The 60,948-nt window shown below is 41.7% G+C and overlaps 1 protein-coding gene across 1 annotated transcript; it reads right to left on the reverse strand.

Moving 5' to 3' along the window:
- Positions 1–53,894: 53,894 nt before the first annotated feature.
- On the reverse strand, positions 53,895–54,833 carry LOC101122286 (PRELI domain-containing protein 1, mitochondrial-like). Its single transcript, XM_042254780.1, has one exon. It carries the CDS (start codon positions 54,649–54,651, stop codon positions 53,989–53,991), a length of 663 nt encoding a protein of 220 aa, XP_042110714.1. The 5' UTR covers positions 54,652–54,833; the 3' UTR covers positions 53,895–53,988.
- Between the last annotated feature and the right edge of the window lie 6,115 nt (positions 54,834–60,948).

A 60,948-nucleotide genomic window follows, 5' to 3' on the forward strand; every position in this document is an offset into this window, starting at 1 on the left:
TTCCTCCCTCTCTTCGTCCTTCCCTCCGCCCCTCCCTCTCTTCTTTTCCTCCTTCCTGCCAATATATTTATTGACTGTCGGCTCCATGCCCGACACTAAGACTTTCTTAATTATCTGGGTTTAGGCTAAGCTCTTAAATTTGGAGATGACAGTAAACAGTGTTGAAAGCACCTTGAAAGGGAAGAAAATTTATGGGTGTGTTGAATAAATGCACTGGAGCTAATTAGAAAAATTGTGAAATGATTTGGACTCAGATAAGTTTAGACTCAAGGGAGCGTGGGGCAAATAGCAAACCACTGGGAGAGTAGGTGAAGTGAGCCGAAGAGAGGAAAAAGACATCAACAAAGCAAGTCAAATGTATCTGTTGAGCACCCACCTACCCTACATTCATTCTGACCCTCATTTATTCTTTTTTTCCACCAAACTTTTTATTTCATGCTGAAGTATAACCAGTTGACAACGTTGTAATAGTTCCAGGTGAACAGCAAAGGGATTCAGCCACGCATATAAATGTATCTATTCTCTATCAAGCTCTCTTCCCATCCAGGCTGCCACACGATGGTGAGCAGAGTTCCTTGTGCTATACGGTAGGTCCTGATTGGTTATCCATTTTAAATACAGCAGTGTGAGCATGTCCATCCCAAACTCTCTAACTATCCCTGCCCCCCCCCATTCCTTCCCCCTGGCAACCATAAGTTTGTTTTCTAAGCCTGTAAGTCTCATTCTGTTTTGCAAATAAGTTCATTTGTATCATACCTTTTCAGATTCTGCATATAAGGGACGTCATGTGATATTTCTCCTTCTCTACCTGCCTTACTTCGCTCAGTATGACGATCTCTAGGCCCATCCGTATTGCTGCAAATGGCGTTATTTCACTCTTTTTAATGGTGAGTAATATTCCATTGTGTATATATATACCACATCTGCTGTATTCATTCATCTTTTGATTGACCCCCATTCATTCTGACCTGTGCCAAGGATTATGAGAGCTGACAGAAAAGTGAAAAAGATGCTTTAGGGGTCTTGAGGCATATGTCACTTTGGAACTGCTGACCAGTTCGCACGGCACAGATTCTCCTGGATTTCCAGCCACAGCTGAGGTTTAGTGGTTTCCCAGAAGAAGTAAGTTTCCTATGCAGTGAATCACCCCTATGTTATGGAGGATTTTCCTGACCTCAGCTTCTGAGTAGCTCACTGAGACTTCACTACTCAGAAGGGCGGTGGAGACTGACATCACTGTAGCCCACTGTTTATTTACTTTGAGGGGTATCTTTCAAAGGGACGTTTGGACCAAAAGTGGCATCATGACTCCTGGAAACCCTGAGTAGTGACTTGGCATCTTAGGAATCTGTCTGCTATGCTTCGTGGAAGGGTCTGGAGAACAAAAGTGATGGTTATTAATGTGAAAGTGTAACCCTACTTACTCTCCTTCTAATAAATGCCCCACAGTCCAAGTAAAAGCACTTAAACTCCTTGGATATCTAGACATATTGCTTCAAATCAATTTGCTTTTATTGGTCTAATTCTATCAGCTTTGGAAGTTGGAAGCACCGTGTGCAGAGTTGCAATGCTTTGACAAGTATTTTCAAGTCCTTGATGTTTTTTCTATTCCCATTTTTTTTTTTCCTCCCAATGGAGCCTAATATCTTCCAGCCCCAGGCTTGTGGGTCCATGTTCATCTCTGTGACTGACCCCATAATATTTACTTATAACATTCATAAAAATACCTTGCGTGCCAAAAGCGGCTAGCTGCAGGAAAGTGATAAAATATAAAAATATTTAATCAGCCAGTGGGAATTCCCTTACATGTAAAATCAAAGGCTCCCTCAGAGAACCCACCGTGACCTTGGAAGGCAAGCAGATTCAAGCCACACTGAAGGGCGACAGCGGGAGGGGACGCCTGCCGAGAACCCTCTGGGGTCATGGCCCTCCCAGGGCTTCCAGGAAACACAGCCCAAAGGAGGTTTTGGCTGTATTGTCAAGCAGCTCGGGGGCAGGTGTGTTGAAACAACACGAGGCTTTTCCATGGAGATTTTGTAGCTTGTCAGGTTTCCCCTGGGACCATCCTACCTACTCTGTTCCTCTCTATTTCTACCCGCAGGACTTACCCTGTTTTTCTAAAAGCAGCGCCATGAACGTTTTTTCTTTCTTTTTTTCTGTTCTGATTTTCCCCCCAGCTTTATTGAGGTGTAATTGACATGTAACATTATGTAAGTTTAAGGTGTACTGTGTGACGTTTGATAGGCATTGTTGCTGTTCAGTTGTTCAATTGTATCCAACTCTTTGGACCCCGTGGACTGCAGCACGCCAGGCTTCCCTGTCCTTCACCATCTACCATAACTTGCTCAAACTCATGTCCATTGAGTCGGTGATGCCATCCAACCATCCCATCCTCTGCCGCCCCCTTCTCCCTCAGCCCTCAATCTTTCCCAGCATCAGGGTCTTTTCCAATGAGCTGGCTCTTTGCATCAGGTGGCCAAAGTGTTGGAGCTTCAGCTTTAGCATCAGTCCTTCCAGTGAATGTTCAGGGTTGATATGCATAGATACTGCAAAACATTGACCACAATAAGGTTAGGTAACACATCTTTCACCTAGTGTTTGTGGAGGGTTTTGAGGGAAGAGGTGCTGCAGGAGGGTATAGACAGTGATGTGATGGGAAAAATACCCCGGGTAAGCACTGACAGCTCTGGATTCCAGCCTTCACTCTGCTGCTATATAGCTTGGCTAAGCCATGGCACATCTCTCTGTAAGTTGGATATATCTGTGGTTTTCAGCCTTGGTGGTTCCAGGAGGTACCTTTATCTTAGAGAGGGGCTGATATGAAGCAGCTGGGTTTCCAGCCCCTCCTCATTCCCATGTCAATCAGGTCTGCATTATCTATATTACATTTTGGATTGCATACAATATTTAATTCACAAAAATGTGTCTTACTGTTGAAAAGTTTAAAAACCACTGAATTAAAAAGAGATTCCTGTTCCATATTAACATAATTTGGGGCTCAGTAATATTGTTGTTGTTGTTCAGTTGCTCAGTCATTTTCAACTCTTCCCTGTCCTTCACCATCTCCCAGAGTTTGCTCAAATTCATGTCCATTGAGTCGGTGATGCCATCAAACCATCTCATCCTCTGTCATCAGCTTCTCCTCCCGCCTTCAGTCTTTCCCAGCATCAGGGCCTTTTCCATACTTCCATTTCTCTCTCCTTAGCACTGCCCAGTAAAAGTTGGTCACAGCTGGCTTGGAACTGTCAGGACATTAGCACCAGGATAGGGTCCACTTGAGGGGTGAGGTTGGATGCCAGCCTGCTTCTGCAGAGGATGGTGCAGTCCTGCCAGGCGCAAGCTGAGTCAGTTGGCAGAATGCCTTTCTCTCCTCTGGAGTTACTTTCTACAAGAACGGTACCAAGGCAGTATGCTGCGTCCTGGTAGTCTGCCAAAGAGGTTTTCTTTTTTTAACTGAAATAGGTCCCTACTCAGGATTCAGGAAATCCTGGAGGATTGCGGACCCACATGAGTGACAGGCACTATGATAAGAGAATCAGAATCAGAATCAGAATTGCTCTGATGCTTTGCTATGGACTTGTCCTGAGATGCTCTTTCCCAGTTGGCTGCCCAAGACTTTGGGCAAACAGATTCCTGAGAAATCTACTGAAGGAGCTGATCCAAATCCCAGCGTGAATGCCACCAGCCCAGCTACATTTGTTATACTTTCCTCTTTGCTTCAAAGTCCTCATTTTAAGCCACACAGAATGGTTGCAAATCTTTCCATTAACAAATCATTTTGTCATTCACTTTCCATCTATCACACTAAATGTCCCGCCTAAGTTTTGTCCTTGATTCAATATCTGTCAACAAGATAACACTGACTCAAAATGCTATTACCAATTCAAATTAAAGGTGACAGAAGCAGGTTTTGCTGGGCCAGGCGTCAGGAACTTTGCAATCCAACTGCTTAATATTACTTTAATCCTCACATCAGAGCACAGTTTTTATTAACACGTTATTGTTTGTTCTTCCATATCTTCTCTATACGTATATAATATTTTTATAGCAATAAGATCATACAATGCACAGTTTTAAAATCTGATGTTTTGGCTTTAAACACCATAGCCTGAATATTTGCTCGTTAATTAAGTCTTTTACAATATAATTTTAATGGCTACATAAAGTAGATAATTAACTCTACTAAAGTTGGAAAACTATTCAGATTGTAACTACCCAGATGTTATAAATTTTGATCATAAAAATCCCCAGATGAATATACTTATACCTTCATTCTCACTCTTGCAGTCAGAATTCCAGTGGCAGAGGGAGTATTTTAATAAATATTAAATATTTGTAATAAATATTGCCAAATTTCTCTCTAGAAAAATGAATCTTGCCTTAATTTTAAATTCTTTCTGCTGTGGGAAGAGTGAACATCGTGTCAGATGTAAGCTAACCATCTATATTTCTTCTTTGAGCAATGCCCACTCATGTCTTTTGCCATTTTCCTTTTGGTGCATTTATTTATTAACCATTGATTTCTGAGAACTCATCATATATTAGGGATCTTAACCTTCTATTTGATACGTATGCAACAAATATTTTTCCCAGTGCTCAAAGCCTAAAAATGTTGCTTAGGATATTAAGGCTAAAAATGATAAAAAACTATTGATGGTTTTTTAAACTGCATTTGCTTTTGGTATGCTTTAAAAGGTACTTCTGCACTCCTAAGATTATATATTGATTTTTAAATTCAAATATTTGGGTTGTTTCCATTTCACACTGAAATCATTAATCTAGAAAAATCTAATATTTTTCTAAGTAATTCTCTCAATACACACTGGCATTTTATTCAAAGAACAAACAATTTATGAATACCTTTTACACAAATAGATGTATTTATTCATATGTCTGCTATGATGCCTAAATCTGTCCCCAAGTTTGAAAGCAATTCAGGAACAATCACCGTGTTTTGGTAGCCTTAATTACTTATTCCAAGAGACATAGTTTGAAAATTCTGAGATTTATGTGAAGGTTAGTTTTGCATCCAGCACTGATTTTCCTTATTTTGTTAGGTGTTTCTCAGAATTTTAATTTGCTCTTCTAGGTTACATTTTAAACTTAAACTGAATAGAAGCTGTTTTACCCGTTCCCTTAGGTTAGACAGAAAATGAGTATTGTCAAGAGTGGCCAAAAAACAGCCGAGCATGATACAGAAGTAACTCTCTTTTCCTTTAATGAACTTTTTATTGTTATTGTTATTGTAAAAGTGTGATTAAAACAAGCAAGAAAAGGTCTACTAGCACCGTGAATACACATGAAACTGAGGCATCTGAGAAGAGTACTTCCTTCCCAAATAAGATGTGACCCAAAGAATTAAGATGTGACTCCCTGGTGGCTCAGATGGTAAAATGTCTGCCTACAATGTGGGAGACCCAGGTTCAATTCCCAAGTCAGGAAGATCCTCTGGAGAAGGCAATGGCACCCCACTCCAGTACTCTTGCCTGGAAAATCCCATGGATGGAGGAGCCTGCTAGGCTACAGTCCATGGGGTTGCAAAGAGTCTGACACCACTGAGCGACTTCACACAGAACCCATGAAAGTAAGGGAATGCATAACCTAGGTTAGGCAGCATTTGATTCATCACTGAAACCAACAACTCCTCCATCAACCTCATTCTGCAAAGATGTAAGAATTGGAGGCTTCTAACAGGAAATAGTAATTCAGTGCATCCCAAAATTGATCCACCCACTTGGAAATACGAATCTAAAATGAATCTGTTGCTGGGCATTGAATGAACTCATGTAACGTGGCCAGGTTCCAGAGAACATCAGCACCTGTCTCCAGAGACACAAGACTAGACACTGACTTAGTATTTTAAAGAAAGAAATCCAGCTTGAGTTACTCAGTGTGAGTCCCATGAGATTAGAGTCACCTGAACTCAGGTGTCAAGCACACGTCTGCTTGTTCGGTGCCGTCTCCTCATTCACTCATTCAATCAACCAACATTCATTGAGCACCTACTGTAAGGAACTGTTGTAGGTGCAGGGTACAGCAGCAAACAGTGAAAGTTGGCTAGATAATGAACCTCATTCAAGCGGAAAATATTCAATGCAGGGAAATCAAACAAGATGGAATAAAATAATAGGAACTAGCACTTTGAGAGTCACAGACAGCATCAGAACAGGGGGAGGACACATCCACACTGGGCATCCAAAAACAAAATTCTCTGAGCTGGGTGGGAAATACATCCTTACTCTGGGAGGCCGGGAAATTTTTGTCCATTTATCTGAATATATATATTTTGATGGGCTTCCAGGTGGCTCAGTGGTAAAAAAAATCTGCCTGCCAATGCAGGTGACTAAGGAAACATGGGTTCTATCCCTGGGACTGCAAGAGCCCCTGGAGAAGGGAATGGCAACCCTCTCCAGCATATACTTTCCTGGAGAACCCCATGGACAGGGGAGCCTGCCAAGCTACAGTCCATGGGGTCACAAAGGGTCAGACACAAGCGAGCATGCACACACACATATATATTTTGATAGGCTAAATAATGCCTACCACCATTATGGCAACCAAATGGCTGCCATTCCCTTCTCCAGGGGATCTGCAGTCCCAGGGACTGAACCCACGTTTCCTTAGTCTCCTGCACTGGCAAGCAGATTCTTTATCACTGAGCCACTTGGGAAGCCCATCAAAAAATATATATATATATTCAGATAAATAGACAAAAATTTCCTGACCTCCATAAAAGACAGATTACATTCTAATCTTTACAACCTGTGAATGTAACCTAATATGGCAAAAAGAAAAAAGAACTTGGTAAATATGACTTAAGGATTTTGAGATGGGGAGATTAATCTGGGTTTTCTGAGTGGCCCTTGTGCAACCATAAGTCTCCTTGTAGGAGAGAGGCAGAGGCATATCAGACCGTAGAAGAGGAGAAGGCGATTTGACCACGGAGGTAGGGATTCGAGTGATCTGACCACAAGGCAAGGCAAGCCGGCCAGCAGAAGCTGGAAGAGGCAAGGAACAGACTCCCCTAGAGCTCCTGGAAGCAGCCTAGCCCTGATGACAGTTCGATCCCAACCTAGTGAAATTGATTTCGGACGTCTGGCCTCTAGAACTGTGAGACAATAGATATTAAAATATCTATAATAGCCCCCAAGGTTGTAGTAATTAAATACAGCAGACACAAGAAGCTAATACATGCTTGTTAACCCAAATGTGCGTGTCTAATATATCCATTTATCTACTAGATAGATGTCTCTATGTAAAGAGCTACCAGTTTCTTTCTTAATCTTTCTCATCATTTGTTCTTTAAGATTTTTTTGGATGTGGATCATTTTAAAGTCCTTATTGAATCTGTTACAATATTGCTTCTGTCTTATATTTTGGTATTTTGGCCACAAGTCACATGGCATCTTAGTTCCCCAACAAGGGATTGAACTCACACTGTCTGCATTGGAGAGTGAAGTCTTAACCACTGGACCACCAGGGAAGTCCCTTTTGCTCATCTTTGGAAATGGCACAACCATCTTCTACTTACTCAGGTTGAAAACTGAGAAGGAATCATCTCTCAAATTTATTTCCTTCATCCTGACCTCACTCACAATTCCAAACAATCATCAATATCTTCTGGTTCTACCTCCAAAATATATCCTGAATCTGGCCACTTCTCTGTCACCATTACCTTCACCTTAAGCCAGCGTCACCTCTTGCCTGAAGCACTAAAGCAGCTTCCAAACGAATCTCCCATTTCCTGTCTTGTCCCCAGTAATCTGTTTCCCCCAGAGTAGTCAAGAGAAACTTTAAAAAAATATAAGTCAGTTTGAATCATACTCTAAGTAAACCTTCCAGTGGTTCCTATGGCTCTGTTTTGTTAAGTCATATGACGTCCTGTGGTCACAAACTGCACACGATCTGTCCCACATAGTTCCTAGGCTCTTTCCCGTCCCAGCTCCATTGGTTTTCTTTCTACTCCTTCAACAGGCTCTGCTCATTTTGACTTCAGAGCGCTTGCAGCAAACTTTCCTCTGCTTGGATCAACCTTCTTTGGCTTTGCATAGCTGGGTCCTCTCATCCTTTGTATCTAAGTTCCGAAGAATCCTGATCTGACCACCCAACTAGAGTAGTCCCTTACCCTTCCCCCACCCCACTATCCTTTATTATGTCACCTTGTCCAGTTCCTTTAGAAATTATTTGATAGCTCTTTTGCCCACCTATTGGCTGTACTCTCCCCTACTCCACTCCCCACTAGAGTGTAAGCTCCTTGAAAGCAAAGGCTCCGTCTGCCATTTCACCTTCATCTCAAACAATGGCTTGCTTCTAGTAAGTGCCCAATGAATATCTGTTGAACAAACGAATAATATGACTCAAGAACATAAAGTCCTAAAACAAGATGGTTATTCAGATCAAGTCTGAAATACAAATGGTTGATTCACTCTGTTGTGACTGTCACCAGTCTAAAGCTCTTTTTTTTAAGATTCTTTTTTTTTTGATGTGCACCATTTTTAAAGTCTTCACTGAACTTGTTACAATACTGCTTCTGTCACATTTTGGTGTTTTAGCCAAGAGGCATGTTGGATCTTAGTTCTACCACCAGGAATCATACCCACACCCACTGCCTAGTAAAGCGAAGTCTTAACCACTGAATCGCTACAGATGTCCCCAGTCTAAAGCTATTCTTGTTTAGAAGTTGCTTAGCATATCTTTTCCATTCAGTGGAGAGCTTAAGTAGGAAAGGGGGCTAAATATGAGTGTCTAGAGCTGTATTAGTCTCATTTGTGCTCTGAAATTTAAAAAGAAAAAAAAAAAACAAACAGAGGAAGAAGTGGCCGGAAGAGAAGGATAAGGAGGAGGAAGAAGGAAGCGAGAGAAGGGGAAATACATACTCGTTTTCTGCATTCTTAATTTTCTATAAAGTTTACTTTGAAAAATTCCAGTCTCGCCTCTCAGCTGAATGATGAGGATGTTCAACACAACTGATAATCAAGTAAGGAAATTGGCAAGTAATCTAGTGATCAATTGTTTGGTGGCTTCTGAGAGAGGAAGAAAAGTATTCACGATGATGTCAACACATAATAAGTGTTCATAAATATTACCTGCTTTTATGATCATTGGTCGTTGTTCAAGATCCAAGGGTAGCAGTGCAAACCTGATGTCAAGCCACTCAAAGACAAATTCAGTCATTCGTCTCTGACCAGGAGTCTCCTGTCTTCTGCCCACATCCTGCAACTGTGGCGGGCTAACTTGCTAGTTTGCAAGAAGGGTAAAAATCTCAGACCCTTCAGAGTTGATGATAACCCCTAGAGCCCCTGTTCCATGCAAGTGTAGTCACACCCCCTTTATTCCTTGTGAATTCACGATGCTCTGATGATGGCAACTTGCTTCAGTTACCGCTTCTCTGTAGCCATACTGCATCCACACCAGTGCCCAGGGCTTTCTCCCATAATCTATAGTCACAAACTCCCAACACCTGCTCAGGATTTTCAGGCAGGTCAAGTTCCAGACCAGTCCTACCCTCCTCCACAGTATCATCATATTAACCAAATACATTATAACCTAATCAATAACCACATTAATAACGAGGATTACCTGGCATCAGATATCAGTGGCTTCCTAGGTGGCGCTAGTGATCAAGAATCCACCTGCCAGTGCAGGAGACTCAAGAGACAAAGGTTCAATCCCTGGCTCAGGAAGATCCCCTAGAGAAGGGAATATCATCCCACTCTAGTATTCTTGCCTGGAAAACTCCATGGAGGGAGGACTCTCACACACTATAGTCCATAGGGTCACAAAAAAAATCAGACACGATTTGAGCAGGGCCATACACACACAGAGAGATATCAGTATTTGGTTGACAAATGTCCACATTTGACACTTCAGTGCCACAGGTGGTTTTGTTAAGGAAGGGCAGGAAACCAAGCTCCCTCTCTGACCATAGCATTCTGATGTGTCAACCACTCATGAAATGTGACAGAACTAAAAAATAGACATCAAATCAGGGCTGGGCTCTGGGGCCACCCAGATAGCTCGGAAAATGCAATCCAGTGATGGTAATCAAATCAACAAGGAACACTGCCATCATGATTTTTCCAGACATGTTCCAGACTCTGCACAGAGAGTCTCCCAGACTGCAGGATAGGATGCCAGACAAGCAGCCCTGTCATTACCACGTGAGTGTGTGCCTGCTGCGAGCTCAGCCGTGCTCAGCTCCGACCCTGTGACCCCGAGGACTGGAGCCCACCAGGCTCCTCTGTCCATGGGATTCTCCAGGCAAGAATGCTGGAGTGGGTTGCCGTGCCCTCCTCCAGGGGAATCTTCCTGACCCAGGGATTGAGCCTGGGTCTCCTGCATTGCAGGCAGATTCTTTATCACTTGAGCCACCTGAGAAGTACTTGTGTGCAAATTGCTTAACCATTAATGTTGGGACAATGATAGCTTTTATATTAATACTCATGAAGCTTACATGTCCAAGTGAAATTGCCACTCTCTCAGAGTTGGCTTCACATCTAATTGCCATGCTTATCAAAAAGATAAGGATTAAATTAATTAGAATTATAAAAAATAGTGCCACATTCCGATGCCTCACCTTGTAAGTTACAAAGGACTTTTCACATTAGCTCATGTCATCCTCATAACTCTTTGAGACAAGTACTCTCTGCTTCATTTTACAACTTTCTTAAAAAAGGTTTACAGATTAAGATTTATGCGTTTTAATATATGTGTGTGTGTGTTTAGTCACTCAGTCTTGTCCGACTCTTTGTGAGCCCATGGACTGTAGCCCACCAGGCTCCTCTGTCCATGCGATTCTCCAGGCAAGGATACTGGAGTGGGTTGCCATTCGCTTCTCCAGAGGATTTTCCTGGCCCAGGGATTGAACCTGGGTCTCCTGTACTGTAAGCAGATTCTTTATCATATGAGCTACAGGGAAGTTCCTTAATGTATGTGCATTTTATATCAAAAATAAAAATTGTCAGCCAATATCCAATCTAGTTAACAATACGTATGCTGAACTATTTAGGGAAAAGGATACCAATCTTTGCAAATGAACCCTGAAATCCATCAAAAAATGGAACAGATTAATGGATGGATGGAGGGTTATATACATGAATAGGTATGTGATGAGAAAGTATGGTAAAGGTTCATGGTAAAGTCTAGATAATGGGAATATGGGTATTCACAGCAAATGTTTTTCAGCTTTGCCTTTGGGTTGAAATTTTTTTTTATAATGAGTGTTTTAAGATTGCTGGATTCAGAGTCCAGAGTGCTGCAGACACAGTGGGGGAAGGAGAGGGTGGGATGACTTGAAAGCAGGGCACTGACGTATGTATTAATACACTACCATGTGTGAAACAGATAGCTACTGGGGAGCATCTGTACAGCAAGGGGAGCTCAGCTCCGTGCTCTGTGACAACCTAGAGGAGTGGGATCGGGGAAGGCAGGGAGGGAGGCTCAAGAGGAAGGGATATACATATACATATAGCTGCCTCACTTTGTTGTATGGCATAAACCAACAAACATGGTAAAGTAATTGTCTTCCAATTGAAAAACCCAAAAGAAAATGTTTGGGGGGAAAATGGAGGCTTAGAGAGATGAAACCTGCCCTTAGGTTACAGTCTGAGGCTGGGCTCAGAGCCAAATCCAGTTGATCTGATCCTAGTTCCCATGGGTAACAGGAATACTCAAGAAAATCATTATTATTCAGTGTTTAAAGGAAGACTACAATACAGGTAAGTACTGAATTTGCGTTCAGTAAGAGCTATGCAAAAACCAGGACAGGCTCCACCATAGAAGGGACGCTATTTCAGTATGGAGATTGCCTTTTTAAACCTGTGTTGATCCAGCTCAGGGAGGCTTGCCCGCCTCCTGGCAGTCCCTTTGGGGTGTTTGACATTTCTGGTAAAGATGCTGCCTCACGCTGCACTGCCTCCCCTCTGAAGGGAGTGCGTTCAGAGTTGAAGACACTTCTTCACCTGCTCTCAATGAGGAGAAAACTTTGCCCTTTTAAAGGATCCAAATGTTGTCTGAAGCCCAGTTAGGCAGATGACATTCAGTGTTGACAGTATTATCTCTTTGTAAAGCTACCCAGTGAATACAAAGCATAAAAGAAGAGTTTTTGTTTGGCTGGTTTTGTTTTTGTTTGATTAAACAGAGCTAGACCTCTAAACTAACAATACGGTTTTTCTTCCTGTATGCCACAAAAGGTATCTCTGAGAACCAACTCATGGTTGCCCGTGGGGAAGGGATAGTTAGGGAGCTTGGGATGGACATGTCCACACCGGCTGTATTTAAAATGAATAACCAACAAGGACCTACTGTGTAGCACAGGGAATTCTGCTCAGTGCTATGTGATAGCCTGGAAGGAAGCGGAGGTGAGGGGAGAATGGACACATGTATATGTACGGCTGAGTCCCTTTGCTGTCCACCTGAAACTATAACAACATTGTTAATCGGCTATACTCCAACATAAAAAGTTGTTTTAAAAAATTGAAAATAAAAATTACCAAAAAAAAAAAAAAATCTCTGAAACCTACATTGTGCTGGTATTTGGGGCTATGGCAGCATCTCATCCGTGACAGAACTTCCCAACTTTATAATAACAACATGTTTAACATCTATCTCCTCCAATAGCCTGGAACTTCCAGGGGACCCCAGAAGCTGTCTCACTCCCCTAACACGGGGTCTGTGGTTACGTTTACAAGAAGAACTAATAGAAGACTGAGTTAAAGAATGACTAAGTGAATGAATGGATTGATTAGGTTAACTAAGTTGAAAAACTGTGACCTTTTGATTGTCTCTGGCCCAGTAATTCTATTGGAATTTAATTTTTTCAGTATCATATCCCATGTGTTATGCTGTGCAACCATTAAAAAGTAGAAAAACCACATAAAGAGGGAAAAGGTTTTCTATGAATTTCTTTGTTTTTAAATAACCATGACTAATATTGGGTTACCATCCCTGAATTTTCAAAGTATGCAATTATACCTTTTATGAACAGAATTCTTGTTTGGTTGTTTTTTTTTTTTCTTATTCTTCACTACTAGTTACTAACAGGGTGTCTCACATACAGAGACAAGCACCACTGGCAAGCAGAGCCCTTTAGATCTTTCAGCTTTTTCACTCAACACAATGGTAACTCTCAGGTTAAGTACACAAGATTTACTGCATCCACAAATAAACATTTTATTAATATAAATTTTATTTTATTAGTAAATGGATGTGAATATGAATGGATTTCTTCTCACTGTCTTCTAAGCTAGTAAAGTACTGGATTATGCTCTTGACTACTGGGATGAAGCAAAACAGTAGGGATAATAATACCTACTGTCCAGGTTGCGTGGGGATTACAGAAAATGCAGAGCGTCTGGCAGTACAGGTTATACGTGGCCTACGAGCCCCAGCACCTTCCCTGGACTCTGTCCTGCTCTAGACTACTGAACATGGCTCCTTCCGCTCACAGTCCCTGCCCCTGTTCCCGTGTTACATGTGGATTTCATTTCCTAGTTCAGCATGTCAGGTTCCTCATCGTCCTTCATCCCTGACTCCCAGTGGGCCTTTCCCTGGCTCTGACTACTGCTCCTGCCATTCTGAGATGCAGCTTCTCTCCATCCTTGCATACCCACCCTTCCCTCCAGTGGGTCTCCCAGACCTCTCCCCACCAAGACCCCTCTGTGCTGCTATCACTTGACACCAGGGGCCAGGAACCCTTAAGATCAACAGTAAAAAACAGAAAGGAATAGTTACATCAACAAATCAAAGAGCTTTTAAAAAATACGAATAACTCCTTGACAGCAATTATCAGGCAGTCCCCAAAGCACACAGGGCTTCCCTGATGGCTCAGATGATAAAGAATCTCCTGCAATGTGGGAGACCCAGGTTCGATCCCTGGGTCAGGAAGATCCCTGGAGAAGGGAATAGCTACCCACTCCAGTATTCTCACCTGGAGAATTCCATGGACAGGGGCGCCTGGTGGGATATAGTCCATGGCAGTCACAAAGAGCTGGACAGGATTGAATGACTAACACATACTCATGCAAGTACGCAGCCTAACTGGACACCATTTTCCAAGAACCAACCCAGACCTGAGGTGCCTGAAAGCTTAATTCTACTTGTAATTCTAGGTGGCATTTTAGCAAATTTCTCCAGAGTCCTGTGTTTCACTAAAGCATATAATGAAGACACTTCACTAGCAAATGTAGTTTATCAATACAGTGCTGATAAATGTTTACCCACTATTTCTAGGCAAGAGCTTGGTAATCTACTGTATCCTTTATCATCATAGCTGCCGAAATGTTCAGGTAAAAGTTTGTGCAATGTGGGAGAAAATCCAGTCTTCACTCACTAAGATTTCTAATGTAACAATTTTACATCCGTCACAGTTTATTTTTGTGCTATCACATACAAGCAGTCACTTGGGGGGTCTTGATTATATTTAGACTGTAGATACAGTTTTAGAAAAAAAAGAAAAAGTAATTTCCTTTTTTTTCTTTGTCTGTAGAAAGCACAGCAGGGCCTTTGGGGTCTGAGTTCTGAAATTTTGCCTTTGGCGCATTTGGCAGTTATTTCGTGTTTCAAGGACTAGAGCGCCAAATAATTCCTTCCCCTAGTCTCCATTTGGAAATGTTTAGCACTTTGGGAAAGGGAAACAAGGAGATGAGCATGAAACAGGAGGGTGACTGGAGATTTGAGTTTTAATAAGAGGATGAGGATAAAGACAGGGGATGCCATGTTTCCAGGACCTCGGGAGTGGGAGACAAGACAGGGGATGATGAGAGGTGGACACATGTAAATGCTTGAAGACACCAGTGACCCCTCCTGCAGCCCAAAGATCGCAGGACCTTGGAAAAGGGGTAATTGTGTGTACACCAAGGGTCTTAGCGCTAAAAACAACAGGAAGCGTTTCCATGGTTGTTATTGCTGTTCAGTCGCTAAGTTGTGTCCAACTTTGAGACCTCCTGGACTGCAGCATGCCAGGCTTCCCTGGGCTTCACTGTCTCTTGGAGTTTGCTCCAATTCATGTCCATCGAGTCTGTGATGCTATCTAACCATCTCATCCTCTGTCACTCCCGCTCCTCCTGCCTTCAATCTTTCCCAGCATCAGGGCCTTTTCAATGAGTGCTCTTGGCATCAAGTGGCCAAAGTGCTGGAGCTTCAGCTTCAGCATCAGTCCTTCCAATGAATATTCAGGGTTGACTTCCTTTAGGATTGACTGGTTGGATCTCCTTGCAGTCCAAGGGACTCTCAAGAGACTTCCCCAGCACCACAACTCGAAAGTCTTGTTCAAGACTGAAATAAAAGAACAAGCCGCTGTAAGGGGTGGATCTCTGAGATCCTCCTTAAACATCTGGGCTGTGCAGACAGCCACACAGGCAGACCACTTCTGAAGCTGATTGTAACAGTCACCAATTCCATCAACTAAGAACAAGTATCTTCCCTGTATTGCTGGGGCAATGAGCTGGTTTAACGATGGTGGGGAAGATACCCACATTAATATTTCATTTTGTATGTCTTACAAAATCTTGCTCAAAGATTTTGTTTGATATTGGGGGCGGGAGGGTATTAAGATCCCTTTTTTCAAGTGGCTAAGTGGTTCACACTTAAATAACTGGATTTGATCTTTAATTATATCCATACTATATGCCATAAACTACCATGCAATCCTTATAGGAAATACACAAGTTAAAAATAATTAAAGGAGAAGTGTGTTCAAATGCTTTGCCTTTATTTCAGCTTATGAGGCTTAGTTTATATATATATATATATATATATATATATATACACATATATATATACATATATATATAATCTATAGTCCAATCTATTGATTTAGGACAGAATTTCACAAAATTCCACTCAGCCTCAAAGTTTACTTTGTCAGCTGAGGGATAATAAAATTTTGTATTTCCATTCCTATCTCAGCCAGTTTACTTCTAACTTTTTTTCCAATTATCCCAGTGACTTTTTTTAGCTCACTGTTAACAGTCTTAACTCTCCAGCTTCAGAGTTTATATCTGAGTTAAGACAAATGGCATTTCTTTCACTCTGTAGTAGCTCTCCCCCAAGAAAAAACAGAGGAAGACTTTATTCGTCCGTATCTGTTCTCTATTGCTTCTTCTAGGCTTGTTCCTTGTTCTTTCAGTTAATTGATTTGTATGAGGATTTTGTATTAAGTAATATCCAAACCAGGCAAATTTCTAGAATTCATGCTGGATCAAGGATCAGGTAAGCAAAATTAAGTTTATCAAGTGCTGCAATTCAAATTCTTGGGATCATTATGGGGTTTACAAAAGTCAGTCTTATCAGACCTCCTGGTGTGCTTTGAATGGAAAAGCCAACTTAGCAAAGATTTCCCAGTGAGGTCCCCAAGGAGGCCATAACCTTAGCAAATTAAGTGAATTCATTGGTATTCAGGTCTGAGTCCTGTAGGTTTAGAAACCCAATGAATCGGAATATCGAGAGTAGATTCTGCTCTCTGGAAAGACTCACGTTAACTGGATCCCCAGTTACTGATGTATAATAATTAGAATGGCTGTTTAGTAGCTTACGGTGAAACATAAATTAAAGAACTAGACAAGTACTTCTTGCTTGTTCATTTGCTCCCCTGTAGACAAATCTACAAGGAAAGCCAGATTATTATCAGGAAAAGATGAAAGTCAAACACAGGGAGCAAGTTGAAGGATACCCACTGATGCTGCCAACAAGCCATTCACCTCGGCTGGACCCTGTCCCTGACACTGGACTGGGCACTTCTCTCTAGTCCCCAGGCTTATGTTGGAAACCTTAGCCAGAATGCAAGTGACATTCTTTTCTCTGAACTGATAGCTAAAATCAGCATCTTTCTTTGTTTTTTTAATTTTGATTTTTATATACTGTTTACTTTAAGCATGGCATTCAGAGGGAAAATAAATTTTAGCAGACATACACTTAAAGTCATTGCAAATACCTAACAAGCTAAAATTTGGTTTCTAAAAAGCACTGAGCCATGATATATGCTTGGGCATCCCAGTACAATAGGATCCAAGTACCATCGTGGGACCAGAAGTCAAGGACCCACCAGAGCCTCGAGGAGACACAAAATTAACACTGCAGTTTAATAGCTGGCTGTCCCTCATGTCTGAGGCATACCCTGTTCTTCTGACTTTTGATATACTTGTCATCTTGGGCTAAATTTCTTCTCACCCTTGCTTCCACAGGTCTTTGTTGTACAGCTTCCCAATGAGCCTGTTGACTGAGCAATATCCATTCAACTGTCCCTTTTGTATTTCTTTTGACCAATTTTGTCCCTGGTTTACTGTTTGTACCTCCTGAGCTTTATTTCCACAGCACCTGACCTCTGGATGCCAACACCTTTATCCTGCATTGTCCACTTGCCATTTTAGAATTTTACAAAACCTATTGATGGCAATAGTTTTTATTGAACTCCTTCATGCTCTACTGTTTTTAAGCAGTAACATTTGAACTCAACCACATAATTACAATTTTCAACAGCTAAAGGAATAGTTTTTGCTCAATTTAAAGCCTTAGGAATTTCCACTACAATTTTTCACAAGTTTAACATAATAAATGATAAACCTAATAACAGGCTATGTATGAAATCTGACCTTTCCTGAAAGTGACAACTTTTAACTTTCTAATAAATAGGTAAATTAATTAATCTAATAAATCTAAAGTATTAGCGTTGAGACCTGTTGAAGACAATTGTTGGTAGAACATAAAAGAGGCTGAGAATTACTGCACAAAGCATACAATTGTAGAGTAATATTTCTTCATTTCATTACTTTGTCAATTTTACTACAGAGACAAAAATAAAAGCAGAATCTATATAATCCCATGAGAAAACCACTAGATGCATCTGTGTGACATATTTTAAAGTGTTCATTATCAAATAACCAACATATCCACTAGCTTCCCAGGTGGCGCAGTCGTAAAGAATTCACTTGCCAATGCAAGAGACGCAAGAGACTTGGGTTCAATCCCTGGAGGAGGAAATGACAACCCAGTCCAGCATTCTGGCCAGGGAAATCCCATGGACGGACGAGCCTGGTGGTCTATGGTCCAGGGGGTCACAAAGAGTCTTGGGCATGACTGACGGACTGAACACACATGGGGATCCACTAGCTTATATTTTCGAATAAACTGCAGTTTTCAAAAGTATGAGAGGCCCTAGTGATTTGAATTGATGCTTTTGAACTGTGGTGTTGGAGAAGACTCTTGAGGGTCCCTTGGACTACAAGGAGATCCAACCAGTCCATTCTGAAGGAGATCAGTCCTGGGTGTTCATTGGAAGCACTGATGCTAAAGCTGAAACTCCAATACTTTGGCCACGTGATACAAAGAGCCAACTCATTAGAGAAGACCTAGATGCTGGGAAAGATTGAAGGCAGAAAGAGAATGGACGACAGAGGATGAGATGGTTGGATGGCACCACTGACTCGATGGACGTGAGTCTGAGTGAACTCCAGGAGTTGGTGATAGAGAAGCCTGGCGTGCTGCGATTCATGGGGTCGCAAAGAGTCGGACACGACTGAGCGACTGAACTGAATGATTTTGTCATAAAATTATTAAGTCTTGAAACTCTTAAGTGAAAGTAAGCATACCCCAATTAACCAATGTCAGATGGAACAGGTCATTTGTCTGATCTTTTTTGTGATGTTAATTGAAGAAGAGTTGAGATTCTGGTAGAATTTGGAAAGAAAATTGCTCACCCAGTTAGAAGGCAGCAGCTCTGGCAGGCTCCCATCTGGGGTACACATACTTCTTTGGATGTGCAAATATCTTAAATAGTTTCCTTCAGATTTTAACCCGAGAGCCATACACATCTCTGAAGCTGACACGTTAGATGGATTTGTTGCTTGGATCTTTTATAAACTTTGGAGGAGCCATCTTAGTTATGTTCAGCTTCATGGGGTAAGAAGACAGGAGAAGGGGAACTTTTATCATTGATCCTGTGTTTATCGCCAGCACACCTGTACTGGATTCTTCCCTTTGGTCCCGCGGACCCACTGTCCACCCTTTCTCATTGGTTCTGTATCAAGAAATTGAAAGGACTGAACCGACATCAGTAGGCCCGCACTCTTTCTGGCTTCCAATTGGGTCTGGCCCTTGGGAAGCAAGCTAGGAGGTCAGAAAAGAGGGTGGAGTTTCTGCTGGTGCCCGGCTCCCTCCCTCCAGTCCTATCGGACCGCCTGCTCTACAGACCCGCTGGGTCTCCAGGGTCTGTAACTGCTCCCTCCTGGCGCCCCCTACAGGCCTGGGCGGTAAAAGCTCGGGAAGTCACTAACCCCTTGGTTAAATTGCTGCTCCCTGACAACTGTATTCAGCCCTCTCTCTCCTCTGAATGTGTCGTCCATTTCTTCCTGTAACCCTGACTGATGAAACTTTTATCTACATTGTGCCACACAAACCATCTTCATGGAGTCTCTTCTAAATTGTTTAAACCAGGATTGCATTATTAAGATTAGACTGAAACTGTGGATGCCACCATAAAGAGTTAACACTCCTTTTTCTAAAGTGCAGGAATTTAGAGAGAAATGCCAATTGCCTAAAAGACATCAGTTCTTCTTCATCCAAACTGTAATTAGACTTTGAATAATCTTCTTTGACATATAAAATCACGTCTTTTTAACGAAAAGAAGTCTTAGATTGAGTGCTTTAGACATCAACAGGAGTAAAGAAGGGTTCTAAATTAAGACTTGAAACCTTTAAAACAGACAGAGGGAAGAGTTCTGTTAACTGATTTTTTTTTTGCATTACTTCTCCTAATGCTGTGATTAATAATAATAGACAACAATTATTGAATGCTTAGCTTATATCAGTGACCTGTTTTGGGTGCTTAACATATATTAGCTCATTAAACACCATCAACAAATCTGTGAGGTAAGAATGGGTGTTATCATCCTCACTTTACAAAAGAGGAAATGAGATGTGGAGAATTACATAAGTTGCTCAACATAGCGCTATATGTTGCTGCCTTCAGTGGGTTTTAGACCATGCTAAACCCTGATTCTTGCCCAGAAGAATCACATGTACTGATATGTTTAAAAATTAAAACCCATTTTTATTACTACTCCTATATTGCTAACTGACTTTCAAATGTCTGTAGACCCAGACGAAATAATCATTGAGTCTTGCAATTCTTTTTTTAACATGGAAGTTTGTTCCAAATCATGAATTTATTACCCTGAGAATTTCAGCAAAAGATGCTTACATTTCTGAACATTTCTTTCAAGAAATGCATCTACATGTATTTGTTGTGTTGGGGCTGTTGCCAACACAATGGGAAAAAGTGGACTCTTAAACATCATTTCAAAGTTAAATTAATGGGAATAACTTAATGTGAAAAAATCATCTTGCTTAAAATTAATTTGGGCAATCTGTATGCGTGTGCTTAACAGTGGCAGCTTGTGAACCTTTTAATCATGAAGCATGTTATATTATAAAAGCACTAAAAAAGAATATATTGAGAGTATAAATCCTTAGAAAAACTAAACTGTGAATACATATCTTTTTAACATGCTTCTATGTTTCAACCTAGTTACTCGAGTTATAGTCAGTGGTCCAGAATCACTGATATTTGTGTATAACTGTGGAAACATAATTAACTTTCCCTTTCAACCTATTTCAGGACAATCATAAGCCAAAGGTTTAACTTGAAAGCCAGATGATTACCAGCAGCTCAACTGCCTGGTGGTGAGATTAAAACTACACAATCAGAACTTATGTTTCCAGGTACTGGTGGTGACTAAGACAAATTTTTCTGCCAAAAGAGTTCTTGCTACTAAAAACAAGTAAAAGGTACTAAACACACACGCATACACACGTTAGCATAAACGTTCACTTTTAAGTCCTTGTTATATCATCGAACTACTAACTATTATTGACAAATTTTGTTTTTATCCCAACATTTTGGTCACAGTGTAACTCTGAAGACACTCACATACAACTTATCATAACTTATCATAACTATAGACGGAATAATGTGCTTAAAGAGACTAAGGCCAGAGTATTCTAGAGGATCTTGAGCATTATGTACTTTAGAAAGTGAAGTCAATAAAGATGAAATGATTAGCAAATTTATTAATGGAGTGCTGTTTTCTGCCAATTATTTCCTGGTTTTGATAACTACAATTATTTCCTGGTTTTGCTCAACCTTTTTAAATTTTCTGGTCTTTGGGGCTTTTCACTAAATGGAGATATTACTTGTGTCTGAAAATCCAAATCTGAATCAATACGTCCTGGCTGCAACTAATCACGTGCTCATGCTCAGTTGTGTCCGACTCTTTGCAACTCCATGGACTATAGCCCACCAGGCTCCTCTGTCCATGGGATTCTCCAGGCAAGAACACTGGAGTGGGCTATCATTTCCTTCTCCAGGGGATCTTCCCAACCCAGGGATTGAACTCTTGTCTCCTGCATTGGCAGGTGGATTCTTTAGCACAGCGCCACCTGGGAAGACAAGCTAACCATGTAAACTAATAAATGATCGTTCTCACCAGCTTTCATCAGGCAAATTCCCCGATTAATGATGTGTTCATTGTTCTTCTCTATTTAACAAGATTAGTTTCTTTTCCAGCTTTACACTAGAATATAATTAACGTTTATTCAGAGGTTCCGAATGCATGAACTCATTTATCCTAATAACACCTTGGTGGGAAGAAAATGTTTCATTTCAACCAGATTTCAATAATGACAGCCCAAGAGACAAAGCTAATGACTACCCAAGGTCAAGTCAAGGTCCACTGGCCAAATCTAGAGTCAGAATTTGTGATCTCAGTTCCCAATTAATCTATGGGAACAGTACTGATTTTGACAATAGTACCAAGAATGTGTCAGGATTAGATGATCAGAGTTGCCAATCTTTAACCCATATCCTTTAACATTCATTATTGAGAAAAAAATGTTAACTGGAACTCTGCATGGACTTGGGAAATCTTTATTGGATGCATGATTTAACTATTGAATCTTTAACTTAATTCATCAATCACTAATCCCTGAATATCCATTGGAATCCCTGAATATTCATTGGAAGGACTGATGCTGAAGCTGAAGCTCCAATACTTCGGTCACCTGATGTGAAGAGCCAACTCATTGGAAAAAACCCTGATGCTGGAAAGACTGAAGGCTAAAGGAAAAGGGGGCAGCAGAAGATGAGATGGTTAAATAACAACACCAACTCAATGGATGTGAGTTTGAGCAAACTCCAGGAGACAGTGAAGGGCAGGAAAGCCTGGTGTGCTGCAGTCCATGGGGTTGAGAAGAGTTGGACATGACTTAGTGAATGAATAGCAACAACAAAAACAAATCTCTTTTTGGTGCTTTTGTTCTGTATCTTCACATTTTTTTCCAAAATAGATGGATAAACACTAAGTGCTAAATCAATTTTTTTTTGGTGGGGAGGAAAAAAAATTAATGCTTGGTACAATTTAATGAAAAGCAAGTGTAGAAAACATCCATAAAAAAATCACAAAGTAAGTTAAACAGTGTTCCCACTAACATCAAGTTATGGTTAACTGAAAGAAAAGAAGCTTGCAGAGCGGGGTTAAATGTATATGCCCAATGTCTTATTCCTTTAAAAAAATTAGAGATCAGAAACAAAAGAGCAAATCTACTCAGTCTGATTGATGGGCTCTCTTGGTGTTTGTTGTATTATTTTGACATGTGAAATATTTCATGTTTTAAAATTTGAGTGAAACAAAGTTTCTAAATTTCAGTAATGGGAAGATCACTTCTAAAGGACAAAAACTGACAAAGTTCTAAAACATGTCTGCAGACCCAGTTAGAGAAAACAATGAAATAGAATACTTTCAGAAAGAATAAAATTAAAAACACAATTTGTTTTACCTGTCTGTTTCAGTGATTTATCTCTGCCTCCAGTGTTCAGGATGCCAGAAGTGTGTCCTCATCTAATCGTTGTAACTTGGAGGTTTGATGGCTACCTTATTCATACTTATTCCATTCTTGGGTAATTCTTAGGCCTTGAAGTCTTTTGTGGGCTCCCAGTTAATTTGAATTTGTTCAATATCCCTTAAAAATTTTGGTACAAATAAGAAAAGGATATTTAGGAATCATGAGCCTAGCTTTCTACTATTTTCAGCGTTTTGATTCTGATATTTGGGAATTTGTAATACACAGCTTAAAGAAGAAGGAAGAGAAAAAGGTACAAAAAGGAGAAGTGGGAAGGACAGAACAGGAGGTAGAGAAGAATGAAAAGAATGAAAAAGAAAATTAAAGAAGCAGATGGAAAAGGAGAAGGAAGGAAAAAGGAAGAGGCGAGGAGAGAAAGTCAGGGAATGGAGAGGGTGGCAAAAAGGAAAATCATTTTTTAAAAATGTTATTTTTGGAGACCAGATTATTTTATGGTAGAAAAAAAAGAGGAGTTAGAAAAACTTTCCACTCTTCTTTGTATATGTGCCAGTGTATAAAGCACTATTCTATACACAATTGCCTACAGTCTTATAAACAAATTTTTAAAATGTATACCTACGTCCATCCAGTAGTTAAGACTCCACACTTCCACTTCAGGAGGTGCGAGTTTGATCCCTGGTCAGTGAAGTGAGGCCAAAAAAAATTTTTTTAACGTACGTGCCCTGACATTTTCACTACTTGGACTCTACTTCCTAGTGTTAGTCACTCTTTGTGACCCCATGTACTGTAGCCCAGCAGACACCTATGTCCATGGAATTCTCCAGGCAAGAATACTGGAGTGGGTTGCCATTCCCTTCTCCAGGGGATCTTCCCAAGCCAGGGATCGAACATAGCTCTCCCACACTCTTTACCCACTGGGCCACTCTACTTCCTAGAAGAATGTAATACGTGAACTCTGAATCCATCTCATTCTTTCTTCCCTTAGATAAGTGTGTAAAGAACTATTTCCTCAATTCCAGCAGGATTAGGAAATTAGCCAAAATTACTGACTGCTAAGAACACCATGCTGATAAATTTAACATTTCAGAGCTGATAAAGGTAGGCTACGAGTCCCTTCTAAAACCCTGGCAGAGGACTCAGTAATGTGTTTACATGTCTTCTGTTTACATAAAATTTATAAAAGAGATTTTTGTATCCATTTTCTCTAAAAGGAACCCCGAAATTTGTCTGAGCTCCAGGCCCCACAAAATTTGGATCTGTCATGGAGTAGGTTATTCAAGGAGACTGTCAAATCTGCTTTAGGAACTGTAAAGAAGAAAATTGTGCAAAATAGTTCTGGAAGCTCTTTATATGAGGTCCTGTCTAAATACAAGGGGTGCTTAGAAATTAGGGGACTTCTCAAAGTCTCTTCCAGACCCTTGAGACTAGGGATATTTTTTCAAGTCGTGCAATCAAAAAGCTTGTTATGAAGCAGTTCAAAATATAGGCTTATATTATTACTTACCTCTGTTGCTCTATTTCCCACATTTTGAAGATGGATAGCTAGGGAAAGATGGACAGACAGACATAGATCCCCGGGACACTTTCAAGTGGACTTCTCCTTTTCTATAATAAATTGTGCAATGTTTTGGTCTTTGACATTTCACTGTAAAGCCCCAACCAGAGAAAGCTTGTAATCCATAAGGCTGTATCGGGTACCACAGCCTTCTGGTGGTACGCAATATCTGGTAACACAATACCGGGACTACTATAATCCCAGATACCTGTGCTCAGTGAGGGGTGGTGATGAATAAAGTGAAAGGTTAAATACTTTCATTTTACTTGAATGCTAAAAATCGTGTTCTAAGCAAGTGAACTTACTATAACCACAACAACCCTCAAACAATACTCTCCTTAGCTACACCTTCAGGCTTAAAATAATTCACACAGCTCTGGTGGGCATGGTTTTCTAGGGGAAGAAAGCAAAACCTAAAGGAGGCTGAGTTCTAGACCAGGGATGGCCAGAAACAGGCATTAATCCAACTATTCTTCTTTCCTATCCTGGGGCAGACATCAATAATCAATCAGCAGATTCTTCTCCTGTGTTCCAGGGAGCCATTACCAATTGATCCACGTGGACACGTGAAATAAAACTTGAGTGAATAAACCAGGTTTAGACCAAGCGCACAGAGTGGTCAGGAGACAATGAGGAAATAGAATTACGGTCCCTTCCCTACTCCCACCCACTCAAATCTGTCACTATTGCTTCTTATTACGATACCTCTTTTCATATGACTTCATTCTCACAAAGACTCTTCTTCCAGAAAAATAAGGCATTTATCCAGTTTATGAGTAAAACCCCTCTCTTTCCTGGTAACACGTTGAGAGTGATGATGACTGAGAATCCTGTCTTCAGGCTTGACTCTTCACTCATGACCTCAGCAAACGTCTCCGCTCACTCCCCCGGGGCCCGTGCTCCAGGCGTGGACTCCTGCTTTCTCTGGCTCAACACACGGCTGGACACCATCTGTCTAAACACGGAATCCCTCAGCCCACATCCCTGCATTGCTCATGCTCTGCCTCTTCAGCTGTCTGCGGCTTGGGCCTTGGCAAACACCAGAGGAAAACTATCCAGGACTCTACCTGTGTTCTGAAGAGAGTTTAACCATGGAAAAGGCAATGTTTCATAACAAGTGGGCTTTTCATCTTCTTGGAGGAGGCGTCCCTTTCATCACATTCTATTCTCAGAACAACAGGTGAAGACAGAGAAGGAAACGGATGACTTTGAAGGGGGAACTAATCAAATAATAGTGATGGATGCGTAAGTCTGTCTTTTAGCTTAGAAAGTGCTTATGGGAAGTACTTGGCACCGCAAAATGGTGAGCAAGGAGTGGAGTTCCACGTTTCTCTCATGCTTTTAAAGATTGCCACAGCAGAGAACCCAGGGGTCACCACCCATGGGCTATCTGGGGACACATTTTGTGACACTGTAAGTTTTTTTTTTTCACACCTGGCAGCAAGAATTTGGAGAAATACCTATTTGTTTCCATTTTAGTGACTTTAGGCTTACAAATAGAACAGTGGTCTCTAACCAACTCAACTAACTCAATCACTCAAAAGTAGGCAGTGAATGATCAGAGCCCTTGCCCTCCCCTTCTAGCCACACCTCCATGCTAACAGCACACAAACCCTGGACACAAATAGGAAGCTGAGTGAGGCTGAGGCTGAGGCGTGCTGACTGGGGGAAATGACTCCCTTCTCAACGATCTTGCTGACTCTCATTTCTTCATCAATTTATTTAGTGAACCTGTATTTATTGCATCCCTGACTCAGGGCTTGCCAGGTGGCTCAGTGGTAAGAATCTGCTTGCCAGTGCAGGAGCCCCAGGAGATGCAGTTTCGATCCCTGGGTTGGGAGGAACTCCTGGAGAAAAGCATGGCAACCTACTCCAATGTTCTTCCCTGGAGAATCCCATGGACAGAGGAACCTGGTGGGCTACAGTCCCTGGGGTCGCAAAGAGTTGCACATGACTGAAGTGACTGATCACTCAACTCGACTCACTAGTCTTGACTGGGGCAAGGGCTATGTTCCAATTACTAAAATAAAAATAAGTCTGAAAGTTAGGTGTAGACATTCTTGCTTCTTGATCATGTAATGTAAACAGCAGGTAAGTACATACATATTCCTCATTCAACCCTGTGATACAAGTATCATTCTCATCTTTTGCCAAGTGACAAAACAGAGACTCCAAGAGGTTGTACAGCTCAACCTATGTCTCAGATTAAAATGTGGCCCAATGGATTTGAACCCAAGCCTGTCCTACCATACTGCCTCAACCATCACAACTGTGAAAGAAACGAACATAAATACATATGTCTGCCTGCTTAGTCGCTCACTTATGTCTGACTCTTAGCGACCCCATGGATGCAAAGGCTCCTCTGTCCAGGGGATTCTCCAGGCAAGAATACTAAAGTGGGTTACCATTTCTTTCTCCAGGGGATCTTCCTGATCCAGGGATCGAACCTACATCTCCTGCACTGCAGGCAGATTCCTTACCATCTGAGCCACCAGGGAAGCCTGAATATGTATGTATGCATACGCACACACACACACACACACACACACACACACACACATATATGTCAAGGCTATGGTTTTTCCAGTGGTCATGTATGGATGTGATAGTTAGACTGTAAAGAAAGCTGAGCACCAAAGAATTGACGCTTTTAAACTGGGTATTGGAGAAGACTCTTGAGAGTTCCTTGGACTGCAAGGAGATCCAACCAGTCCATCCTAAAGGAAATCAGTCCTGAGTGTTCATTGAAAGGACTGATACTGAAGCTGAAGCTCCAATACTTTGGTCACCTGATGTGAAGAACTGACTCATTTGAAAAGACCCTGATGCTGGGAAAAATTGAAGGCAGGAGGAGAAGAGGATGACAGAGGATGAGATGGTTGGATGGCATCACCATCACCAACTCAATGGACATGACTTTGGGTAAACTCTGGGAGTTGGTGCTGGACAGGGAGGCCTGGCGTGCTGCAGCCCATGGGGTCGCAAAGAATCGGACATGACTGAGTGACTGAACTGAACTGAGTATATATTGCCTTCAAAGGGATTAATGCTATCACGCAGGTGTGGGTTATCATGCTGCAGGAGAGTGTGGTTGAGAGTCACATTCTGTTCAGGGACTTCTGACCTTCACTTGGTCCTTGTGAGGAGTGAAATATGGACGATCCCTAACATAGGAATCAGAAGCTCTGTTTTCTTATTCTATAACAGCACACAGTTGTGAAAGCAGCCACACCTGCCTGGGTTAGTGATCTGCACTATGGTTTCAGTTTAGACCACTTCAGCTCAAATGTCACCTCCATTAGATGGCTGCTGTAAGAAACTTAAAAGGACTGTCAATCCAGGAAGCTCAACTGCATCAAAAAGCAAGTCACTCAAACAGAAATCTGGACTGAGTAACCATCACGATATCACTTTCACAAAGGCCATGGGAGAAGCAAAAGTATCCCCTATTGAAACGTACAAGAATATAGCTGATCAATATTTTATTAAGTCTGCCAGGACAAACATATAAATAATGTTTTAAAGAACTGAATTATCGTAGTGAATTTTCTTGGCCATGTTCATTTTTAAAAATGCATCAACATAAGATGACAAGGGACTCGGGGACTACCCTGGGGTACTTGAGGACTACCCCCCGCCCCGGGGGGGATTCCAGGGGCTAAGTCTCTAGGCTGTCAATGCACTGGATCCAGGCTTCAATCCCTGGTCAGGGAAACAGATCCCACGTGCTGCAACTCAAGATTCCATATGCTGCAAGGAAGATCAAAGATTCCAAGTGCCACAACCAAGGCTCAGCACTGCCAAAATAAATAAATAAATATTTTTTAAAAAAGAAAAGGGACTCATACATATAAATGGGAAACTAAATCCTTTTGCTACTGTGTTATCGTTATAAAACTCCTAACTCTTGAAGGTCTCCTCATCACTTTGTTTTTTTTTTTTTTCCCATACTTGGAGGAAAATGATAGCCAAGTAGGTGTTTCTCTGGGGACTAAGGTGGGACCTGTATACTGAGCGCAGACCTCAGAAAGAAAAAAAGTACTGTATTTCTGTGCAACCCCACGGACTGCAGCACACCAGGCCTCCCTGTTCATCACCAACTCCCAGAGTTTACTCAAACTCATGTCCACTGAGTTGGTGATGTCATCCGACCATCTCGTCCTCTGTTGTTCCCTTCTCCTCCCGTCTTCAATCTTTCCCAGCAACAGGGTTTTTTCAAATGAGTCAGCTCTTCACATCAGGTGGCCAAAGTATTAGAGTTTAAGCTTCAGCATCAGTCCTTCCAATGAATATTCAGGACTGATCTCCTTTAGGATGGACTGGTTGAATCTCCCTGTAGTCCAAGTGACTCTGAAGAGTCATCTCCAACACCACAGTTCAAAAGCATCAATTCGGCTCTCAGCTTTCTTTATAGTCCAACTCTCACATCCATACATGACCACTGGAAAAACCATAGCCTTCATTAGACGGACCTTTGTTGGCAAAGTAATGTCTCTGTTTTTTTAAATGCTGTCTAGGTTGGTCATAACTTTTCTTCCAAGGATTAAGAGTCTTTTCATTTCAATATAGCCATACCACTGCAAAATGAAAGTACCTGATTCCGAAAGGTTTGCTTTTCTATGCTGTCATCATGAGGCAAGGGATTCCTTGCTTGTTCTCCATTCCACATTCTCATTTGGTACTTTTTGACTGGTAATATTTATTTTCCTTTTAGTCCTGGGAAGAAAACAATAAACTAAACGATCAGATGTTAGTCCCATGGGTGAATTGAATAAGGGCGTCAAAAAGCACTCGCTGTAATTGGTTGCGCATCCGTCCCCGCTAGACAAGGGCGAGGCCAGGACGGAAGTTCCAGCCTGTGGCTCACTCACCATCCGAACTGTGTAGCTAAATTGGCTTCACCCACATTCTCAGTCCGTTGACTCAGCTGCAGCTGTTTAGACATGGTCTGTCCCCACAGCAGGCGCCAGCCCGGGGCTCCTGCTAAATGGTTGGAGTGGCCGGCAGCAAAGCCACTCTCAGACCCCTCCTCAAGTAAGGAAAGAGCCCGTGATCACAGGCTGACACAGAGGGTTGAACTGAAGCAGTGTTTCTTTTTTCCAAGTGGAAAAACTGAATAACCCGTGTTTGTTTCTTGGCTATTTTAGGTAGGACAGAATGCTTACTACGAAGTTGATTTCACAACTTTTTGGACACGTTTATACAATAGAAGCATTTCTATGGAGACTGTTTTTTTCCTTAACAAAAGATTTTTCCCCCTCCCTCTAAATATTGATGGCTGACATCTGGGGTTTTCCCGTATTTCCTCAGCCAAATGTCTCATCCCAGCCCCACCAGTGGGTTACACGCGGTTGTTCCAAACCTTCCTGCTCAAAACTTTCCAGGCCCAGGACTTGTCCTTGAGGGACCTCACTCAGAACATTCTCTAGCTGAGCCATCCACAGGTCCACCGGACATATTTTGGCTCTCAGACCACCCTTGCTATTGCAGGAAACCACAGCTAAGCACCTCAACTCACAGGTTATGGGGACCAGTTTGCACTCACCTTCCTTCTTCAATAGCTGTCTATCTTTCCCTCATCGCCCACCTCCAACAGGCAAGGCTCTGCTCCTGCTGTGCAAAGGAGCCTGGCATGACAGTATTTGACCCCTGGCATGACCCCGTTGCAAAGTGGCCATCCATCCTAGACTCGCCTTGACCTCAGAATTTCCTGCCAATGTGATTCTGTCATTTACCTTCTGGTTTACAATCAACAGTAAGGGTCATGCCTGAAATACACCTTGGTCCTCTGCAAAAGAACCTGAAAGAACAGTATCCTAGAACCTAAGTACATAATTAATCAAGAATAGAATATTGGGTAAAATTTAAATGGTAAAAAGAAGCTATAGTCGATGCTTCTTTTTCATTATCAGGGCCTTGCTATCACAGAAAGAGATTATTTCATCAAAGAGTCTTGTGGGCTGTGTCCTAGGATGGTAAATTGCACACTTTTTAGTGTTTATCTGATGGTATGTTCTAGAATCTTTGATTAAAAGATGGTAGAAGATTTGTTACAGGTTATTAGCTACGTTACTGCAAAACAAGGCATGCAAGGAATTGCTAAGTGAGTCTTTAGAGAAAGTTGACAGGGAACATGTTTTGATTTTTCTTTGGGTGCCTGGCTGTAGTCTGAAAGAGTAAGTAGGGGCTTAAATTAGTTGGGAATGATCCATTCCTGACTCCTGTCCATCCATCATACCTTATATCTAATCCAATATGGTCCATGGAATTTTCTAGGCAAGAATGTTGGAGTGGGTTTCCATCTCCTACTCCAGGGGCTCTTTCTGACCCAGGGACTGAACCTGCATATCATGTGTCTCCTGCGTTGGTAGGCAGATACTTTACCACTGTGCCACCAGAGAAGCTCTGTGCCTGACTCCTCTGTGTCCACCTTACCATATAACTAATCCAATATGGTCCATCTCCACTGCTGCCATCTCATCCATCATTTTTCCTGTAGACTAAGTCTACAGCTACCTACAGTTCTCCCTGCTTTAACTCCTGTCTTCATTCCATCTGTTGTTCCCCTGCAGCTTTTTATCTGATGCAGGAAACATCAGATCACATGACATGCTCTTCAAGTGCCCGTTTCCACTGTCACTCCCACAGGACACCTAACTTCTTCTGATTTTTCAGTTCTTAGCTTAGACATCATCACCTTCTCTAAGTAGAGGCTCCTTATTATTCTGTCTCATTGATCATTCTTTATTGCTTATTTGGTGGCTTTCCAATTCCCTCTATAGCATGTAGCATCCACAGGGCAGAGAACATACTTGATTGTTCACCAGCGGGTACCCCAAACCTAAGAGGTCAATTAGTCTGCATTAAGTACCAAATAAATATGTTGGATGAATGACAAAGAAGAACTTGAATGTTGATGGTAAAAAGGATCTGGCATTCAGCAATAGAGGTAATTCATGGTGGCAAACAGAAAGGTGAAGATGAAGAAATGGAAGAGAAAAAGAAAAGTGAGAACGTGAGATGTATGAGGGCTTTGGAAGCAGCCCAGAACCCAGAAGAAATGGCTAAGGAGCAGCGTGCTGTAGGCTAAGTAAAGTACACAGATGCGGTGGGTCTTTATGTTGCCTGGAGTTCATCCTCTGGTCTGGTACTGTGTATCCTACACGGGTGCCATCGACCTGGACCTCATAAGCTAGAGTGACATTCCTGGAGAGAATGCCATGATCAGTGTTCAAAACCACGTGCGTACTCTTCTACATTTTGAGACATTTCACATCCAAAGGATGATATTCTACATTTAAGAGAAATGTTCCTTACACACAGCACAGGGTTTTTCTATAAGGGATTTACAAAGAAGGTCTGAAATAAACATTTCAAAAGCCCTTCAGAATGCAAATCCCTACACTCAGGAAATGACATGAAAAGAGTGGTTTCTGGCTACGGTGGTGATATATAACCCAGCCGTTTACTAGAAGTATGGGGTTGGAGGTGAGAACTAGCTGGGGACTTGACGTGTCACTGAGAATCCATTTAATTCTCTACCTCTGTTGCTGACATGGAATTAAAACACCAGAGCAACAGAATACCCCATTTCTTAAAAGTCTCTGGGGAGGAATAAATTACGGTGTTTATGGTAAATCTGATCTTTGTCACAGGATCTCCAGCCTTATTTCAACACATTAATTCTATAGCAAAAAAAAGGCCAGGTGGATGTGAAACAATCCTCGTATTCACGAGTGTTTCAGATCTCAGCCAAGTCTGTACTGATTTGATTAAACGTTATCTCACACCCAGGGGACTAGGTACAGATGTTGATCAGGAAAGTGAGACAGGCCTGATGGTATTGGGTTGGGTTTCTTAGGCCAAAGGAAAGTCCTTGACCCAGGAAAAGAAAAGCTGATGACAAAACCGTAGAGGAACAATCTTGGCCTTTATCCCTCTGGTTTGAAAGGGCAGGAATGGGAGAGTAATGTTGGCCTAGTTCCTAAAATGTTCATTAAGCTCCAGAGAATGGCACTGGAATTTTAAGTACAGTATTGTGTGAGTTGTTCACCTGTAGGAAATTGTAGACATGTCTAACAATACCTAAATTACTTATTCCTTTCAGCTCGTTGACTAATGGTTCACCATTCCACTCCAGTATGTTCTGATGTGGGTGTGCCAGCAATCAAAGAACAGCAAAGAACACATCCCAAGATCAGGAGGGTCTAATCCAGAGAGCTATGTGAAGGAATACTAAAAAACTAGGAGGCTTTAGGGATCAGGCTTTAAGGCTTGAGATGCTGGATTCTTGCAGTGTTTCAGGGCTAGACAAGTGATCTGGTGTCAATAAGCATGTTAAGAATGTATAGGGAAGGGCTTGGAATAATATAGGGGCAGAGAGTGAGAGGATCCTGGCCAAATAAGTCACATCTCTGTTTTGGAAGTGTGGATTCAATATCAAGGACTAGCACCCAGAGCATCATATTTTGACTCCAGAGACAATCGGTCTCAAAAATGCCGTTTTCAAGTCCAGCATCTGTTGGGAGATTGCTTTCTCTTTTACCTCTGAGGGAGAGGAAGTAGAATGGAGGCACTGACTTGGTCATCCATTAACTGCAATAGGGTCTGCTCATGGGCTACAGATTATCACCTCCATTCATGCATCTCCTGTTTCATTAATAGACTTAACTATCTTTCCAGAAGCACACAGGTCCCCTGGCTCCCACTTGAACACCTCCACAATTTTTCCCCCGAACCCAATAAACTAGCACCTCAAGAACTCCAGCTCCAGTGTGTGTGTGTGTGTGTGTGTGTGTTAGTTGTTCAGTTGTGTCTGACTCTTTGTGACCCCATGGACTGTAGCCAGCCAGGCTCCTCTGTCCATGGAATTTTTCAGGCAAGAACACTGGAGTTGGTTGCCATTCGCTTCTCCAGGATCTTTCCGACCCAGGGATCGAACTTGGGTCTCCTGCATTGCAGGCAGATTCTTTACCATCTGAGCCACCTGGGAAGCATGTCAAAAGAAAATTTTATTAATAAAAAAATCATTAACAAATATTTCATACCCTGGAGGCTGGCACATTACAGTAGATTAAGGTCTTAGCCCATTAAGTTCTCACAGCAAGTATTATCTAATGCCACCTCATCTCTTAGCAAATATTCCTGGCAAAGTCTTCCTTTCTGTCTGTATATGGCCAGTGATTACACGTCTACTTGCAGGGACTACAGCTCTAGGAAAATGGTATCAAAGCAGGGAGTCCTTTCACTAAATGATGAGCCTCTGGTGGGCAGAGGAGAGCATGTCCTCTATATACAGAGGCTGCCTTTGCCTATTGAGGGTCTTAGGCAGAAGAGGGTCACTATCTTTTATGACCTATTCCCTCCACCTTTGGGAACATGGGGCAAATGTTGCCCAAGGTGGGTTACAGGATAGGTGACCTTATCACATAGGCTTTTCTGATGAAGTTCTAAACATTGGCTGTCTTGGTCTTGGATCCATGCCCTCCTCCAGGGGATCTTCCCAACCCAGGGATCGAACCTGCATCTCTAATGTCTCCCGCATTGGCAGGCAGGTTCTTTACCACTAGTACCACTTGGGAAGCCCTAGACCTCTCTAGTGCTGAGAAAAATGAGGCATGAGCAGCAATCAGGAAAGTAACAATTAGCTTAGGACTGGTTATCAATACCCAGGCTGTGTAGGAACCTGGTATACACCGTTTCCTTCCTTGACATCTAGTTTAATTGCCTTATATGTCTTAATTTACCCCATCAATACATTAAAATTTTTTTTAATTGTTATAAATTGTATTGGTTTTTTTTTCCTTTTTTGCTAATGTGTTTTATTTCCCATTTTTATTTATTTGACCGTGCCAGGTCTTAGCTTTGGCATATGGGAGCTCGTTCCCTGCCCAGGGATTAAACCCAGGCCCCCTGCATTGGGAGCATGGAGTCTTAACCGCTGGACTACCAGGGAAGTCCTCCCATCAGGTTTTTTATTCACTTTGTGAAATGGAACTCAGGTCCTATTTTTTAGGGAAAGTTTCCAAATTAAGTTTCTCAGTTAGTTGAATTGAGTTTGTGTCAGCTCCAATTGTAGGCTTCTTACCTTCATTCGTACAACATGTATTTAGGTAAAACAAGCACAACAGATACACGTTACCTTTTAAGAGACATTCCTATTGGCTCCCACCCACGCGCACTCAGTTTTTCTCCACTCACAAAACTTTCGGTTACCTTTACCCTTTGAATTGCCATCTAATCTCTTCTCTTCTCCACTCTCTGTGTCTGGCCATTTTGGTTTTCCACCAATTTGGCAACTTAAACTGAAGGTTCTCTTCATATCCTGACTCTCAGAGCCACCATTAGGACCTTCAAATGACCATGCACAGTAACATCAGGGTTGTTTCCATTTTAAAGGTTAATCGCACAATCAAAGCAGCACCCAGTGTATCTCCAGTCAATGTGTCTTCTTTTTATGTCACACCTGTCACCTCTGTCTTACTAGGGGTCTTCTCCAAACAATAGTCTCCTCCCTTGTCGGAGAGAACCTGGAAACCATTATCTTTCTAGTAGGTTAATTCAGATACGAACTGTCTACTTGATTATTGTTAAAACTCAACGCTCCAAGACTCTCCCATTCTTGCTCAGTTTTCCCCTAATCTCACTCAGAACTCTTCCTCTACTATCATCTCTGTAAGATGAACCTATGCGCTTCTTGAAATTTTGTGGAAACAAGAAGTACTACATGCAAAACCATTTGAAGAAAAGCAGGAGATCATATAATACAATGGCTTCTAAAGCTTGTTGACAAGAAATCACTCACAAGTTTTTAAAGATGGAGATTCTTGGCTTTTTATCCCACAAAATACTAATCAAGTAGGTCTCAGATGAGGTCAGGGAATCTGTATTCTTACAACAATCCCTCTACCTCAGGCCAAATAATTCTGACTACCAGCTGGGTTTGGGATCCAGCTTAAGCTATTATTACATTTCCAGAATAATAACTATGCCTTTCTGGGGATTGTTGCTTTGCTTTTTTAAACTTTCTATTTTGAGGTAATCATAGATTGACTTGCAATTGTAAGAAATACAAAGGTATTCCACATACCCTTTACCTGGGTTCCTTCAGTAATAACGTCTTGCACAACTATAGGACAGTATCACAAGCAGGATAGTCACATTGATACAGTCTACCTATCTTGTTCAAATTTGGCCAGTTTTATTTATACTCATTTGTGTTTTTGTGTATTTAGTTCCATGCAGTTTTATCAATATATAGATTGTCTGTACCACCACAGTCAAGGCACAGATCAGTCAAGATTTGTGCTTTACTCGTAATAGCCCCAAGGTGAAAACAACCCAAGTGTTGTGCTTTTGTGGCCGCACCTACCATCTCCCCCGGAGAAGGCAACGGCACCCCCCTCCAGCACTCTTGCCTAGAAAATCCCATGGACGGAGGAGCCTGGTGGGCTGCAGTCCATGGGGTCGCTAAGAGTCGGCACGACTGAGCGACTTCACTTTCACTTTTCACTTTCATGCTTTGGAGAAGGAAATGGCAACCCACTCCAGTGTTCTTGTCTGGAGAAGCCCAGAGACAGAGGAGCCTAGTGGGATGCTGTCTGTGGGGTCGCACAGAGTCGGACACGATTGAAGCGACTTAGCAGCAGCAGCAACCATCTCCCCTGCCCCCAGTAACCACTAATCTATTCTCCCGTTCTATGAGTTTTTAAATTTAAATAATGTTACATAAGTCAAATGAAACAGTATATGTGATATGCTGAACAATGGTCTCCCAAAGATGTTCACATCCTAATTTCATGAACCTGTTAATATGTTAGCCTATATAATAAATATATACTTTGCTGATGGGATCATGTTAGGGATCTTGATTTTTCCTGAATTATCTGGATGACTTCATAACCACAAAAGTTCTGTTAAGAGGGAAGCAAGAGATCAGAGATAGATAAATAAGAGATGTAATGATGGAGGTAAATAGGTAAAGAGAGGTAAATAGATAAGAGATGGAATGATGGAGATAAATTGGTAAAGATGATAGAGATAGATGATAGATAAATAGAAGCTGTAATGATGGAAATAAATAGGTAGAGATAGATGATAGGGATAGATATATAGATAGAAGATATAATGATGGAGGTAAATGGGTAGAGATAGAAGATGGATACAGATAGGCAAAGCTGTAATGACGGAGGTAAATAGGTAGAGATAGATGGATAATAGAGATAGATGATGGAGAGATACATAGGAGGTGTAATGATGGAGGTAGAGGGGCCACAAGTCAAAGGATGTAGACATCCTCCAGCAGTTGAAAAAGTCAAGGAAATGGATTTTCCCTTAGAGTTTCCAGAAGGAATGAATCCTGTCAACACCTTGACTTTTTAAAGCGTTAGGGATTGATTTCTGTAAGCTGTAAAATTAAAATTTTGTGTTGTTTAAGTCACTAAGCTTGTGATAATTTGTTGCAGCAGCAACGTAAAACGAATACAGTCTGTAACATCTGGAGAGAGTGACTTCTCCTCAGTGTAATTCCCTTGAGATTTGTCCAAGCTGCTGTGTGAGTAGCTAGTCTATTCCTTTGTATTGCTGGGTAAGTGGTCCGTGGTGCTCATGTCCCACCGTTTGTTTATCCATTCACCTACTGAAGAACACCTGGGTTGTTTCCACTTTGGGTGGGGCTATTACAAATAATGCTGCCATTGACATTCAAGTGGGCTTCCCAGGTGGCTCAGTGGCAAAGATCCTGCCTGCCAAACAGGAGACACCGGTTGGGGAGATCCTCTGGAGAAAGAAATGGCAGCCTACTCCAGTAATCTTGCCTAAGAAATCCCCTGGACAAAGGAGCCTGGAGGGCTGCAGTCCATGGGGTCACAAAAGAGCTGGGCACAGCTTAGTGACTAAACAACAACAACAAAACACTCAAGTATCGGTTTTAGTAGGAAAAGAAATTTCATTTCTCTGGGATAAATGCCAAAGAGTGCAATTACTGGGTCACATGGTAATTAAACATTTCATTTTATAAGAAACTGCCAAACCATTTCCAGAGTGGCTGTACCATTTTAAATTCCCACCAGTAATGTGTAAATGATCCATCCTTTGGTGGTGTCACTGTGCTTTTTCCTTTTTAAATTTTAGTCATTCTGAAAGGTTTGTAGTAACATCTTATTTGGGTTTTAATTTTCATTCCCTAATAGGGACTGATACGGAGCATCTTTGCATGCATGTACCTGCCTGTAAATCCCCCCTGGTGAAATGTCTGTTCTTGTCTTTTGCACATCCTCTAATTAAATTATTTGGTTTTTTTTCACCATCAATTGTTAAGAGTACTTTATATGGTTTAGATGTTAGCCCTTCATCAACATGTGGTTTGCCAATATACTTTCTTAGTCTGTACCTTGTATTTTCACCCTAATAGGATATTTAGCAGAGTAAAACTTTTAAATTTTAATGAAGTCCATTTTATCAGTTTATCCTCTTAGCACCAAGTCTAAGAACTTTTTGCCTAGCTTTATATTCTGAAGATTTTTCTCCTAAGTTTTTTTTGTAAAAGTTTTGTAATTTTACAGTGTATTTTTAAATTAGTGATCCATTTGGAATTGATTTTTGTATAATGAACTTCACCTTTATGTTGAAGTTCAAATTTTTTAACCTATCCAATCACTCCAGCAACATTTGTTGAAAAGGCTTTTTTGCACTTTCCTCAAAAAAAAAAATTAAAAAAATAGAAAACAAAGGAGCACGTTTGTGTGGGTCTATATCGCATTCTCTCTGTTCCATTGATGAATATGTCTATCCATCTGTCAATACCACATTGTCTTGATCCCTATGGCTTCATGGTGACCTTTTTTTTTTTTTTGGCCACCACAGGCAGCATGTGGGATCTTAGTTCCCCGACCAGGACTCAAATCCACACCCCTTGCAGTGGAGGCACGGAATCTTATCCATTGGACCGCCAGGTAAACCCCTTTGGAGTGGGGTGATTCTCTACATAGACGATCATGTCATATGTAAGAAAGAATGTGCATTGATTATTTTGAGCCAAACCGAAAATACTTATAGGAAACATGTAGGATTTGGGGCTAAAGAGTGCTGCCACGTCGTGGTTTTGAAAGACAAGTGATTGTTCTATGGAAGCAGAAGAGCCGAATTTTCTTTTTAAATAAAAGCGCTTATCTCTATTCAAACACACAGAAAAAAAAAAAAAAACCTGTCAGTCCCATCTCACAGATTTCCTCTGTGTTGAGCTGGTAACTATGTCATAAGATAAAAAGTAGGTTGACTTTGACTCCTGAAACTGGCCCCATCAAGTATGACTTATTCTGTCCTCTGCTTTGTAGACAAGGAAGTATGGGCCACCTGTGAAACTGACCTTTCACTCTGCCTGGGCTTGTGATTTCTCCACTTTCAGTGGCATCTTTTACCATCAGAGAGGTCCCCAAGTATCAGAAGCTGTGCTCATCTAACTAGTCGCTTAGACTCTGGGGGGTGGGGATGACAGCAGAGAGCCTGATACTGAGTGTGTCCCCAGAGTCATGTCAAAAACAGAAACAAAACTCCTGACATTTAGGTTGCCCATCTAACCACCAGCCTGCGTTTCCTTCTTTCAATTTCCACTCTGTCCTTCACATAATTACATCAATGCTTCACTGGGTTTATGACGCATGGTGTGGATTAGAGAGCTGAGTGTGAAATGTTCTGCCTGAGAAAGCAATTACTTTGAACAATTGTTTCAGCTGGATTGAAAGGTGATCTTCAACACATTAAATCCAGGTTCATATATTAGCTTCAGGGCTGTCTCCGAGAACTCAAGGGCAGGGAAACCACAAGTCCCTAGGAAGGCACTGGAACTAGGTCTTGGAAATCTGTCAGGACTCCTTCTGAGTCTCATTGCTTCTCACAAAGCCTTGCTCAAATATCGCCCCTCTTTCTCTTAACCTCTGTGTTTTTCCACTCTGGAATCCATGTGGTGAGAACCGTGGCCCCAGAAACATCCCCATTACAGGCCTATCCATGGAGATGACTGATTCTCCCTCTGCCCTGATTCCCAGGGAAGAGATACTGACTGGCTGGGTGGTTATCGGGTCTATGCTGAGACCAAAAGTTGAGGCCAGGAGAGTGGGAACTTCCTGTACAAAAAAAAAAAACCTCTAAGGAATTATTAAAGGGTAAGTTGGAGGAGGGCGGGGGTGGGGAGGGAATTCAATAAAGCCTGCACAGAAAAAAAGAGATACTAATACTTCTTTCCATCATAAACTTGGAAATCAAACTTCCCTAACTCTCTATGAAGTCAGTTTATTTATGAGGCATCACACTTGAGCTGTATCGTGCTGTCAAATCTTTTACACCTTGACTCATAACCCAACAGACTGGTCACAGTTTTATTTCTACACTAAAATTGCAGTATGCGAAAAATCAGAATATTAAGATTTGAAGTGGCTTAAAAAGTAAAGACAGATTTAGTGATCTGATAAAACCCTCACACCAAAGAGGAGTGCCTGGAGAATTCCATGGACAGAGGAACCTGGTGGGCTACAGTTTGTGGGATCATAAGAGTCAGACACTACTCAGCCCTATCTTTCTTTCTTTGTTTCTAAAACCCTCACACAAAAGAGGAGTGAAAGTCATTGAAAATTAGCATCAACCGGGGTTTTACATCTTCTTTTCCAGACTGTGTGACCTAATATAAGTCCTTTAAACTTTCTGCTTCTTGATTTCTTAACTTATGAAATGAAAAAATAACACCTATCTGATTTGTCTTCTGGTATATTTGTAAATATCAAATCAGGTAGCATATGTTAAAAAATGCTTTATAAACCGTGCGTGCGTGCGTGCGCACGTGTATGTGTGTGTGTGTGTGTGTGTTAGTCTCTCAGTCATGTCCAACTCTTTGAGACCCCATGGACTGTAGCCCACCAGTCTCCTCTGTCCATACAATTCTCCAGGCAAGAATACTGGAGTGGGTTGCCATGCCCTCCTCCAGGGGATCTTCCCAGCTCAGAGACCAAACCCAGTTTTTCTGCATTGCAGACAGATTCTCATGAGCCATTATAAAACCATAATACTGTAATCACGTTTGTCTTGAAATTTATGTTACTGAAAATAAAAACCGTAATCCTCTAAAGCATCTTGTGTTTATTTTAACACAAGGAGAGTTAATTTATATAAATGGTCATATTTATTTTTACAAGACCCTTTCAGGTTATTTGGGACAGAAAATATTGTCATCACTTTGTTGGAGGCAAAAATGAGGGCCAAATAAAATTACTTGCCAAGCGCCACAAAAATAGTCATGGAACAAGACTTTTTGGCTAGAATATGATATTTTTTAAAAAACAGTGTCAAAACCAGGGTCCAAGTCATCATCTTATTTACATTACAGGAGAAAGGTGTTGTATCAAAAATTCCCAGGAAATGACCTCCGAGCCAGTGTAACTAGAAGATGGAAATGTCGAACTGAAGAGTTTCTCCCTGAATTTCGTGGCTGACCTTGCTCTGTTTTCTCGTAACTAATGGAAAGCACCACTGTCCTTGGTAGCTTGAGCCCTCCAAACACTGATACCAGGATCCCTCCTGCTCTCCAAGTTCTGGGAGCTATGCTAAAGACCACCTCTCCTAGGATGTAATTTCACGCTCTGAAGTCAAAACACTCCCTTGGGTCCATTCAAGCTTCTCCCAACTGATGCACAGATTCCCGAGATGCAAGAAGCAACAAGGTACCTCCCTGATGCCTACATGTTATAGAGCGAGAAATTTGATTTCTGCAGGAAAGGCACCCATTAGAGAGTATGTTTCTGCCCACATTCTCTTAAAAGATGAGCAGAATCATATGGCACTTTTACAAATACCCCTGCAAAGAGCCCCCCAAAATATGCTATTCTAGCACATCCTGAGAAGTGAGTTTACCTTCAGCTTCCTGTCTCGGGTAGTACGGCTTGAAACCGACAAAGGATTCTCCTTCCTCTGCACAGACTTCACTATGGTTGCCCTCAATCGTGGCAAGCGACCTTTGTTTATTTTTCTTTTCTTTAATAACTGAAATAGCTCTGAGAAGTTCTGAAGCTGGAAAAACCAAAAGCCGCTTCATGGCAATGGTATCATTAAAAGCATCTGTTCTTTATTAGGATGCATCCTACAATGAAAATGCCCGAAGAATCGGCCTATGTTCATCTATTATCAACACAGGTATACCAGATTTGTTCTGCTGGGTTACGCTAATTGGAACATTATTGAGAAATACAAGTTTCCAATGAGAAGGGACTGACAGTCTAGATAAATCACTCCACATAACATATGGTTTTTTCCTAGGAAGATCATGAACAATTTATGTGCCATTTGATTTCCAAGGACAGAGGGTTTTTTGTATTACACTGAAATCTACAAAGTAAGGTACATTGATTTACAGGAAATTGTCCCTTTATACACAAACTCATCATTTACAAATACAACTTCAGGGACCAGGTTGAAGGCAAGCTTACTTTTTTTTTTTTTAAGTCAACTATGTCATCAACTGTGTCAGTATCTGTTTATTAATAGTTCTTCCCAATTTGGGGATCCAAGGTTCACAAAAATATTTGTCTTAAATCATTTCAAATAAGCTACATAAAATTCAGTCTTAGGGCTCACTTCCAGTGAAAGCTGTATTCATTTGCATTTCAGAGAAAAAGAGAAGGGTGGATGGGGGTGGTCAGGACATAAAAGAAGTAGCCAGTTGGGAGGTTAGTGTCATTTTCCCAGGAAACGGTACTGGCTCAAACTAAAAACGAATGATGTGTGTCCCCATCTCCTTTAATATGAGAACTTTGAAAATCCCCCAGAATTTTCCATTTGCCACTCTGAGCTCACAGACAGACATTTGATTGCCTAGGATATTTATTTGCAGATCTTAAAATATCCATATGTCATGGAAGATATGAGCCCTTGATGACAGGTACTAAGACGCGTCCAAAACCTATTTTTCCAGGGCCCAGTCCCTGCGGTCCTGATTTGAGGCGAATAAACAGTGAGCACAGCCAGTGGCTTGGACAGGGCTCGCTTCTTTCAGTTTCATCTGAGATAAGATTGCAGTCGAGCCAGGTCATTCTCCATTCCCAATATTCCTACTTCAAAACCTTCTACCTCTTGGTTCAGAAAGTTTTCCTTTTTAGGAGAGGACTCAAAGAAAGTAAATGTGTTGAGAACAGCAAGAAGTGGGAGCTATGTCCACCTGCTGTGATTAGGAATGTGAAGTTATCAGAGTACAAGAGACACAGTAGCAGGAAGTGGGCATGCGGGGCTGTTTTACTTCTCTTCTGTGTCTTTCCTCTTGAGTTGCAAAGAAAAATATTCACTCTCCAAAGCATGTGTAGTTCTAACAAGCCTGATGCCTTCCTGGAAGCCACAAATGATTCGAGTGTGACGGAGGAACACCGCAGTTCTGGAATTCCATGGAAGACGGCTGTGGTAGGAAAGGCATTTCCTGATACTTAACCAGGACGCTGGTGACTTAGATTTCATTTGCCTTTGCCTTGGCTAGCTGACTGTGTGCTGAGATGCAAACAGTGAGGGTGTCAGTCATCGGCTTTGCTACTGAAAGCTTATTTTTCATTCACAGTGCCTTGAAAATAAGGTTTGGTCTGGGTTGGTTTCCAAATCAGAACTCTATTATGCTTTGCTTCCCTGTGCCCTCTCTCAGCATTTTGGAATTCAGGGTCCATCAGAGGCAGAGGAAGGTGGTACTGGTCCCTTGGTTTAGAATATCCAGAAGGCTCCCTCTAAGCCCACCCTGTACAGCGCATAGAGGATTCTACCAGAGAGAAGGAAAGAGCCAGGGAGGCGTGTGCCCTTCCCCCACCCTGCCTGCTCTCCCCAGATACAACCATCCAGCCTTAACGCCAATGGCTTCAGCAGCAGAGAGGAGGCAGCTGCCTTGTTCTGCTTTCCGCTGCAGACAAATTGGATGGTTTGGATTCGTGACTCACTGTGTTTTACTTGGTCCTCCCCACAATCTCCTCCTGTGTATTCTAGGACCGAGTTTAAAACTGCTCATTAGGACTGTGTGTGCAAGAAGCCACCAGATAACCATTTTGGCTTAACTGTCTGTGTAATTCCAACAATCTATTTGGTCAGGGAGGAAAGAGAGGAGGCTTTTTTGTTTTAGTTTAGTTTTCTTTTTTTCTTTTTTACTCTAACTAGGGTTTGTTTTGGAGAGGGGGGACGGGGGGAGGATGTGGGGCTTTTTTAACTGAATTCCATGTATTTCACTTCCTTTACCCTTTTTGCTTTTCTTCCTTCTTTCTGATCCTGTCTCACTCCTTCTGTTTACGAACTAACATAAATTTCTCTGTTTTGTTTCTTCCATTTCCACCACCATCCACAATTATAGATGTTTCCTGATCTTGCTGCTGCTGCTGCTGCTAAGTCGCTTCAGTCGTGTCCGACCCTGTGCGACCCCATAGACGGCAGCCCACCAGGCTCCCCCACCCCTGGGATTCTCCAGGCAAGAACTTGCAAATACTGCCATTCCCAAAGATTCTCAGTGCACACCGGACATTGACCTACAGAGACGTATCTCAGCTCTGAGGCTTAGCATGCCCCTTGGGCTCTTCTTTCACAGTTTTCCGTTTTCTTTCCTATATATATCTTTTTCACCCTTTCTTTTGGGGTGGGACATTGTAGGTTTAGGTTTTGCATTCTTTCATTTTAAGCCTCATGTACTTTAATTCTCCACCTAACTGATGTTAACCCTTGCCCAGAATATCCTCAGATTGTTCCATTTGTTCCATGCAAACCATTTTTTTTTTAATGCATTGCACTGTGTAGACACCCTAGGAGGTAAATTAGTTTCTATTTCCTTCATTTCACAGATGGGGAGCCTAGAAGCAGAGAGAGATTGAGTCTAGAGCACAAACTGGAGGTAAAGAGTGATTCCAACTGCCAGCCCTTGCTTCTGGTTGCTTTCACCCAAAGGAGTCCCCTCTCTTTGGCCAATGACCCCCCAAGTTCTCCACTGAGTCCCAGCCCTAACCTTCCCTTTGTAGACCAGATTCTTCCATTTTTCACATCAGAAGATGCTTTACTCTTCCAGCCCTGAGTCCCCACACCTTCAGTGTACTGTAATACTGGGACCCCTTTTGGGTCCAGATAAAACTGTCCTTTCATTGGCTTGGGTTGGTTACTATTTCCTGATCCCTGACCTCCTTCTTCCCATTCCAGATCCCCAAGAGCCAAAGAAGAACATGATCACTTCTGCCTGCTGATGGTTTATTTAATTTTCCTGCCAATCAAATGCTTACCATCCCTTGGAGGTCAGGACAGAAAATCTTAACTGTGGCGATTAGCCACAGCTCATCACCAGCTACAAGAACCCGCTGGAATTTTTCTCAGAAATCAAGGCACTCAATTGTGATGTGCTGATTGAGATAATGAGCTGCAAGATGAAAATTAAGGAATAACAGAATGGATATCATTTTTCCCCTCCCACTAAGAAGCCAAAGAAAAGCAAAGGGTAAAGGAGACCAGGGAGGAAGCTAGGAGCTAGAGTTTATTTTCTAAGACATTCCTCATTTAGTTTTTCCTCCCTAAATCTGATTAAGTCCACCTCTGTCCGAAGCTTTTGCATATCTCCACCAGTTGCGGCTTTTAGGCTGAAGAAGAATACCTTTGGAAGAATGTAACTTGAGTTTGTCTTTGGCTGCGTGAGTCTTAAGAGCTATGGTGCCAACAGTTTTTCTCCAAATCCCTTTTCCTTTCACTCCTCCTCTTCCAAGGGATCAGCTTCAATGTTGGCTTTTGTTTGACTCGGGTCCCTTGTATCAGATGTCTGAGCTTTAGCTGTTGGCAGGCGGACACAGCCCACAGTGCCCATTTGTCATTGTCCCTTGGAATTCCAGAGGCATCAGGCCCACCTGGCCCACTGTGCCCCTCGGGGGCCCTGGGCTTTCCACCAGGGGACTCAGTGTATTGAAGCAAATTCCCACTGAGCCACATCCTGGCCCAGCACCATCCCCCCCCCAACTACACCCAAAGCAGGATGGAGTGGGGGTGAGAAACAAAGGCTGTCTTGGAGATTTTGGTCTCTGAAGGCACAGCCTGTCTCTTAGGGAGAGCAACAGAAGTGAAACTCTTCATCTTTTTTTTCTTTTTTGCTTTTTCTGTCACACAAGGAACTACAATTATGAGACTGCAAGGTTGCAGGGGAGGCTTAGGGAGAAAGTGTGTGAGCATGTTGTGGACGAGTGTGTGTGCATGCGTGTGTGTGGGTTGTGCGTGCTTGCTCAGTTGCTCAGTCATGCCCAGCTCTTTGAGACCCTACGGATCATAGCCTGCCAGTCTCCTCTGTCCGCGGGGTTTCCAGGCACGTATACTAGAGTGGGCTGCCATTTCTTCCTCCAAGAGATCTTCCCAACCCAGGGATCATACCCATGTCTCCTTCATTGGCAGATGGATTCTTTGCCACTGAGCCACCTGGGCTTCCCTCTGTGTATATGGTTAAGTGGATGCTGGTGAGGAAGAAAGGATTTCTGCTGAATATCTCAAAAAGGTTCTTTGGCAATTTCAGATTGTTCAGATTGAAGACACTTTACATGTAGAAGATGACCACACTTTTCCTAATCTTCATGGACCCTTCTGCTTATTTTCTGAATTGTCTTTCATCTTAATGGGTAACTTTATGCACAGGTTTACACTAAACTTTTATGGTGTTTATTGCACACATAACTATAGCACTCACCCCCCAAAATAAAATGCATGTGCGTATGCATGCATTCAACAGCTTGAAATGATATATATATATGTATATGTAATCATCAACAGCTTGAAACTAAATGAAAAATGAGACATAAATTGATTAAATTTCACATAAAAATATTGCTTCCCAAATGCCATTTAAAAAATATGTATATATAGTAAAATACATACATGTGTGTGTGAAGAGAGAGAGAAAAAAAATTAATATTTTCCTGCATGTTTCTCCTTTACTCATCTAATCCTCTGCCATTTTATTCCTTCTTTACCACTGATCTGCTGCGATTCGTGGGGTCGCAAAGAGTCGGACACAACTAAGCGACTGAACTGAACTGAACTGAACTGAACCACTGATCTTCTCTGACCCAGGGAAAGACCCTGCCAAGGAGTCAAGGCAGCTGAGCTAAAACAGGGAGGGAGGGAGAACCATCTTGGTCCCAGGGGGCTACTGCTCCACCCTCAACAAGTCATGTGACCTGGCACATCTCCTTGAGCCCCTGTGCCTCGCTTCTATTAACCAAAGAGCCTTATGCAACTAGCTGGTAGGGAGGAGATGGCAGATCACCCAAGATGCTGCAAACTCTCTGTACTGAGACCCACAATTTCATCATCCCTAGAGTTTTTAACATTTTAATGTCTCTGAATTTACAGTTCATTTTACAATGATGGGGCATCATCTTGAAGGCTTCCCAGGTGGCACAGTGGTAAAGAATCCACCTGCCAGAGCAGCAGACATAAGAGATGCAGCTTCAATCCCTAGGTCAGGAAGATCCCCTGGAGGAGGGCATGACAACCCAACTTCAGTATTCCTGCCTGGAAAGTCCTATGGACGGAGAAGCCTGGCAGCCTACGGTACATAGTGTCACAAAAAGTCGGACATGACTGAAAGTGACTTAGCACGTACGCAGTCATCATATTGAACAGCATCTTTTCTTTCTTAATGTACATCAAACAGTGGTGTTTCTTACAATGGAGGATTGGTTAAATTTAATGCAATGCAGTTTGGGTTAAAAGTGTTCTGCAGGTATATGTTATTATTCAAAATTCTCACATTTTCTTGTAAATACAGAGGAACCATGGAATTAATCTCCCTGGCCCATTCTGAACAACTAAAGGCTGAGTGACCAAGTGCTCTGCTGAAGGAAAGGGAGGGACTAGTTAAGTAGAAGGAAAAAAGTGTCTCTCAAACAATGTCATGCTTAGGAGAGGACCTCACTAGGTTTCCTGATCTGCCATCACTGTCCTGAAATTCTTAATAAGTTTTGAGCCTGGGGGCCTGCATGCTCCTTTGACACTTGTCTAGAAAAATTACTTGGCCTGTCCTGATGGGAAATGTATTTGGTTAAAGCAATGGAAGGCTGTTTAATTCTTCTCACATTCACCTTCTGGATGGTGGCACGAGAGATTCTCAAAAAAGAGTCAAGAACTCTGTGAGTACTTGAATTAGGGCATCTTCAAGCACACAGGTTCTGTCTTCAGTCTGTATCATTTCAAGCTCACTTGGAGAGCAGTGACATACTGACGTCAGGGTTTTGAAAGTTAAAAAAGGACAAAAAGATTTCAAAACCTTTATCTTTTAAAACAAAAATCCTTAAGAAAAGCACTCCATTGTTTCAATTTAAGGGTGAAATCTCCCTTAAACGTCAGGATATCTTTTCATATATCCATCTTATATAAGGCATCTCATAAAGTTTCTTTTTATAAAAGACTAGTATTAGGTAGCATGGGATTTCCCTGGTGGTCCTGTGGCTAAGACTCTGAGCTCCCAGTGCTGGGGTCCCGGGTTCAGTTCTTGGTCAGGGAACTAGATCCTGCATGCCACAATTAAAATTTCACATGTGACAACTAGAAAGATTTTATGTGTCACAACTAAGACCCGGACTGGCCAAATAAAAAAAGAAGCTATTTTTAAAAACAAAAAAATATAGTAATAAAATCAAGGTTTGGGAATTCTAGTTCTTTAGTTGCTGCTGCTGCTAAGTCGCTTCAGTCGTGTCTGACTCTGTATGACCCCATAGATGGCAGCCCACCAGGCTCCCTCGTCCCTGGGATTCTCCAGGCAAGAACACTGGAGTGGGTTGCCATTTCCTTCTCCAATGCATGAAGGTGAAAAGTGAAAGTGAAGTCGCTCAGTTGTGTTTGACTCTTAGCCACCCTGTGGACTGCAGTCCACCAGGCTCTTCCGTCCATGGGATTTTCCAGGCAGGAGTACTGGAGTGGGGTGCCACTGCCTTCTCCTAGTTCTTTGGTAATGTCACACTTGTTCCTGGGTGGTTCATCTTTTATCCTCACTAGGAGTCATTGCGTGATACCCAAGACTCTTCCTTCATCTAGAGCCACATTTCTTACTGGAGCCCCTGTCTGAAACTACATCTATCTCTAAGATTATTAGAGGTCTGCTTCAGGAGGCCAAAGTCTAGCCTAGTCCTTTAGTGTTTTCTTCTCCAGGACAAATATAAAGAGGACCTAGTCACCTTCTTCTAAAATGTCTACTATTACGTGTTGCCAATCTTCCTTTTTCTGAGTTAGAATTTAGTCTAGCACCATCATTCTTCATATTGCTGTCTCCGTTTTCTCTTGGACTTATCAATCTCCCCCAAATCTAGCATCATATCTTCAGCCTTACAGAAGCAACAGCCACCTCCATTCCTTTCACTTGCTAAAAAGGTTCTGGAAGAATTAGGGTACAAGGAAGGACAGGAGAAAAGTAGAGGAAATCAGAATCCTGCAATAATCTGCAAAAAAATCTTTTAAAAAATGAGGGTTTTTTTAAGATTTTTTTTTTTTTTTTTTTTTGTGGACCAGTTTTTAAGTCTTTATTGAATTTGTTACAGTGCTGATTCTGTTTTTTTGTTTTTGTATTTGGGCCTTGAGGCATGTGGGATCTTTGACCAGGGATCGAACCTATACCCCCTGCACTGGAAGGCAAAGTCTTAACCCCTGGACCACCAAGGAAATCCTTGAGTCATCTTTATAAAGTGGTCACTACTGCTATATACAAAAGTCAGCATTAAAAAAGTGTAATGCATACTAAGGGCCATATAATTATCAAGTTTTAACACCTTCCTTTTTAAGACAAGAGGAAAAGAATGTTTGGGAGTCAATAATTTAGAAAAAATGGTCTTAATGAGAAAGTGCTCTTGCCTGGAAAATCCCATGAACGGAGGAGCATGGTAGGCTGCAGTCCATGGGGTCGCTAAGAGTCAGATAGGATTGAGCGACTTCACTTTCACTTTTCACTTTCACGCACTGGAGAAGGAAATGGCAACTCACTCCAGTGTTCTTGCCTGGAGGAGCCCAGGGACAGCAGAGCCTGGTGGGCTGCTGTCTATGGGGTTACACAGAGTCAGACATGACTGAAGCGACTTAGCAGCAGCAGCAGCAATGAGAAAGTGCATCAAACAACATTCTGTTTCAGGGGTTCTCTCTGTCTCTCTGTCTCTCTGTCTCTAAGTCACTTCAGTCATGTCCGAGTCTTTTCAACCCTATGGTCTGTGGCCCACCAGGCTCCTCTGTCCATGGGATTTTCCAGGCAAGAATACTGCAGTGGGTTGCCATTTTCTTCTCCAGGGGATCTTCTGGACCCAGGGATTCTCTACGAGGAGCAATTGTGCCTTGCACACTTACCCCAGTGGATGTTTGGCAATACCTGGAGATGTTTTCAATTGTCACAACATCTTTGACGGGCACCACTGACATCTAGTGGGTACTAGCCAGGGACACTGCTAAAAACTGTTTCAGGCATGGGACCACTCCCTGCCCCTCCCCCTGACAAAGCATGATCTGGTCTGAAATGTCAACAGTGCCAATGCTGAGAAACCCTACTCTATTTTCTTTACAAACAACAAAAAGAGGAAGAACTGACTCATTAGGAATTGCCTTCATAGTCTTTAAAATGGGTCATTTCGAATGCAGAGGAGTCACGTGCTCAGCGTGGGTCTTAGCGAGACAGAGTCCTGTTTCTCTCTTCTTTACTCTGTCTTCTCAGCCACACTAGTTTCTAGACCCTCCCTCTTCCCTAGTAATGGGACCAGTTCTGCCCCCTGTCTACAATTTAAACAGCTGGAAGCTTGACTTTGACACACGGAAATCAGGAGCCCTGAAGCTCAAGGAAGAAAAATATCTGTGCAGATGCTTAAAAATAGCTTGGCTCAAAGAGTGTCAAGAAGGAGACACTCTAATCACAAGCATCAGGGAGCAGATTCTACAAACGTTCCAAGTAGAACCTGAAAATCTAACATAGAGTCCTTTGACGGTTTGATTTTACACGAAAATCAGAGTTTGAGGCATAAACTCAACAGTATATACCACTGATTCGTAAAATCTTTCAACAAGAATGCTGTCTTCCTCATTGTAACTTTTAACCACCATCCCCACAATGTTTGGGTTCTTTTTTTCTTTTTACCAATTTATTATTATCACACTGCTAAGTCTATTTTTTTTTTTAAATCTAGGATAACGTGGGGGAAGGACTTTTGTGAACATTCCTACTGGAAATATCTGCATTTTTGAACATTATCTGAACAGCACCGTGCTCTTCACACTATTGAAATCACAGAGTCTTGCAGGGAGCAATCAGGATAATTTCATACAGATAGAAATTACTATGCTGAGCAGGAAACCATAGCAATAGCACTCTAAACTAGAAAAGAGATCAGTCACAAAAGAGCAATAAGAAGAAAACATTTGTCTAAAACAATAAAAAATTAGTTTAGAGTACTATTATTCTATTGGAGTCATTTGTATTTTTCTTGCATACAAATATATGTTTGCTTATACATGTATGGATATATATGCATGGGCTTCCCAAGTGGCTCAGCAGTAAAGAATCCACCTGCCAAGCAGGAGACACAGGTTTGATCCCTGGGTTGGGAGGATCCCCTGGAGAAGGAAATGATAACGCACTCCGGTATTCTTGCCTGGGAAATTCCAAGGACAGAGAAGTCTGGCGGTCTACAGTCGATGGGGTTGCAAAAGAGCTGGACATGACTGAGTGACTAACACACACCACATATCTCTAAACTGTGGTGGAGGACAGCACACACCCTGTCCCTTGAGAGAGCCCTGTTCATAGCACTGTACCCTCCTGGGGAAAATTCAGGTTGTCTGACCCCACACCCATGTCTATTTACATGCTCTCTGAGACTTTCTTCCACTTCCTCCTTCCTCCTTTGCTTGCCCATGTAGCCTCTCTGTGCTGGTAAAGGATAGGTTAGAAAAAATTAACATATGGTGAAGCTCCATCCAATCAGCTAGTCCAATGACTAGCTGCTCAGTTAAAAAGATTTATTGAGTCACAAATATCAAACAGTGGCTACCTTTTAAAAAGTTATTTATAGATATTCTTCATCAATGTTTTCTCTCTCTTTACATCAAAAAACAAAGGCTGGTTTATTCCTTTCAACACAAAACATCTGTTAAAAATAAAAAGCAAAAGTAGGATTTCAAATGACAGGGTCACTCTGATGAGGGGAAGGGGGTCTTTCCAGAACATTTAGTTTTGGTTTTGTTTTGTTTTTTAATTGGGGAATAACTGCTTTACAATGTTGTGTTCGTTTCTGCTGTACAGCGAATTGAATCAGCCTTATGGATACATACACCCCCTCCATGGTGAGCCTCCTCCGCGTCTCCTTGGCGTCTTTCTAGGTCATCACAGAGCACCGAGCTGAGCTCTCTGTGCGATACAGCATCTTCTCATGAGCTATCTATTTTATACATCGTAGTATGTATATGTCAAGGCTACTCTCTCATTTCATCCCCCCCTTCCTCCCCCTGTGTCCACAAGTCCCAGAACATTTAGTTTTTATGGACAAAACCCACTGAAGGTAAAACACATGAGGGCTTAGATACATAAAAATTTCCAGCATCGAGAAAAAGGCACAGGCTCATATTATCTGTGCTTATTTGTGGTCTTACATAATTTATTGTACTTTTCATAAATATGCCGGCCTTGTGAATTGTCTTCATTTCACTATAGAAGCTGTACTGAGTCATTTGCTGTCTTAGTGCAGGATTTTCTTTTCTGTGTTCATATTTATAAATTTGTCCTCCTGGAAAATATCAAGGTCAATTCCTGCCATTTGTTGCAAAATGTAGAAGATTTAACTGAAGGTAATGTTGATTATGCATGCATCCAAATATAGACCTGGGTCTTAAATATTTATTTAAACATTGAAAACACTTAGATGGGAACACATACAAAGGCACACAGTAAACAAAACAAAAAAGCAGAAAATGAGATCTGAAATATGTTTTCTTAGCTCTCAGTGTCATGCTGTCTCAAGCGGAAGGATCCAGTCCCTGAAAACACTGATTTTTGGTTAATAGCAATTTGAAATGAAAATTATGAAGGTAGCACAATAGCTAACAAGTTTTCAAACAAATAGAGGTTTTTATTTAGTTGCTGCTTTGTTCTTCTGGGGATATACTTTAAACAGAGAAGGCAATGGCACCCCACTCCAGTACTCTTGCCTGGAAAATCCCATGGACGGAGGAGTCTGGTAGGCTGCAGTCCACGGGGTCGCTAAGAGTCGGCACGACTGAACGACTTCACTTTCACTTTTCACCTTCATGCATTGGAGAAGGAAATGGCAACCCACTCCAGTGTTCTTGCCTGGAGAATCCCAGGGACGGTGGAGCCTGGTGGGCTGCCATCTATGGGGTCGCACAGAGTTGGATATGACTGAAGCAACTTAGCAGCATACTTTAAAAAAAAAAAAAAAAATCAAAGACCAGAAATAGCAAATTCAACTCCAAAACTATTTTGAAATGAAAAAGTCAGGGAACATTTAAGACTATGGACAGTTTACAAAGCTGCTCCTTATACAGTTGGGTTGTAGCTCTGAAGCTTCAACAATTTCCTGGGCATAGCAGGGAGCAAAGGATTGAACCCAGTAGGTAAACATAGGAAGAAAACATCAGTGGATGGTATTCATCCATTGTCTTGTTCATTTTACAAAAATTTGTGTCAGGAGACAGACTTCAAATTAAAGATCAGATTCAATAAAAACTGGAAGACAGAGATCATGTACAGAGGTTGAGGCACAATAAGAAAGGGGTCATGAAACAACTGAGAAAGCATTGACTTGGAGGTTAGAAGTAATTGGAGAAGTTGTGAGGAAATCTGAACTGTGATTTGGCTAAGGGCAAAAATTAAGACATTCTGGAACATACAAGGACTCAGAAGATATAGTATCCTTTCATGTAGAATAGTATCCACCTGACAAAGGGAATAAATCAGGAAATAGATGAAGGAAGCAGTGGGTCCAACACTAGAGCTGGACAGGGAACTCCCTGGATTACCACTGAGTGCCTGGAGATCATCAATGTGTCCACAAGAGGGAAGAGAAAGGAGGCCCCTGGGAGCAAGATTTCTAGGGAAAAAACAAAAACAAAAGGAAATTTGACGGGTTCTCTGACTTAATAAAGCTTCTTTTGTCTAGATTTGGCTTTTTTGGCATTCTTTTTTTTTTTTTTTTTTGAATTCATCAAGTATTTATTGAGTGCCTGTTACACGCAAGATTTTGTTTCAGATACTTAGGACACATCAGAGGATAAAACAACGGTCCCTGCCCTCATGGAGCTTACAGTCTAGCATTTACGACCACTTCACCTGGATGCAGTGACCCTGGGCGAGTCACTGTGCCTCTGTCCTCCGCCACCCGATGCAGGAGAAGGAGGCCCGGCTCAGACATGGGTAACTGGCTGGCTGTGCTGGAGATGCCAAACAGGGCACCTACCCTCAGCCCACCATCCAGATAGTCGAGAGGGCTAGAAGCTGGCTTTTAATTATAAAGTACAGGAGTAGGGGGCACAGGGACTGGAGCTGGTAGTCTGCTAGACTGCTGCCTCGGGGCCTGGGCTGGCTACACGAACTGCTGCTGCTGCTGCTGCTGCTTCTTGGTGGCTGCCTTGCTGGCCAGGTCCTTGGCCTTCTCTGTAGCTGCCAGTGCCGTCTCCTTGGCCTTCTCCTTGGCTTCCTTGGCTGTTTCAACAAGGGTTTTGGGAGGGGCCTCACCTTGCAGCTTGGCCAAGATGTATTCAAAACCCTTCATAGTCTTGGTCACGTTGCTTTTGAACCGCGCGAGACCAAATTCCTGGACAGCTCTGGAGACGCCAAATAAGCTAGAGGAGACCCAGGCTTCCCGGCGGATTTCGGTCCAGCCGCTGTTATCAGAGTTCACACGGTAAACACATCGTTCCTCCACCACCATCAGCCGGGCGTGGTTGATGTTCCAGGTGAAGGTGGTCATGGTCTGGTTTTGTGGGTCCACAATAGAATCCTCCAGGATGTACACTGAGTGAGCAACATTGGCAGGAAACAGTCGCTCAGCCCAGCGGGGCATCCTGTTCGTCTTGGTCAGGAGTCGGCGGGACAGGAGCTTCTGGTCAGAGGTCACCTCTCGGTGCACTATGTCTTCCGTCAAGACATGCTTGCTATAGGGATTCGGGTACCGCTGCCAGAAGGCAGCGAACACTTGGTCCCAGGAACTCCGGAGCACGCTCTGGCCCAGGAAATACTTCACCATCGTCCCGGCCGGGGCGGGCTCAGCGCCCGAGCAGCATCAGGGGTGCGGAGCCCGAGGGGCACGCGGAGGCCGGGCTGGAGCTCGACGCTCAGCCGCCAGGCTAGCAGCAGGTCAGTCGCTACAGCGCCGCACCCGACCAGCCACCGCCGCCGCCGCCGCCGCCATGAGGAATTATCGGGCCCTGGCATTCTTAATTTTTGTGACAAAATATATTTAAGACAGGGCTTCCCAGGTGGTGCTACTGGTAAAGAACATGCCTGCCAATGCAGGAGACATAAGACACACTGGGTTCAATCCCTGGGTCGGGAAGATCCCCTAGAGGAGGGCATGGCAACCCACTCCAGTACTCTTGCCTGGAGAATCCCATGGACAGAGGAGCCTGGCGGGCTACAGTCCATAGGGTCGCTAGGTTGAACTTAGCACACATGCAAATACATAAGATAAAAGCACCGTTTTAGCAATTTTTAAGTTTTGTTGCAATAAATGCATTCTATTGTAATAAGTTCCTGAAGGTAGTAAAGTTATTTTATTGATTTGAGGCTTTTTTTTTTTTTCATGGATTTATAGAGATTTCCCTCTTAGCACTGGTTTTGCTGCATCCATTAAGTTGGTATGTTGTTTTTTTCATTTTCGTTTGTCTCAAGTTATTTTCTTATTTCCTTTGTAATTTCTTCTTTGATCCATGGTTGCTTAAGAGAGTGGTATTTTATTTCCACATGTTTGTCAACTTTCCAGTTTTCCTTCTGCTACTGATTTCTTGTTTCATCCTACTGTTATCAGAAAAGACGCTTTGTATGATTTCAATCTTTCAAAATTTATTAAGACTTGTGACCTAAAATATTGTCTATCTTGATTAATGATCCATGTGCAACTGAGAAAAATATCTATCCTTTTGTCACTGGATAAAGTATTCTGTACATTTTCATTAAGTCCAGTTGATATCTCTCTTGTTTAAGTCCCATATTTCCTTTATAGATCTTCTGTCTGGCTGTTGTATATGTTACTGAAAGTCTGGTATTTTAAGATTCTTACTATTATTGTAGAGTTGTTTATTTCTCTCTTCAATCCTATCACTTTTGCTTCATAAATTTCAGAACTCTAATGTTTGGTATGTAAATATTTATAACTGTTAATATCTTGGTGAATTGACCCTTTTTTCATTATAGAATGTCCATCTTTGTCATAGGTTTTTTACTTAGTGTGTTTTATCTAATATTTGTATTGCCACCCTGATTTCTTTTCATTACTATTTGAATGAAATATCTTTCACATGCTTTTGCTTTAAACTTATGCATGTCCTCACCTCTAAAGTGTAGATAGCATACAGTTGAATCTCATTTTTTGAATTTATTCTACTAATCTATGTCTTTGATTTGGGAAGTGTAAATCCTTTACATTTAAAGTAATTGCTGATAACGAAGGACTTACTTCTGTATTTTGTTATTTGTTTTCTGTACGTACTGTAGCATTTTTCCCATATTTCCTTCATCTTCAATTTCCTTCAGCTGGACATTTAATATCCATGAGTTAGGTTGGTAATGATTCCATCTTTAAGAGGTGTTCAGAGGATCAAACGAGGTAAGGCATGAAAAGCACAGATCCTAACACATGATAAATGCTCACTAAATGTTAGCATTAGTAATTGCACTGCAGAATTTTACCAGACAAGATGTGAATTAAGCCAGTCTTGCAAGTTGGAAACATTTTGTATGGGCATTGAAGGGAGATATAATTAATTTGAAGACAATCACAACTCTCATTATCACCCCAACCAAAATGGGCTTTAATATAGCTCAGGGATGTGATTCAATAGGTGTGATTCAATTTTTTCTGCGTTTGTTTCTTTAATCCTTGATGGAGGAAAGGAGCCAAACTAGTAGATGTGGCTGGATGGGAAGGGTGTTTGGCTCCTGTTGATGGGTTCTGAAAGGGTTTATTGATCTTTAACACTAGAGCTTTCATGTCCTGAGAAAAGGGCTCCCCTGAAACCATGACAAGCCAGGGTGGCTATACTGCATAAATAGTCCAGTTTACTGTTAGTATATAAACAGTGTTTTGGCATTAACATAGAAAATCTGAATCAGAGAGGCCTATTCATAAATAAATTATTTGGATAAGAAGCAAAGCCACCACAGAGTTAATTTGTCTGTAAAGTCAAAAAGAAACCAGAGGAATAAATAGAAAAGCTGGTGTCAGCACCAGGTAATACTCTGGATATATGGCAGTTACCCGGTTAATGTAGTCAGTGTGGGAAAACTCAAGAATTTCTCCAAATTGGCTACCCATATTGACTGAAGTATTTAAACAATGACAAATCTCTACTCTGTGTTGGGTAGATGAGTTATTGTTGTTCAGTCGTTAAGTCATGTCTGACTCTTTGTGACACCATGGACTGCAGCATGCCAGGCCTCTCTGTCCACTATCTTCCAGAGCTTGCTCAAACTCATGTCCATTGAGTCAGTAACGCCATCCAACCATCTCATCCCGACACCCCCATCTCGTCCTGCCTTCAATCTTTCCCAGCCTCAGGGTCTTTTCCAATAAGTCAGCTCTTCATATCAGGTGGCCAAAGTATTAGAGCTTCAGCATCAGTCCTGGGTAATGTTCAAAATATGTGACAAAATAGTATAGTACAGAAACTAAAAATCAGAATAGAAACTTGCTCAATCTGATTCAGTGTTACCTGTAAACATGTCGTCCATCTGTACTCATGTGTACCCACAGACTATTAGCTTTGGGGTAGATACCATCTCTTGTCTTTTTCTTACCACTCCTCCATGAAAATTGACTCTTCAAAATGTTTTTAACCTAAAATGCTGATGATCCCAGCTGGCTCTCTGCATTCATCAATTTAACCACTTCACAACAAAAATTTCTCCATTTTTTGTTGCAGAGATATTTGAGAAAGGAGGAGAGGAATTTTTAAATTATTAATGTGAATTCTCTGGGTCCTTTCAAAATTGGCCATTTAGAATACCACTGGAATTATAAAAAAAACTGCGAGGAAAACAACAAGAAGGAGAAATAGAAATGCAAGCTCCGTCTGTGGCAAGTCAGGTGATATAGTAATCCTGAGATATGGTACGTAAGAAGATTTGACAGGTCGTCACTGGTGGTCCAGTGGTTAGAAGTTCACCTGCCAATGCAGAGGCCATGGGTTTGATCCCTGGTCCAGGAAGATTCCACATGTGGCTGAGCCACTAAGTCCATGTGCCACAACAACTGAGCCTGCGCTGTAGGGTCCAAGAAGCACAACTATTGAGCCCACATGCCCTAGGGCCCATGTTCCACTGGAGAAGGCACTGCAATGAGAAGCCAGCACATCATAACTACGGGGTAGCCCCCATTATCACAACTGAAGTCCACACAACAATGAAGACCAAGCACGGCCAAAAATAATTATTTTTTTTGTAAATAAGGAAAAGCTGACAAAAGCAGTAGAGATCAAGTACCAAGTTGGAATGTTCACAGCTGCAGTTCTCAGAAAATCAACAGAGAACAATTCTAGGAGGCTTGTCCCTTCAAAACCAACCATCTCTTGTTGGAAACAAGAAGCATAGGTACTCTTGGTAGCTTCAGGAAGCATGGAAAGTTTTAAGATTAAAAGAGAAATCACAGAGATGCCATGATCTTAGTTTTCTGATTGAGTTTTAAGCCAACTTTCTCACTCTCCTTTTCACTTTCATCAAGAGGCTCTTTAGTTCTTCTTCACTCTCTGCCATAAGGGTGGTGTCATCTGCATATCTGAGGTGATTGATATTTCTTCTGGTAATCTTGATTCCAGATCGTGCTTTATCCAGCCTGGTGTTTCTCATGATGTACTCTGCATATAAGTTAAATAAGCAGGGTGACAATATACAGTCTTGACGTACTCCTTTTCCTATTTGGAACCAGTCTGTTGTTTCATGTCCAGTTCTAACTGTTGCTTCCTGACCTGCATACAGATTTCTCAAGAGGCAGGTACAAATAGCTGTGAAAAGAAGAGAAGCGAAAAGCAAAGGAGAAAAGGAAAAACATACCCATTTGAATGCAGAGTTCCAAAGAATAGCAAGGAGAGATAAGCAAGCCTTCCTCAGGAATGCAAAGAAAAAGAGGAAAACAGTAGGATGGGAAAGACTAGAGATCTCTTCAAGAAAATTAGAGATACCAAGGGAACATTTCATGCAAAGATGGGCTCAATACAGGACAGAAATGGTATGGACCTAACAATAAACTGCAAGGATTATAGAAAGGGGAAAAACAGACATAGCAGAACCAATGTTGAGACAACTGATTAAAGTTAACCCTGATTTCAGAGATAAAATAGCACATCACCTATAAGTGGAGGAAAAAGACTCATACTGTCCTCAAAGTATTTTATTTCTATATCACAGCTAAAGGTCAGTGTGGCCTACAAAGTCTTCAATGAATGAGAATGACCTAAGAATTTTATTCTTAAATAAAGTGACCAATCTGCCCTAGTTTATTCAGTTCTAGCTTTTGCACTGTAAGTCTTCCATCCTGGGTGGGAACCCTTTCAGTCACAGGCAAACCTTGGTTTCAAGTGTCCAGGCAAGAGTCACTACCTGTGATGTATTAAACCACAGTGAGAAAATCCATTCATTCCAGCATGTAGAAATAACACAAAGAACATTCTCTGATTATATGAAGTAAATCTAGAAATTACTATAAAAACTAAAAAGAGGAAAAAACTTCTACCACCTGCCAATGTACAAAAGAGAAAATTAAAATGTGAACGGCAGAATATTTAGAACATAAAGATATAAAACCACTCTATACAGAACTCCTTACAGGTAAAGTAATGCTTGGTAAAAAGGGTTTGTGATCTTACATCCAGAAAAAAAAAGGAGATTAAAAATAGTCATTTAACATCCCTCATAAACACATATGAAAAATTTTACTAAAATATTAGCGAAAGAATTCTGTAATATATAAAATAATAATACGTAAAACCAAGTAGAGTTTATCTCAGGATTATCAAATTGGTTTAAGATTTAAATCACATATCTGCATCTAATGTCTATTTAGATATAGACGTATCAGGGCTTCCCGAGGGGTACAGTGGTAAAAAAAAATCCACCTGCCAATGTAGGAGAGGCAAGAGATGCAGGCTTGACCTCTGGGTTGGAAAGATTCCCTGGAGAAGGAAATGGCAACCCCCTCCAGTATTCTTGCCTGGAGAATCCCATGGGCAGAGTCTGCTGGGCTACAGTCCATGGGGTCACAAACAGTCAGATACAGCTGAGCACACACATGCTGTATGGTATATATCTAGACACAGAGAGAGAGCAAGAGAGAGGGAGGATTATGTATGAACGCACGTATGTATGTATGTATACCAGTCTCTTGCCAAAGCATTCTTTAAACTCTCGAATAAGAAAACACGTCCTTTGTCTGCAATAGGGTTTCTTTTGTCCCATAGCTAACAGTCACACAATTAGACAAGAGGAAAAACCAGAGGTATAAAATTTAAGGAGGCAGAATTATTTTTGCAGGTGATGGGACTGTTTTTCGGAAACTGCTTTCTCTGGAAAACCTAAGAGAATCTACTAAAAATATGTCGTAAATAATAAGAGAATTCTTCTGGGGGAGAGACTTTGATGACTAAGGTCCTGGATGTAGGAAGACTGCGGTTTCACCGTATATCCTTGTGTACATTTTGAATTTTTTGCCATCTACGTGTTATTACATACAATAAATAATAAAATTAAAACTAGCAACTACAAGTGAGGATATTTTAATCATTTCCTGCATAACTATCTCTGCCAACTGAAGTATTTAATAAGGAACTTTTGTGACAAAACAAGAGGGAATTGTGAAGTTTAAGAGAAAAGAAAAGAATGACCAAATAAAGTTGTTCAAGAAATGCATCTCTAGGGCTTAATTTTCTCACGTTATTCTATCTTTTTGTTGTCGTTCAGTCGCTAAGTCACATCCAACTCTGCAACCCCATGGACTGCAGCGCGCACCAGGCTTCCCTGTCCTTTACTATCTCCTGGAGTTTGTTCCACTGAGTTTGAGCAATTGTCCATTGAGTCAGTGACGCTGTCCAACCTTCTCAACCTTTGTTTCCCTCTCCTACAGTCTTCAGTCTTTCCCAGCATCAGGGCCTTTTCCCAGTGAGTTGGCTCTTCGCATCAAATGGCCAAAATACTGGAGCTTCAACTTTAAACAATCTACAAAAACTAGTCATCTGGAGAACAACATACATCTAAGACAAGAATATCAATAACAATAATAACCAACATCTAATTAGTGATTACAGTTTGTCAGACACCATTTTCAGTGCTTTTGGTC

The sequence above is a fragment of the Ovis aries genome, chromosome 10 (assembly GCF_016772045.2).
Source record: "Ovis aries strain OAR_USU_Benz2616 breed Rambouillet chromosome 10, ARS-UI_Ramb_v3.0, whole genome shotgun sequence".
NCBI lineage: Eukaryota > Metazoa > Chordata > Mammalia > Artiodactyla > Bovidae > Ovis > Ovis aries.

Excerpts from the sequence above, each read along its gene's own strand:
- LOC101122286 (XM_042254780.1), bottom strand. The coding sequence starts at position 54,651 with ATGGTGAAGTATTTCCTGGGCCAGAGCGTGCTCCGGAGTTCCTGGGAC.